Source organism: Choloepus didactylus, chromosome 17 (genome assembly GCF_015220235.1).
Source record: "Choloepus didactylus isolate mChoDid1 chromosome 17, mChoDid1.pri, whole genome shotgun sequence".
Lineage (NCBI taxonomy): Eukaryota > Metazoa > Chordata > Mammalia > Pilosa > Megalonychidae > Choloepus > Choloepus didactylus.
In genome coordinates, this window is record NC_051323.1 from 26473176 (window position 1) to 26545264 (window position 72089).

The 72089-nt window shown below is 39.3% G+C and overlaps 2 pseudogenes; one reads left to right on the forward strand and one right to left on the reverse strand.

Moving 5' to 3' along the window:
• Positions 1 to 23179: 23179 nt before the first annotated feature.
• On the reverse strand, positions 23180 to 40367 carry LOC119512066 (annotated as a pseudogene).
• An 18509-nt stretch (positions 40368 to 58876) lies between these two features.
• LOC119512067 lies at positions 58877 to 62068 on the forward strand (annotated as a pseudogene).
• The last annotated feature ends 10021 nt before the right edge of the window (positions 62069 to 72089 follow it).

The window sequence follows — 72089 nt, forward strand, 5'->3', positions numbered from 1 at the left end:
AATGATTATGACTACTGACTCATTATATAGATATTTCTTTTTTGTTTCTGGCCAGAAGGAAATACCTGAAATTGTTGAACTGTAGTCCAGTAGCCTTGATCTTTGATAATGGTTGTATAACTAAAGAGCCTTCATCTTGTGACCATGGGATTGTAAAAACCTTGTGAATGACCCCCCTCCCCCTTAATCCAGTGAATGGGTAGATGAGTAATAAAATAAAGATATGCATGAAAAAAAATTTTTTAAAGAAATAACTAAATAAGCATGTTTACAAATATGGAGATAAATACCAGAAGAAACAACTTAAGGAGTCAAATGTGGTTGCCTCTGGGGAAGAGGAATTAGGGAGTGGAGAGGGTAAGGCAGGAATTTGATGTTCATCATTATAAGTCTATTAAACCATTTGACTTTTTAACAACTGTGTGTGTGTGTGTGTGTGTAGACTATAGCTGGAGTACTCAGTACTAAATAAGAAATTGTAGATTTTTTTTTAACTTTTTGGCTCTCGTTTTGTCAAGGCTCAATTACCTTATGCAATATAAATTGCAAGATGATAGTGCATTGTGCTTAAATTAAATTTTAATCCTGGGATTTGGGAGCTTCCTTAGGCTTCTGGATAAAATATGGAAGACACCCTAGCACAAGCTCATCAGCAGACTTTTAACAAACTTTTGCCACTTTACTATATATGTTGCTGCCTCAGGTCAGCCACTTTACTGTTGATTCATATTGGCTTCTAAGTTTCATTTTCTGTCCTTGAGGCTTGGTGACCAACAGGTGTACAACTCTCCTGTTGTATGAGTTTTACTGTAAGTTATATAAATAGGTCTATACTGTGATAAACCTAGATCATATGTATATAACATATATGAAATAAACACATATCCAATAAAATATATATGATAGAACTTATGTCTACAGAATGCATAACACAATGATACATATCATTTTCATGAAGATTATTGAAGATTTCTTAGTGAGAGATATTGTTGCTTCTCTATTAGTGAAAGAAGTCCAGACAGTTTTAAAAAGAGCACAGAACTTAAAATAAACACACACAATGATAATGCATATTTCCTATGTGTCCTTACGTATTTATGTAAATGTATGTGAAAGGGATAAACTAATATCCTCTTGGAAGGATACAGGATTTAAAAGCAAGGGTCAAAAAGGACTTAACTAGAATATTGCAGTTTGTGTTTTTTTTTTAAATGGAGGGATTGTTTTCATGTATTTCCTGCATACGTAGAAATTAATGTTTAAAAAAGAATGTAGAATACACTTTAAAATAATTTTCAAAGTGTAATACACATCCAAAAAAGCACAAATCATACTTTAGTGGCTCAAGGCATTATCACAAAGTGAACATGGCTGTGTAGCCACAACCCAGGTCAAGAAGTAGCACATTACAAGCCCCTTGGAGGATGCCCTATGTCCCCTGTGGCTCTTCCCACTCTCAGAATTTGACTTTTAATAGATGACCTTGTATTAAAGGTTTGGTGCCCCTAAATATTTTTTAAAATAAATAAATAGGTTTGAGTTTTTCTTTTCACATTATTTGATGGAAAAAAATCATGCCTTATGACAATATCCACCACTAAAATGTTAGCTTCTTAGAAGGAAAGAATTGAAATGGTGGAATGGTGGTAACCCAAAGCATTCTTTGAAATTTGTTCTATAGCTACTTGTTAAATTGTAATTTGAAAGTTATCACCTTTTTGTATATATGTTATATTTCACAATAAGGAAATAACTGGAACTATGGTGCTGTAACTCATAACATTTTTGGAAATTTCCTATACAACTACTTGTTAAATCATACTTTGAAAGATACTATCTTTTTGCATATATGCTATATTTCACAATAAGGAAATAACTGAGACTGTGGAACTGTAACCCATAACATTCTTTGAAATTTGCTCTCTAACTACTTGTTAAATTGCACTTGGAAAGTTACCACTTCTATGTATATATGTTATATTCTGCAATAAAAAAATATGATTAAAAAAATAAGCTTCTGACCTCCAAGTGATCTGTCATCACCAAAAGAAATGTAAATTATCAGAACTACCACAAACGTTCCATTTAAGAATTATTCAGATTAGCTAGAATTTATATATCTTTCACCTAAATATCATATTCCATAATCTCAATTTGTGACTAAAATATCTGATGTTAATAGTTTGCTATTGAAAAGAGAACAAACACAAGGCTTGTGGGGGCAGTGATAAATTTACATCTCTCATGAAAGAAGATTAAAAAGGGATGTGTTTCATGGCCAAGTCTCCAGTGTCTGGAACAGCATGCCCTTTTTCCACAAGCTGTTTCAAGCCTTGAAGCTTAACAAGCAAGTTTAAAATAAAAATATGTGAGTTTATGGAAATAAAACTAGAGCCTAATAAAACTATACCCAGGCACGGCCTCTTCTGCTGGCCTGGAGGCCTAAGTTCCACTTCTTCCGCGATCCTGGGCTTACTTCTTATAGGTAAGTAATGGTGCTTATGAGTCAAGCTGAGCTCTTCACCCACAGCTCCCAGAAGAAGCCTCGAGCCTTCTTCAGGCCCTGACTCAGCTCTGAGTCGGCTCCTGTCCTGGCTTTCAGGTGAGGTGTGGAGAGCAAGAAGACTTGGTGGGGAGTTGACGTTCTTCTTTCTAGTCCTGTGGTTTCCATTCTTTTCGCCAGGAGGATCCCACCCGAGTACACGTCACTGCTTGATTTGGGCTGTCACCCTGAGCTGTTGTCAGGCAGAGCACAACTGTAAGTGTTCACTCATAATGCCTGACATGTACCTCCTGTTATTGCTAAGGCACCCCCTGAAACAACAAGCATCACTATTCTTTTGCAAAATATTGAAAATAGTCCTCTGAAGCTTGCCACTCATGTAAACAAACAAACAAAAAGAAAATAGTCCTCCAATACCCATGACTGCCTTAAGATTTGTTACACCTCCCTCCTTTTAAAGATGAGGAGACTGAGGTGAAGAGAGGTTACATGATGGAACAATGACTATGGATAAATGGATTCTAATCCTTGCTTTAACACTGCTTAGCTTGGTGATCCAGGCTAGACCCTTTTGACTTTTCTCACTTTACACATTTTTTTCAGGTTTTTGGGTTTTTTTGTTTGTTTGTTTTATTTTTTTGCCCCATTAAAAGCAATACTCTTTTAATTTAAAAAGGTATTATTTTTAAATTATTTATTCTTATTATTTTACAAATCACAGTTATAACATTGAAAGTCAGGGTGTTTTTATTTTTTTAATGATGACGTTCAAACTAGGATGTGTATTATGATGTTCAGACACTCTCAACTCATATTTGTCCCTTCTTTTGTCCCCTTTCCTTCTTCCCATATTATTCCTTTTCTTTCCCTTTTTTCCCCTAATTATCAGAATAAGATTCACCTTGTTCACCCCCATGGCCTGCACTAACATGAAAATATGATCACTTCTTTATATTCAGGTAAACACAGATAATTGGCACATTACATTCAGATTGATTCCCACTGTCAACAAAGGCAACACGCCGGCACCTGAAAGAGTCGCCAAGAAACCTATGTAAGCTAAAGTGCACTAATTCATATCAGAGACCAGTCACATAATTTTGATAACATGGCACATTAATCACTTACCATGTAGTGCAGAGAACATGAATTTCCTCTTGAACATCGGTTGAGCTATCATCTTTGAATGTCAAATTGCCACAGAGAAATGGACCTGTTCAAACATGTTTGAGCATTCTCAGGATTAAATACTAGCTTTTCACTCTTTGGTTGGTTAAAATTATGGAAAGGGAAGGTATTTTGCATTGCTAATTTGGTCAGACAAACACATTAATGTAGAAAAAGGCTTTGTTAAGCATTACAGATATTTTCATAAATTTGGAAGACCTCAAAGAAAAGAGTTTACTAGGGACTTGCTATTGTTGACTTTCTACGGCTTCAGAGTGTAATCGATTGCTCATTTAGGAAGCATGGAATGAGATCACTAAACATGTTCTAACATGGTGCTATCCCTGAAAATAAACACTTCATTTACTGGAGCCTAAAAGGAATCAATGGTCTAAATAAATTAAGCACTAAAGAAATTAATAAAGTCTCTTTCTAGTAGTAACAGTAATTATTATTTATTGAGCAACTCTTTTCTGCCACACGTAACACTAGGCCCTTACAGTAGATTACCCAATTTAATTAAATCCTCATAATAATCCAAGAGGTGGGATTATTATCACTATTTTAGAAGTAAGAGAAGAGGCTAAGAGAGGTGAAAGTCACCCACCTGAAGTCTCATATATGGTAAGCAGGAACACCAGGGTTCAAACCCAAGTCTGTCTGATTCAAAATCTGATTTTTTCCGTGATATAATACTGCTCTTGTTTTTTGTTTTGTGCTGTTTTGTGTTAGTTAATCGTCAGTTACATAAGTCATACATGAATTAATTCTCTCTCTGTCTTTCTAATATAGGGCCTTATAGGGGCACTCCAAGTCTTCCTTTACATCCTCAATCACAGTTCCCTCTCAACTTCCCCAGAAGTAATATTGCCTAAAATATCAGTGGAGCCTTAGAAAGCATTTTAAAAATAACCATTATATGTACATGAAAAGGTGGTGAACATCATTTACCATTAGGAAAATGCAAATGAAAATCACAGTGTGATACCACTATATACCCACTAGTTAGAATGGCTAAAATTATTTAAAAAAAGAAAAGAAAAGAATGATAATGCCAAATCCTGGTGAGGATGCAGAGAAACTGGATCTCATACATTGCTGGTAGGAATGTAAAATGAGTCAGTCACTCTGGAAAAAAGCTTATCAGTTTCTTGTGAAACTAAACTTATACTTACTATAAAACCCAGCAATTGTACTCTGGGGCATTTACTCCAGAGAAATGAAAACTTTCATTCACACAGAACCTACACAAGAACATTCATAGTTGTTTTATTCCTAATAGCCAAAAATTGGAAACAATCCAAATGTCCTACAAACAAACTATGGCTACATCCATACCTTGGAATACTACAGAGCATAGAAAGAGATGAACTACTGATACACAATAATTTGGATGGATGTCAGGGGAATTGTGCTGAGTGAAAAAACAATCTCAAAAGATTACATACTGTATAACTGCATTTATATAACATTCTCAAAATGACAAGATTATAGAGATGGAGAACCAATTAGGGATGCCAGGGGTTAGGGATGTGGGTAGGGGAGTGAGATGAGAGTGACTAGAAAGGGGTAACACGAGGGATTGTTGCAGTAATGAAACAGTTCTGTATCTTGATTCTGGTGGTGGTTACATGAATTTACACATGTAATAAAATTGCGTAGAACTGTACACACACATACATACACACAAATGCATGTAAAACATGAAATTTGAATAAGGTTGTGGATGGTACAGTGTATTTTGTTGAGGATTTTTGCTTCTATATTCATTAGGGATATTAGTCTGCAATTTTCTTTTGGTGAATAAGTTGGTCTCATAGAATAAGTTAAGAAGTGTTCCCTCCTCTTCAATGTTTTGGAAGAGTTTGAGCTGTATTGGTGTTAATTCTTTGAATCTTTGATAAAATTCATTAGTGAAGCCATCTGGTCCTGGGCTCTTCTTTATTGGGAGACTTTTTATTACTGATTCCATTTCTTTATTTGTTATTTGTCTGTTAAGATCGTCTATTTCTTATAGTAGGCAGTTTGTGTGCTTCTAGGAGTTTGTCCATTTCATCTAGGTTATCTAAGTTGTTGGCATGTGATTGTTCATGATATCTTATTATCCTCTTTATTTCCATGGGGTTGGTAGTAATGTCCCCCCTTTCATTCCTATTTTAGTTATTGTTATCTTCTCTCTTTTTTTCTTTTGTCAGTCTAGCCAAGGTGTGTTGATCTTTTCAAAGAACCAACTTTAGGATTCATTGATTTTATCCATTGTTTTTTAATTCTCTCTTTCATTTTTGTCTGCTCTGATCTTTACTACTTCCTTCCTTCTGCTCTATTTGGGTTTAGTTTGCTGTTCTCTTTTATTTCTTCCAGGTGTGTGGTTACATCTCTGATTTGAACTCTTTCTTCTTTTTTAATGTGAGTATTTAGGTCTATAAATTTCCCTCTGAGATTGCCTTCACCATGTCCCTTAAGTTTTCACATGCTGTGTTTTCATTTCCATTTGTTTCAAGATATTTCCTGATTTCCCTTGTGATTTTTTCTTTGACCGATTGGTTGTTTAAATGTGCATTGCTTAACTTACATATATTTGTGGATTTTCCAGTTCTCCCTCTGTTATTGACGTCTAGCTTCATTCCATTGTGGTCAGAGAAGATGCTTTATATAATTTCAATGTTTTTAAATGAATTGAGGCTTGTTTTGTGACCTAACACGCAGTCTATCTTGGAGAATGTTCCATGTGCCCTTGAGAAGAAAGTGTATTCTGCTGCCCTTGAGTACAATGTTCTGTTTATATGTTAGTCTAGTTCATTTATAATATTGTCCAAATTGTCTATTTCCTATTAATCTTCTGTCTAGATACTCTACCCATTGATGAAAGTGGTGTATTGAAGTCTCCAACTATTATTGTAGAGATTTCTATTCCTCCATTCAGTTTTCTCAATGTTTGCCCCATGAATTTGGGGGCATATGTAAATGTTTATGATTGTTATTTCTTCTTGGCGTATTGGTATAGCATTTCTGTTTGGGATGATGGAAAAACTTGATAATCGATGGCAGTGATGGTAGCACAACATTGTGAATATAATTAACACCACTGATTGAATATTTGGAATTTGTTAAAATGGGAAATTTTAGGGTTCATATACGATACAGAAATAAAAATTAAAAAACAACAACAAAACATTGAACTACACAACATAAAGAGTGACCCTAATGTAAACTATGGATTACAGTTAATAGTATAATATAATGATGTTTCGTCAGTTGTTAACAGAGGTACCATACTAATGCAAGGTTTTAATAATAGGGAAAACTATGTGTGTGTGGGTAGGGGGGTAAATGGGAACTCTGTACTTTCTGCATGATTTTTCTATAAACCTAAAACTGCTCTAATGAAAAAAAGAATGGAAAGAAAACCCCCAAAAATGTTTTCATAAACATCTTGTAAATGTTTATAAATGTTTTATAATAATGTTCCATACGCACCTTTAGTTTTAAATCTTTGCATACATAATTATTTCCTTAGGAAGAAATCCTTATAAGAATTGCTTTACATGCACATCTTAAGGCCTTTGGTCTATACTGCCAGCACTTTAGCTTTCTAATTTTCTTGCCTTTCATTTCCCTCCACCTCCATTCTGTCTTACTTTGTAAACTGATCTCCCTAAGATACTGAACTCCTCATTTTGCTTCCTTGCTGAAAACCCTTCCTTTCTCCTCTCTGTAGTCCAGCTCCATACCTGACATCTGAGGACTTTCACAATTTGCATCTGCCCTAGATTTTTACCCTTTTCTCCCACTGTTCCCCTACATGAATCTCCCAGTACCAGTAAATTCATCTACTCCCTGTCACCCATTATACCTTGCAGTGTCCCATCTTTGCACTTTTGTTCATGCTATCCCTACCTTCTGTACCTCCTGTAACAAAGAAGGTGGGAATTGCATAATAAAAGAAATGCTAGTATCAGGAATTAGTAATTTAGTTTTGCACTCTCCTCTACAAACCTTTTTTCCACCTGACTTTTCCCACCCCTCCCAAACTGTTGAATCATCCTGCCTTTGGTGCTAAAAATATCAAAGTATGTGAGCTGATCTCATTTCCCTTCCCATGCACCCCTAGCACCCACCCCCACCCCGGAGCTGATGGCTCTTCTACCTGTTTTGGCCTCTTTTCCTCTCTTCTGTCAGTGTCTGAGCTTACCCTCCTCATCAAAGCTGCCCTCGCACTTGTTCATGCCTACCTCCTCCAGATTCCTCACTCCTCTGCTCTCTACTTGTCTCTCAGGTCCTCTTGGCTCCCGTGTGAGGAGACAGGCTCACGGTGCAGGCAGCATGCCTTTCTGTCCTTCTCAATAGTCTTTCCAGAGTACATCAAGAGAACATGGTTTTCCATCCTTCTGGGCTCTTTTGTCATTGCTTTCTTCTTTTTTTTTTCTTCCTTATGGATTTTACTATAAGCTGTTCTTAATTCTTGAATGCCCTGACTCAAAATAACAAAGACTTTCATAGGCGTCAGTAAAAGGGCTTTCATTCAGCCTGACGAACTGAGAGGATGGCATAAACTAATTAGGAAAGGTTTAAAAAGAGAAAAAAATATTTGCCTCATAAGGATTTTCAGCATCAGTTATGGTTTCTAGAACACTATAAAGGAAAGCATGCATAAATTCTCAGGTGTTATTAGACCCAAGGGAACTGATATAAATAAGCTTGAAGCTAAAAGGCCTGCATAAAGTACTGCCAAATTATTAACAACTCTGTAATTGTGGCAATTGCTACTGATAAAGGGACAGTTTAGAAATAAAAAGACATATTTTGGTTAGAGAATTTAATTCTAATCAAAGGAGACAAATACATTATTCTCAGACAATAGGCAAGTGCATTTTTTTCCTTAGCTTCTTTTGGTTGTCTAGAGTTCTTCACGTTAAGAAACCAATTCAAAGATTAAATGTGAGAAAAACAGCCTTTTTATACATGATAGATTTCTCAAAGAGCAGATTCAGACTATGAAGACCAATGATGTTCTTAACAACTAGGATTATTTTAAATATACATCAATTTGTAATAATTTAAATTTATATACAAAAGTAAATAATTCCATTTTTATTTGTTTCTCTGCCCTTTGTTCATGGGCTTCTATTTGAAGTAAAAAGAACTTTAAAAATCAACATAGTGAACATGGTGATGCAAACAGTGACTGAAAACTTCTCTCCAGAGATTCAGTGAAAAAAAAAAGGACAATTCTGAATTGTTTGAAACTCTGAAGGATGACAGAGACTGGAAAAGGACCTTGCAAATGCCAAATTGAAGAAAGAGAAGAAATATCAGGTAGGAATCTTCCCCCAGACCAGCTGGTCCTCTCCCCTCCCCTAATTCAGTCTCAGTGTGGGAAAGGCAAAGAATCAGCAGACAGGACCCCTCCCACCAGGGACACAGACTACAAAATCTCTCACAGCAGTGAGACATACTGCATTGTTTTAAGAACTAGGAGACAGGGGAGGTCATTTCAAGGCTCAGGTCAGTGAGGTACAAAGAGTCTGAGAACACTTGGACAGAAACTGGGTTTCCAGCCCACCTGTGTAGATGCAGCCTATGTCCAAAGGCAAAGCAGCTTCTGAGGTCTATTAAATTACTGAACAGCTCCATCTGCTGGACAGTCCAGAGGATGCAAGGAAATTAAAACACTTAAAAATATGCTCCAAACCCTTTCTTAGAACCACAGGAGCTAGTCTACACACTCTGCATGAAAACCCAGCCCTATTTTGGCTGAGAAATATGGACAATCCAACTTTTAAAGCAGGGCTCTAAAACAAACCCAGGTCTTGTTGGCTGGTGAAAAACAGAGCACCACTTGAAGCCAGCAGATTTGTTTTACCGCACATAGGGAACTTTCTGGTACGTCCAGTGCCTACCTTCCATCCCTGTGGCAGGCCACCATGGGCACCTGATTTTTTTGAGGTGGGGAAAGACTGGGGAGCAGAGCCAATCTGATAACTGGCCAGTGAGAGAAACAAAGAACAGACAGAGATCAAAACAACCAACAAGAAAACTCTAGGCAAAAGAGAAAACAACCCCCAGAATAAACTAATCAAGAAAATCAGATGCCTAGACAGAAAAAAATCATGAGTCATGCCACGAAACATGAAAATATAGCCCAGTCAAAGTAACAAACCAACACCTCAACTGAGATTCCGGAATTGAAACAACTAATTAAAGATGTTCAAATAACCATGCTAAATCAAAAATCAAACCAATGAGTTCAGGGAAGATGTGACAAAAGAGATGAAGAATATAATGAAGACATTGGGTGAACATAAGGAAGAACTCAAGAGTTTGAAAAAATAAATAGCAGAATTTATGGGAATGATAGGCACCATAGAAGAGATGAAAAACACAATGGAGACATAAAATAGCAGACTTGAAGAGGCAGAAGAAAGGATTCATGAACTAGAGGACAAGGCATCTGAAATCCTACACACAAAAGAACTGATAGGGAAAAGAATGGAAAAATATAAGCAGGGTCTCAGGGAACTGACTGACAGCATGAATTGCACAAATATACCTGTTATAGGTGTCCCAGAAGGAGAGAAGAAGGAAAAGGGGCAGAAAGAATAATAGAGGAAATAATCAATGAAAATTTCTCAACCCTTATGAAAGACATAAAATTACAGATCCAAGAAGCGCAGCATACACCAAAAAGAATAGATCCAAATAGACCTACTCCAAGACACTTACTAATCAGATTTCCAAATGTCAAAAACAAAGAGGAGAACTTAAGATGGTGGCTAGATGAGACAGGGCAAAAAAAACACCTCTGTGAAAAATACTAGATAAAAGCCAGAAAGTGACCTAAAACACCAGTTCCAGCGATGCACCAGCTGGACAAGGTCTGCTAAATCCACAGGGAGCATGCACTTGGTGAAACCAGGAGTCTGCATTCTGAAATGTGTGAGCAAGCCAGCTGAAAGTCCTGAGGCCATGCTGTGGTGTGGGGAAACCGCAGGTTAGCATTTGGAGATGGACTAGTTCTTTAAAAAAAAAAAAACAACCCGGGAGCAGCTGCAGATATGGCAGTGAGAACCGCATGGTGAAGCACTGTAGGAGTGGGCTGTAGCCAACGCCTCAGTGTCTGGCGTGGAGGATAGCCCTCCCCACACCTGATGCTGATTGTCTCAGGGACAGTGGTACAGAGGGGAGCCAAAAGGAGAAAGAAACTGCACCCCTTGCAGACATCTTCCCGGTGGCCTGGGGACACTCACACCCGGGGCTGGACCCACAGCCCAGAGCTGCACCAAGAAACCCAGTGTGATGGGGAGTCTTACCCACAGCACCGCGCACACGCCGCAATATCGGCCGTGGACGCCTTTAGTGCACTAACAGGTAATTGTCCTGGAGCTGGGAAGGTGGAGCTGTGCGAAAAGGGGGAAATTAACATGCCCCATTCAACTATCTTTAAAGTAGATTGGGAATGCCCCTTCACGGTACAGCGGCCCAGGGCTTCCCTGGAGGCCGGCGTGCACTTGTGATGTGGCACAGCCTCCCCTCCGCAGAGGTCCTGGAAGATCACAGCAGGGATAGGGGACCCGCTCAGAAAACCCAGGGTCCCTATGCCAATACCAAGGACTTGTGGGTCAGCAGCAGAGACGATCTGTGACAAGACTGAAATGAAAGTTTAGACTCATGTAACAGCCTTAAATCTCTGGGAACACCTGGGAGGTTTGATTATTAAAGCTGCCCTGCCTCCCTAACCACCCAGACATGTGCCCCACATTCAAGGCAGACAGCACCAACAACACACCCAAACTTAGTGCACCAATTGAACCCCACAAGAATCAGATCCCCACACACCACAAAGACAAAGTCGGGGAGAACTGACTTGAGGGAAATAGGTGACTCATGGATGCCATCTGCTGGATAGTTGGAGAAAGTTTAGAGATCGGTATTTTTTTATATCCAGAAAGAACCCTATCAAGTAAAACAAAAGCCTAGAGGCCAAAAACAACAGAAAATCTTAAATTCTGGTATGATAAAACCAGACGATATGGAGAACCCAAACCCAAACACACAAATCAAAAGATCAGAAGAGATACAATACTTGGCACAATTAATCAAAGACATAAAATCACACAATGAGAGCATGGCACAGGACATAAAGGACATGAAGAAGAGCATGGCACAGGATAAAAAGGACATAAAGAAGACCCTAGAAGAGCATAAAGAAGAAATTGTAAGAGTAAATAAAAAAATAGAAGATCTTATGGAAATAAAAGAAACTGTTGGCCAAATTAAAAAGACTCTGGATACTCATAATACAAGATTAGAGGAAGCTGAACAATGACTCAGTGTCCTAGAGGACCACAGAACAGAAAATGAAAGAACAAAAGAAAGAATGGGGAAAAAATCAAAAAAATTGAAATAGATCTCAGGGATATGATAGATAAAATAAAACGTCCAAACTTAAGACTCACTGGTGTCCCAAAATGGGAAGAGAACAGTAAAGGTCTGGAAAGAGTATTCAAAGAAATTGTTGGGGGAAACTTCCCAACCTTCTACACAATATAAATACACAAAGCATAAATGCCCAGCCAACTACAAATAGAATAAATCCAAATAAACCCACTCCAAGACATATTCTGATCAGACTAACCAAATACTGAGGAGAAGGAGCAAGTTCTGAAAGCAGCAAGAGAAAAGCAATTCACCACATACAAAAGAAACAACATGAGACTAAGTAGTGACTACTCAGCAGCCACCATGGAGGCGAGAAGGCAGTGGCATGACGTATTTAAAATTCTGAGAGAGAAAAATTTCCAACCAAGAATACTTTATCCAGCAAAACTCTCCTTCAAATTTGAGGGAGAGCTTAAATTTTTCACAGACAAACAAATGCTGAGAGATTTTGCTAATAAAAGACCTGGCCTACTTCAGATACTAAAGGGAGCCCTACTGACAGAGAAACAAAGAAAGGAGAGAGAGACATAGAGAATTTTAACTGACATATATAGAACATTACATCCCAAATCACCAAGACACACATTTTTCTGTAGTGATCACGGATCTTTCTCCAGAATAGACCACATGCTGGGACATAAAACAAGCCTCAATAAATTAAAAAAAAAAAAAAAACTGAATATATTCAAAGCACATTCTCTGACCACAATGGAATACAAATAGAAGTCAATAATTTTTGATTTGTAACTCCACTATTTACTTCCTACAGGATATAAAATACATAAACTCTAATGACAAATCAGTGGTTTTGGATTCAATATAAAATATGTAATTTTTGACAAGAACTACATAAAGGTGGGGGAATGGAGGAATATAGGAACATAATTTATGTGTCCTATTGAAGTTAAGTTGGTATCAAAGGAAAACAAGATTGTTATGGATTTAAGAGGTTAAATTTAAGCCCCACAGTAAACACAAAGAAATTATCAGAGAATATGACCATAGAGACGAAAAGTAGAGTATGGGTTACGAGAAGTGGGGGAAGGGGCAATGGGGGGTGAAGAAATGAGTGTAGGGCTGCTGTTTGGGGTGAAGGGAAATTTCTAGTAATGGATGGTGGGAAGGTGATAGCATTACAATCTTCTAAATGTGATTAATCCCACTAATGGACTGCTAGGGAGGGGTTGGAATGGGAAGATTTAGGCCATATATATGTTTCCACAATTGAAAAAGAAAAAAAAAAAACAAGAAAAAGACAGTCTAAATAGGCAATGACAATTAAATGCCAAAGATGAGCCTGGATGGGATCTGAGGAGGGAGGAGAGGAGACTCAAAGGGACACAGTAGGGACATAAGAAAAAAGAAAAAAGGAAATATAGAATGTAACCTTTGTATCAATGTTGAATTTCTTGAACTTCTTAGCTGCGCTTAATGGGATTGCATAAAAGAATGTTCTCGTTCATGGGAATTGTATATGTGAATTATATTGTTTATTCAAGGATGTTTGCAGCTTGCTCTCATATGTTCAGAAGACAGAGCAATAGATGATGGATGATAGGGAGGGATGGAAGGAAAGAAAGAAATGGTGGTGTGACAGGATGTTAAAGTTGGTGGATCGGGGTATCAGGGGAGAGGGGTTGAGGTATGCTGGAGTTCTGTGTATGGGTTTTGTATTGTTTCTGCAACTGTTCCTGTAAGTTTGAATTTATTCCAAAATAAAATTAAAAAAAAAAAAACAAAACAAAATAACAACAACAACAAAAAAAAAAACAAAGAGAATTCTGAAAGCAGCAAGAGAAAAGCTATCCATCACATACAAGGCAAGCTTGATAAGACTAAGTGCGGATCTCTCAGCAGAAACCATGCAAGCGAGAAGACAGTGGTATGATATATTCAAGATACTGAAACAGAAAACCTGCCAACCAAAAATCCTATATCCAGCAAAACTGTCCTTCAAAAATGAAAGAGAGTTTAAAATATTTACAAATAAGCAGGCACTGAGAGAGATCATGAACAGGAGACTGCCTCTATAAGAAATACCAAAGGGAGAGCTACAGACAGATAGGAAAAGACAGGAAAGAGAGCTTTGGAGAAAGGTGTAGAAATGAAGATAAGCAGTAAGGGTAACTAAAAGGGTACATGGTTATCAGGAAATAGAAAGAGGGTGCAGATCGAGCATTTGACGATGAAGGAGTATAGAATGTTCAACAGGATTGATTGTATAGATCCAGAAATGGATAGCACAATACTGTGTGATGGTAGCACAATATTGTAAAGTATGCTGAACAAAGATGACTGTGAGTATGCTTGAAAGAGGAAGGTTAGTGGCATTTATGACACCAGAAGGAAAGATAGAAGATAAAGACTGGGATTGTGTATCTTAGTGAAACCTAGAGTGATCAAGGATCATAGGTAAATATACAAATATAAGAATGTTTTTACGTGAGGGAGAACAAATGAATATCAACCTTGCAAGATGTTGAAAATGGGATTGTATTGGGGAAAAATACAATCAATGCAAACTAGAGTCTATAGTTAGTAGACTTGTAATACACTTCCATTAATTTTAACAAAGGCAATATACCAAAGCTAAATGTCTATAACAGGGAGATATAAGGGAGGAGTGTGGGATTCTTGGTGGTAGTGGTATTGTCTGAACTGTTTATTGAATTTTTTATTTTTATTCATCTTTTTTTTCTTTTCCCTTTTTTCTCCTCTTCCTCTTTCTTTGTGAAAGAAATGGAAATGTCCTCATATGGATTGTGGTGGTGAATGCATAGCTATGTGATTATACTGGGAACCATTGATTGTTTACTTAGGAGGGAATATATGGTGTGCAAATAAAAGTGTTTAAAAAATAAACAGAGGGATACAAGTTCCGAGAGGGATGTACCTATTTACTCTTGTTGAGGAAATTGAATGGTGTAGCCATCAGGAGGGCAGTGTGGTGGTTCCATAGGAAGCTAAGTATGGTATTGCCATATGGCCCTGCAACCCTGTTATTGGATATATACTTGGAAGAACTGAGAGCAGGACACAAATGGACATTTGCACACTGGTGTTTATGATGGCACTATTCTCGATTCACAATGGATGGAGGTGGCCTAAGGGTACATTGATGAACAGAGTGGCGAACTGTGGTGTATACAAACACTGGAATATTGAGCAACTACAAGTAGGAATGAAGTTGTGAGGCATACAACTAGGTGAATGGAACTTGAGGACAGTATGTTGCATGAAATAAACCATAAATGAAAAGACAAACACTATAATGCCTCAGTAATACAAACTATAAAGTGCAAACTCTGAGAATTGAATCTGAGAGCATAGGTTATCAGAGGAAGGTATAGAAAGATTCTTAGACTGTAAGCTCTTACAGCAGTCACATCTATTCTGGAGTTGTAATGGTTATTTCTAAATTCTGAGATGCTGAGCTCTTGGTGTATAACCTGGTCGGTCCCTGGAACTTTGGGTATATGTATGACACCTGGGACTTGAAGCCATAATTCAGCAGCTATGGATGTCAGTATTACCCCATACAGCAATTGTTAAAGAGGCTTAAAAAGATATCAGACTTCAATTAGAGATACGAATGAATAGACTAAAGTAAACCAGCCTAAAGGGTAAAGGATGATATTGATGGTGTTTTAAAACTTCAACTTCTGTGTGAGACCAAAGGAAGGGATGATTATTCAGTGCAAAATCTGTCTTTTCTGTAGCATACTATACAATTTAACTTGGGTAGTCAGTTTGTTCAAACACCATAATTACATGGAACTTTGAATAGGGAGTGCGATCTGGTTGGTTTATGTATGTTAGTGTGAAGCCCCAATATATTCTAGAGTAATTTGGGCAAAAAATAAAAATGTATTCACAAACCCCCTTCAGGGACTGGGGGAAAATATGGAAATAATAAAGCTCCCCATCTGGGGAATTACTGACACTCCCACAAGCATTGGGGACTATTAATTTAGAAGGCCAAGCCTTCTATCTTGGGGCTTGCCCTTATGAAGCTTGTTACTGCAAAGGAGAGGCTAAACCTACTTATAATTGTGCCTAAGAGTCACCCCCAGAGAACGTCTTTTGTTGCTCATTTGAGGCCTCTCTCTAAGCAAACTCTGCAGGTAAACTCACTGCCCTCCCTCGTAAATGGGACGTGATCCCCAGGGGTGTAAATCTCCTGGCAATATGGGACATGACTCCTGGGGATGAGCCGGGTTCCAGCATTGTGGAATTGAGAAAGACTTATTGACAAAAAGGGGAAAGATAAATGAAACAAAATAAAGTTTCAGTGACTGAGAGATTTCAAATGGAGTCCAGAGGTCATTCTGGAGGTTATTCTTATGCATTGTATAGATATCCCTTTGTAGTTTTTAGTGTATTGGAATAGCCAGAAGGAAATACCTGAAACAGGTAAACTGTAACCCAGTTGCCTTGATTTTGGAAGATGATTGTATAATTTTATAGGTTACACAGTGTGACCGAGTGATTGTGAAAACCTTGTGGCTCACACTCCCTTTATCCAGTGTATCAACAGATGAATAGAAAAATGGGGACAAAAATTAAATGAAAAATGGGTGAGATGGTGGGATGGGATGTTTTGGGTGTTCTTTTTTATTTTGATTTTTATTCTTCTTATTTTTTTTTTGGAGTAATGAAAATGTTCAAAAATTGATTGTGGTGTTGAATGCGTAACTATATGATGATATTGTTTACAATTATACACTTTGGATAATTGTATGGTATGTGAATATATCTCAATAAAAATTGAAAAAATCAACATAGTGTAAGACTTATGAAGATATAAAAATGTGGTTTGGTGTGAGAAAGAAAGCAAGATGAAAAAAATTATCAGGTAGGAAAATATCAATATTTCAATATTGTCACTGTTCAAACATCTTACAGGCCTAATTAATTTTCTCATAGTTTTTAGGTAAGGTTACTTGCAGGCACTATTTTCTTTGTTATTTTGAATTATTTCATCAATTTCTTTTTGGAAATTTGTAACTCATTTGCTTTTTTTTAAGAACAGCTTTATTGAGATATAACTCATATACCATACAATTCAACCATTTAAATATACAATTCAATGGTTTTTAGTATAGTCACAGAGTTGTACAACTCATACCACAATCAATTTTAGAAGTCTCCAACGGTTATTGTTGAATTGTCTATTTCTCCTTTCATTTCTGTCAGTTTTGGTTTCATGAATTTTAGGATTCTATTGTTAGGAACATTTATAATTGTCATATTTTTCCTGGTGGATTGGCCCTTTTATCACTATAAAATGTCCCTGTTTATCTCTAGTAACATTTTTTGTTTGAAAGTGTAATTTCATTTGATATTTGTTTAGCCTCTCCATCTTCCTTATTCCTTGATGCATCCTTTCCCATCCTTTTACTTTCAATCTATTAGTATTTTTGATTCTATAGCTGGACAGGATGTAATTGGATCTTCTTTTTATCCCATCTGATTATCCCTGCCTTTTGACTAAATCAATTCATTCACACTTAATGTTATTATTGATACAGTTGATTAATATATATTCCATTTTAATTTTCATTTTCTATATGTCTCATGTCCTTTTGTTCCTCTGTTTCTCATTTACTGCTTTCTTTTGCATTAAGTGAATATTTCCTAGTGTAATATTTTAATTTCTTTTGTTATTCTTTTCATTTTTTGTGCTATTATAATAATATACATTATGTCTATATATGCCAGAAACCCCAAAGTTCATTGTTATAATTTTATGTCTATTAAAGAAGCTAAGAAAAGAAAGGGGAGGGGGTTTATATTTATAGTTTGTTATGTTAACCTTCTTATTTGCCATTCCTGGTATCTTCATTTGTTCCTGTGGATTCATGTTACCAACTGGGATCATTGACTTACTCCATACAGCTTTGTTCCCATGACCCCCTCTAGGCTTCTACTGTCAAATGTAATACATTTATACTATTATAGGTCCAACAATGCAATTATATACATGTTGCTTTGTACAATTGCTTTAAAATCAGGTAAGAGAAGGAGAAGAAATATGCATTTATGCTGCCTTTATAGTTACATGATTACCTTTACTTGTACTATTTGTTTTTTCATATGGATTCTAATTACTGTCTGGGGTCACTTGCTTTCAGCCTGAAGAACTTTCTTTAATGTTTCCTGTAAGAAAGGTCTGCTAGCAACAGATTCTCTCAGTTTTGTTTACTTGGAAATATTTTTATTTTGCCTTCATTTTTGAAAGATAATTTTGCTGGATATAGGATTCTTGGTTGACACTTTTCAGCACTTAAGAGTATGATGTCCCGTTGCCTCTGGTTTCTATTGTTTCTTATAAGAGGTCAGAAGAAGTTGATCTTATTGGGCTCCCTTGTTTGTGACAAGTTGTTCTTTTCATGTTTTCAAGATTTTCTCTTTGTCTTTCCACATTTTGCTATGATACGTCTGCTATGTTATTGAATTTATCCTTCTTGCAGTTTGTTAAGCTTCTTGCATGTTTAGATTAATGCTTTTCATCAAATTTGGGAAGTTTTCGGCCATTATTTCTCTGAATATTCTTTTCTGGTCCTTTCTTTCCTTCTGGTACTTTCATTACACATACCTCAATGAAGTTAATTATGTCTCACATTTTTCTGAGGCTCGGCTCATTTTTCTTCATTGTTTTTTTTTTTGTTCTTTGTATTGCATAATCTCTACCTCAAGTTTGCTGATTCTTTCTTCTGCCAGTTCAGATCTCCTGTTTAGCGCCTGTAGAGAATTTTTCATTTTAATTATTGTACTTTTCAATTCCAGAATTTTTATTTGGTTCTTTTTTTTTTTTTTTTCCTGATACATGAAATTTTATTCAGGGCTTGCTTACAGGGTGAGAAGTCGTGAAGAGATCATGATGGGTCTCTCATGATCTCTCATGATGCTAGGCGGGCATCACATTCACAGGGAAGTTGACCCCATGCTTAAAGAGGACAGCAAGCCAGTTATAAGGGTTTAAGACAAAGACATTCCTAAAGGTACAAGCGCGGGAACCGATTCTTGTGACGTTGGGGGCGGCGGTGGTGGTGGTAGTGATCCATTAGATAACCACAGAGTGTTAAAAAGGAAGTAAACTATTAACACTTGACAGCAGGAGGTCTGGGGACCATGTACATCTTGCTCCTGTGAGGCCAAGAGTTTCTCACTTCCCTACTTACTTACTTCCCGTTTCATGTTTTAAAGTTACATTTTAAGGTTAATTTACCCTTTTCTCTTTATTGGCTTACAAAGATGATAGGTTAAACATTGGCTTCCCAGGTCATGCAGACTGCTGTGCGATGACAAGTTCCACAGGCCTGCTGTGCCCAGGCCAGGGGCTGACACAATCCACCCCTGCACAACAGTTTGTGTTGACATTTGGTTCTTTTTTGAATACTCTTTCTAGACCTTTACCCTTCTCTTCCCCTTCTGGGACACCAACGAGTCTTAAGTTTGGACGTTTTATTTTACCTATCATATCCCTGAGATCCATTTCAATTTTTTCGATTTTTTTCTCCATTCTTTCTTTTGTTATTCATTTTCTGTTCTGTGGACTTCTAGGACACTGAGACATTGTTCAGCTTCCTCTAGTCTTGTATTGTGAATATCCAGAGTCTTTTTAATTTGGCCAACAGTTTCTTTTATTTCCACAAGATCTTCTATTTTTTTTATTTACTCTTGCAATGTCTTCTTTATGCTCTTCTAGGGTCTTCTTTATGTCACTTAAATCCTGGGCCATGGTCTTCTTGATGTCCTTTAAATCCTTTGCCATGTTTTCATTCCTTGATTGTAGTTCTTTAATTAACTCTGCCAAGTACTGAGTCTCTTCTGATATCTTGATTTGTGTGTTTGGAGTTGGATTCTCCATATCGTCTGGTTTTATCATATGCATTAAGATTTTCTGTTTTTTTTGGCCTCTTGGCATTTGCTTTGCTTGATAGGGTTCTTTTTTTTTTTATTTTTTTTTTATTAAATTCAGTTTTATTGAAATACATTCACACACCATACAATCATCCATGATATACAATCCACTGTCCACAGTATGATAACTAGTTATGCATTCATCACCACAATCTATCTCTGAACATTTTCCTTACATCAGAAAGAACCAGAACAAGAATAAAAAATAAAAGTGAAAAAAGAACACCCAAATCATCCCCCCATCCCACCCCATTTGTCCTTTAGTTTTTATCCCAATTCCTCCACTCATCCATACTCTAGATAAAGGGGGTGTGATCCACAAGGTCTTCACAATCACACTGTCACCCCTAGTAATCTACATTATTCTATAATTGTCTTCAGGAGTCCAGACTGCTGGGTTGGAGTTTGGTAGTTTCAGGTATTTACTTCTAGCTATTCCAATACATTAAAGCCTAAGAGGTGTTATCTATATAGTGCATAAGAATGTCCACCAGAGTGACCTCTCGACTCCATTTGGAATCTCTCAGCCACTGAAACTATTTCTTCTCATTTTGCATCCCCCTTTTGGTCAAGAAGATACTCTCAGTCCCACGATGCCGGGTCCACATTCATCCCCGGGAGTCATACTCTGCGTTGCCAGGGAGATTTACACCCCTGAGAGTCGGGTCCCACGTAGGGGGGAGGGCAGCGAGTTCACCTGTCGAGATGGCTCAGTTAGCGAGAGAGAGGGCCACATCTGAGCAACAAAGAGGTACTCAGGGGGAGACTCTTAGGCACCATTACATACAACTTTAGACTCTCCTTTGTGGTAATGAGCTTCATAAGGGCAAGTCCCATGCTCGAGGGCTTAGCACATCAAACCACCAGTCCCAATGTTTGTGACAACATCAACACCAGTCCAGGTGAGGATGTGCAACACATCTGCACCTTCCCCCAGATCCTCGGGGCTGGGGAGGAGGAGGCTGTAAATATGTTTTTTATTGATAGGGTTCTTTTAATTTGTAAAAAAAAAAAACAAAACCTATCTAATTTTTCAGAAACACAGTTTGGTGACATACACTTTCTCTAACTAACCAGCAGATGGCATCTGTGAGTCACCTATACCCCTCAAGTCAGTTCTCAACCTTGTTCTCGTGGTGTGTGGGGAAATGATTCTTGTGGGGTTCTGTTGGAGAACTCAGTTTGGGTGTGTTGCTGGAGCCATCCACCCTGAATGTGGGGCATGTGTACAGGTGGCCAGGGAGGAAGGACAGCTTTACTATTCAAATCCCCCAGGTTCCCGGAGATTCAAGGCCACCGCAAGAGTCTAAGCCTTCATTTCAGTTCAGCCCCAGACCCTCTCTCTCTCTGTCCCACAAACCACTGGACTTGGCGTAGTGTCCCTGGGTTCTCCGAGCGGGTGCCCCCTCCCATCCGTGATCCTCCAGGAGCTCTGCCGAGGGAATGCCGTGCTATGTCACAAGTGCGCACTGTGCCTCAAGGGAAGCCCCGGGCTGCTGGGCTGTGCAGTGGCGCTCTCAGCCTGATGCAAAGATGGCCAAACTGGGGGTCTCAACCCCCCCCTCCTCGCACAGTTCCTCCTTCCTAGCTCTGGGACAACTGGCAGGGCTCTGGGCTGTGGGCAAGGCCCCGGGCAGTTTATCTAGCCCTCCAGGGAGCCAGCTGCGAGCCACAGGGTTCCTTTCAGCTTCTGGCTCTCCCCTCTGTTCCCCTGGACCCAAGGTTATCTGCTGCGGGCTATCTTCCTGGCCAGACACCGAGAGGCCGGCCCAGCCCCCTCTTGCTGTGTTTTACTGCGTGGTTCCCACTCCTACAACTGCAGCCGCTCCTGGGTTTTTCCCCCCCTTTTTTTTTTTTTTTTTTCAGAAGAGCCAGTCGGTCTCCAATCACCAAGCCCTGGCTTCTCCACAACGCCGCACGGCTGCGGGTCTTCCAGCCAGCTTACTCACTCGTTTCAGAATGCAGACTCCCGGTTTCACCAAGTATACGGCCCCTGTGATACCAGCAGACCTTGTCCAGCTGGTGCATCACTGTAACCAGTATTCTGGGTCACTTTCTGGTTTTTATTTAGTGTTTTCCACGGAGGTGTTTTTTTGCCCTGTCTCACCTAGCCGCCATCTTAGTTTCTCCATTTGGTTCTTTTTTAAAAAAAAAAAATTCTCTTTATTGATATTCTCTATATTATGAGGCCTTTTCATCATAACTTCCTTACTTCTTTCAACATGGTTTCTTTTAGTTCTTTGAACATGTTCATAATGGCTACTTTAATCCTTGTCTATTCAGTCTGACATCTGAGCTCTCTCAAAGGCTCTTTCTGTTGTCTTTTTTCCCCCTGAATATGGGTCACAATTTCATATTTCTTTACATGTTTCATAATTTTTTGTTGAAAACTGGACATTTTAGGTAATATAGCAACTCTGGATACCAATCCCCACCCACACCTACATCCAGATTTGGTTTTTTTTTTGTTGTTTGCTTATTTATTTATTTACTTATTTATTTAGTATCTTAACTGGACTGTTTTGGTGAGACATATTTGCTCCTACAGTGTGAAACCTCTGATTTAATTCCTCAGAGAGGATAGCCTTGGGCAAGTGCATAGTCACTCTGGAATGATAGTGGTTTTAGCAAGGCTCTCTTCGACCTCTTTTCCTGATCTCTGTTAAGCTGTCTGCTTAATTTGTATCACACTCAGCTCTTAGGCTCCTCTAATTGTTGGCTCATTGCTTTATTGTTGTTGTTGTTGTTTTTTTTAAAAAAAACAATCATTTATTATTTGAGACTCAGATTATTAGGCATTAATTAAAAAATACTACAACTTCAAGCTTTACAGAGGCTTAAGAAACATAATTCAAATTTTCATATATATTAAATTAAAAACACTTTAGACAATCCAAGATCTCATTAACAATTCATTTAAGGTAACAGTTTTGCCTGTATTACTGTTCCCACATGATGTCATTTTTTCTCAATTTCATTAGAAGATTATGGACTTGTTTTGGATGAAGGTTGCTGCTTTTCTGTGGAGGGTAATGTCATGCAACATTTTCTGGGGATATTTTTTATATTCTTTGATCTTTTAGGGTTGCTATCTTCTTGCTGAATACCTGAAGCTTCACTAATCTTTAAGTTTTGAACTTTGTGCTACAGTTTCCAGACACTGTCTTGATGCTTCTTCAATTTGGAAATTTGTTCTTTAATTTCCATTTCCTTGACTAAACACTCTAGTTCACATTCTATATCATCACAGACTGAATGGCTCTCAGTTTCCTTCATTTGATTCAATATTTCTTGATATTTCATTTGGTGCAGCTCATCTTGCATTGCCATAAAAAATGCAGACAAATTATCACAAATGGAAATGGATGTTTCTGAGTTAGGGGTTACAGCTTTACATTGGGAAGATCTACCTGGCCTATAGCGACATGTAGGTTCAGTAACTTCAGAAAGCATCTGAAGGACATGTTGGACACAAATGTTGCATCATCTGGAGGAAGTTTTGCATATTTGCATTCACAGAATGGCTTGCAGTGTGGCTTCCCAGCCACAAAAGGCAGTGCTCCAAACTTTGAATAAATTTGCTGAGGTGGTCCCTTCTTTAAACAGTTAGTTCTCTTTGAAGATTTCTTCATTTCCTTAGAGTATTTAGTTTTGAAACTGAAATTCTATTGATTTCAAGTCCAGTTTGAAGCTCAGAAGCTTTGTCTTGAAATAGTTTATGCTGATGTTCTTCTTCCTTAAGTTTTTCCTCTAAATATTTAATCTTGTCCTCAGCAATTTTCTGAGTCATTGTAAGTCTAAAAATATTCTTTTTCTAAGACATCAAGCTTTTCAAGATTTGCATGCAGCATCATATGATCTTGTTCTTTTTCCCTTTGAAGCCGAGACTTCACTGAAGAATGGTCAATGGTGTCCGGAACACTGCGGTCAGCTGGGAAGGCACATGGCTGGTGTCTGTGCTCCTCCAGGGCAAACTCTGGGTTTCATCTCTTAGCGTAGCATCTCCAAACATCCTTCTGTCTGCAAATCCAAGCATGTCTAAGCATCAGCAAGATCTGGGTCTGCTCTATTGCTTTTGAAAATTCCCTGGGACATACATTTCCCCCACAGTCTGATCCAATTTTATTTGGGCCCTGTTCTAGTTTGCTAATGCTGCAGAATGCAAAACACCATAGATGGACTGGCTTTTATAAAAAGGGGGTTTATTTGGCTATACAATTACAGTCTTAAGGCCATAAAGTATCCAAAATAACACATCAGTAATCGGGTACCTTCACTGGAGGATGGCCAATGGTGTCCGGAAAACCTCTGTTAGCTGGGAAGGCACGTGGCTGGCGTCTGCTCCAAAGTTCTGGTTTCAAAATGGCTTTCTCCCAGGACATTCCTCTCTAGCAAGCTTGCTCTTCTTCAAAACGTCACTCACAGCTGCACTCCCTTCCATCTCTGAGTCAGCACATTTATATGGCTGCACTAATCAAGGCCCACCCTGAATGGGTGGGGCCATGCCTCCATGGGAGTGTCCCACCAGAGTCACCACCCACAGCTGGGTGGGGCACATCTCCATGCAAACAACCTAATTCAAACGTTCCAACTTAATCCCCACTATTCTGTCTGCCCCACAAGATTGCATCAAAGAATATGGCTTTTTCTGGGGGACATAATACATTCAAACCAGCACAGGCCCTTTGCTGTAGTGGTTTTTTTTTTTTTTTTTTTTTTTTTTTTTTAATCATCATTTTATTGAGATATATTCACATACCACGCAGTCATACAAAACAAATTGTACTTTCGATTGTTTACAGTACCATTACATAGTTGTACATTCATCACCTAAATCAATCCCTGACACCTTCATTAGCACATACACAAAAATAACAAGAATAATAATTAGATTGAAAAAGAGCAATTGAAGTAAAAAAGAACACTAGGTACCTTTGTCTGTTTGTTTGCTTCCCCTACTTTTCTACACATCCATCCATAAACTAGACAAAGTGGAGTTTGGTCCTTATGGCATTCCCAATCCCACTGTCACCCCTCATAAGCTACATTTTTATACAACTGTCTTCGAGATTCATGGGTTCTGGGTTGTAGTTTAATAGTTTCAGGTATCCACCACAAGCTACCCCAATTCTTTAGAACCTAAAAAAGGTTGTCTAAAGTGTGCGTAAGAGTGCCCACCAGAGTGATCTCTCGGCTCGTTTTGGAATCTCTCTGCCACTGAAGCTTATTTCATTTCCTTTCACATCCCCCTTTTGGTCAAGAAGATGTTCTCCATCCCACGATGCCGGGTCTACATTCCTCCCCGGGAGTCATATTCCATGTTGCCAGGGAGATTCACTCCCCTGGGTGTCTGATCCCATGTAGGGGGGAGGGCAGTGATTTCACCTTTCAAGTTGGCTTAGCCAGAGAGAGAGGGCCACATCTCAGCAACAAAGAGGCATTCAGGAGGAGACTCTTAGGCACAAATACAGGGAGGCCTAGCCTCTCCTTTGCAGCAACCGTCTTCCCAAGGGTAAAACTTATGGTAGAGGGCTCAACCCATCAAACCACCAGTCCTCTATGTCTGTGGTCATGTTAGCAACCATGGAGGTGGGGTAGGCGAATACCCCTGCATTCTCCACAGGCTCCTCAAGGGGGCACTACATCTTTTTTTTTTTTTTCCTTGTTTGTCTTTTTTCTTTCTTTTTTTTTTTTTTTAACTTTCCCTTCTTTTTTCAAATCAACTGTATGAAAAAAAAAGTTAAAAAGAAAACAAACATACAGTAAAAAAACATTTCAAAGAGACCATAGCAAGGGAGTAAGAAAAAGACAACAAACCTAAGATAACTGCTTAACTTCCAACATGTTCCTACTTTACCCCAAGAAAGTTACATAATATAGCAACATTTCAGTGAACTTGTTCCTACTACATCCATCAGAAATTAACAGACCATAGTCATTTCTGGGCATCCCCAGAACGTTAAATAGCTTATCTGTTCTTCTTGGATTATTGTTCCCCCTTCCTTAATTGCTCTCTACTGCTAGTTCCCCTACATTCTACATTATAAACCATTTGTTTTACATTTTTCAAAGTTCACATTAGTGGTAGCATATAATATTTCTCTTTTTGTGCCTGGCTTATTTCGCTCAGCATTATGTCTTCAAGGTTCATCCATGTTGTCATATGTTTCACCAGATCGTTCCTTCTTACTGCCGCGTAGTATTCCATCGTGTGTATATACCACATTTTATTTATCCACTCATCTGTTGAAGGACATTTGGGTTGTTTCCATCTCTTGGCAATTGTGAATAATGCTGCTATGAACATTGGCGTGCAGATATCTGTTCGTGTCACTGCTTTCCGATCTTCCGGGTATATACCGAGAAGTGCAATCGCTGGATCGAATGGTAGCTCTATATCTAGTTTTCTAAGGAACTGCCAGACTGACTTCCAGAGTGGCTGAACCATTATACAGTCCCACCAACAATGAATAAGAGTTCCAATTTCTCCACATCCCCTCCAGCATTTGTAGTTTCCTGTTTGTTTAATGGCAGCCATTCTAACCGGTGTTAGATGGTATCTCATTGTGGTCTTAATTTGCATCTCTCTAATAGCTAGTGAAGCTGAACATTTTTTCATGTGTTTCTTGGCCATTTGTATTTCCTCTTCAGAGAACTGTCTTTTCATATCTTTTGCCCATTTTATAATTGGGCTGTCTGTACTATTGTCATTGAGTTGTAGGATTTCTTTGTATATGCAAGATATCAGTCTTTTGTCAGATACATGGTTTCCAAAAATTTTTTCCCATTGAGTTGGCTGCCTCTTTACCTTTTTGAGAAATTCCTTTGAGGTGCAGAAACTTCTAAGCTTGAGGAGTTCCCATTTATCTATTTTCTCTTTTGTTGCTTGTGCTTTGGGTGTAAAGTCTAGGAAGTGGCCTCCTAATACAAGGTCTTGAAGATGTTTTCCTACATTATCTTCTAGGAGTTTTATGGTACTTTCTTTTATATTAAGATCTTTGGTCCATTTTGAGTTAATTTTTGTGTAGGGGGTGAGGTAGGGGTCCTCTTTCATTCTTTTGGATATGGATATCCAACTCTCCCAGCCCCATTTGTTGAAAAGACCATTATGGCTCAGTTCCGTGACTTTAGGGGCCTTATCAAAGATCAGTCGGCCATAGATCTGAGGGTCTATCTCTGAATTCTCAATTCGATTCCATTGATCTATATGTCTATCTTTGTGCCAGTACCATGCTGTTTTGGCAACTGTGGCTTTATAATAAGCTTCAAAGTCAGGGAGTGTAAGTCCTCCCACTTCGTTTTTCTTTTTTAGAGTGTCTTTAGCAATTCGAGGCATCTTCCCTTTCCAAATAAATTTGATAACTAGCTTTTCCAAGTCTGCAAAGTAGGTTGTTGGAATTTTGATTGGGATTGCATTGAATCTGTAGATGAGTTTGGGTAGAATTGACATCTTAATGACATTCAGCCTTCCTATCCATGAACATGGAATATTTTTCCATCTTTTAAGGTCCCCTTCTATTTCTTTTAGTAGAGTTATGTAGTTTTCTTTGTATAGGTCTTTTACATCTTTGGTTAAGTTGATTCCTAGGTACTTGATTTTTTTAGTTGCTATTGAAAATGGTATCTTTTTCTTGAGTGTCTCTTCAGTTTGTTCATTTCTAGCATATAGAAACATTACTGACTTATGTGCATTAATCTTGTATCCCGCTACTTTGCTAAATTTGTTTATTAGCTCTAGTAGGTGTATCGTTGATTTCTCAGGGTTTTCTAGATATAAGATCATATCACCTGCAAACAATGACAGTTTTACTTCTTCTTTTCCAATTTGGATGCCTTTTATTTCTTTGTCTTGCCGGATTGCCCTGGCTAGCACTTCCAGCACAATGTTGAATAACAGTGGTGACAGCGGGCATCCTTGTCTTGTTCCTGATCTTAGAGGGAAGGCTTTCAGTCTCTCACCATTGAGTACTATGCTGGCTGTGGGTTTTTCATATATGCTCTTTATCATGTTGAGGAAGTTTCCTTCAATTCCTACCTTTTGAAGTGTTTTTATCAAAAAGGGATGTTGGATTTTGTCAAATGCTTTTTCAGCATCTATTGAGATGATCAATTGATTTTTCCCTTTCGAGTTTTTAATGTGTTGTAATACATTGATTGTTTTTCTTATGTTGAACCATCCTTGCATGCCTGGAATGAACCCCACTTGGTCATGGTGTATGATTTTTTTAATGTGTCTTTGGATTCGATTTGCAAGTATTTTGTTGAGGATTTTTGCATCTATATTCATTAGGGAGATTGGCCGGTAGTTTTCCTTTTTTGTGGCATCTTTGCCTGGTTTTGGTATTAGATTGATGTTAGCTTCATAAAATGAGTTAGGTAGTGTTCCATTTTTTTCAATGTTTTGAAAGAGTTTGAGTAAGATTGGTGTCAGTTCTTTCTGGAAAGTTTGGTAGAATTCCCCTGTGAAGCCATCTGGCCCTGGGCATTTATTTGTGGGAAGATTTTTGATGACTGATTGAATCTCTTTGCTTGTGATGGGTTGGTTGAGGTCTTCTATTTCTTCTCTGGTCAGTCTAGGTTGTTCATATGTTTCCAGGAAATTGTCCATTTCTTCTACATTATCCAGTTTGTTGCCATACAGTTGTTCATAATATCCTCTTATAATTTTTTTAATTTCTTCAGGATCTGCAGTTATGTCACCTTTTTCATTCATTATTTTGTTTATATGGGTCTTCTCTCTTTTTGATTTTGTCAGTCTAGCTAGGGGCTTGTCAATCTTGTTGATCTTCTCAAAGAACCAACTTTTGGTGATATTTATCCTTTCTATTGTGTTTTTGTTCTCTATGTCATTTATTTCTGCTTTAATCCTTGTTATTTCTTTTCTTGTACTTGGTTTAGGATTGGTTTGCTGTTCATTTTCTAGCTTCTTCAGTTGATCCATTAGTTCTTTGATTTTGGCTCTTTCTTCCTTTTTAATATATGCGTTTAGTGCTATAAATTTCCCCCTTAGCACTGCTTTTGCTGCATCCCACAGGTTTTGGTATGTTGTGTTCTCATTTTCATTCGTCTCTATATATTTAGCAATTTCTCTTGCTATTTCTTCTTTAACCCACTGATTGTTTAGGAGTGTGTTGTTTAACCTCCAGGTATTTGTGAATTTTCTAAGTCTCTGATGGTTATTGACTTCTAATTGTATTCCATTGTGGTCAGAGAATGTGCTTTGAATAATTTCAATCTTTTTAAATTTATTGAGGCTTGTTTTATGTCCCAGCATATGATCTATTCTGGAGAAAGTTCCGTGAGCACTAGAAAAGTATGTGTATCCTGGTGATTTGGGATGTAATGTCATGTAGATGTCTGTTAAATCTAATTCATTTATCAGATTGTTTAGGTTTTCAATTTCCTTATTGGTCTTCTGTCTGGTTGATCTATCTATAGGAGAGAGTGATGTGTTGAAGTCTCCCACAATTATTGTGGAAACATCAATTGCTTCCTTTAGTTTTGCCAATGTTTCTCTCATGTATTTTGTGGCACCTTGATTGGGTGCATAGACATTTACGATTGTTATTTCTTCTTGCTGAATTGCCCCTTTTATTAGTATGTAGTGGCCTTCTTTGTCTCTCAAAACATCCCTGCATTTGAAGTCTATTTTATCTGAGATTAATATTGCTACACCTGCTTTCTTTTGGCTGTAGCTTGCATGAAATATTTTTTTTCCATCCTTTCACTTTCAGTTTCTTTGTGTCCCTGTGTCTAAGATGAGTCTCTTGTATGCAACATATTGATGGTTCATTTTTTTTGATCCATTCTGCGAATCTATATCTTTTAATTGGGGAGTTTAATCCATTTACATTCAACGTTAAAACCGTGAAGGCATTTCTTGAATCGGCCATCTTATCCTTTGGATTATGTTTGCCATATTTTTCCCTCTCTCTATTAATATCCTTTATTGTACCCATACCGAATCTCTTTAGTACTGAACCTTTCTCCAAGTCTCTCTGTCCTGTCTTTGTTTCTCTGTCTGTAGGGCTCCCTTTAGTATCTCCAGTAGGGCAGGTCTCTTGTTAGCAAATTCTCTCAGCATTTCTTTGTCTGTGAAAAATTTAAGCTCTCCCTCAAATTTGAAGGAGATCTTTGCTGGATAAAGTATTCTTGGCTGGAAATTCCTCTCACTCAGAATTTTAAATATATCGTGCCACTGCCTTCTTGCCTCCATGGTGGCTGCTGAGTAGTCACTACTTAGTCTTATGCTGTTTCCTTTGTATGTGGTGAATTGCTTTTCTCTTGCTGCTTTCAGAACTTGCTCCTTCTCTTCTATGTTTGACAGTGTGATCAGTATATGTCTCGGAGTGGGTTTTTTTGGATTTATTCTATTTGGAGTTCGCTGAGCATTTATGATTTGTGTATTTATGTTGTTTAGAAGATTTGGGAAGTTTTCCCCAACAATTTCTTTGAATACTCTTCCTAGACTTTTACCCTTTTCTTCCCCTTCTGGGACACCAATGAGTCTTATATTCGGACGTTTCATATTATCTATCATATCCCTGAGGTCCATTTCGAGTTTTTCAATTTTTTTCCCCATTCTTTCTTTTATGCTTTCATTTTCCATTCTGTCATCTTCCAGGTCACTGATTCGTTGTTCAACTTCCTCTAGTCTTGTACTATGAGTGTCCAGAATCTTTTTAATTTGGTCAACAGTTTCTTTAATTTCCATAAGATCATCCATTTTTTTATTTAGTCTTGCAATGTCTTCTTTATGCTCTTCTAGGGTCTTCTTGATTTCCTTCATATCCCGTACTATGGTCTCATTGTTCATCTTTAGTTCTTTGAGTAGCTGCTCTAGGTGTGTCTCTTCTGGTCTTTTGATTTGGGTGCTTGGGCTTGGGTTATCCATATCGTCTGGTTTTTTCATATGCTTTATAATTTTCTGTTGTTTTTGGCCTCGTGGCATTTGCTGAACTTGATAGGGTTCTTTTAGGGCTTGTAGACCAGTTGAAGTCCTTATCTCTAATTTATCAGATCTACAGCTTCGTGGAGTACACTTTCTCTAACTAACCAGCAGGTGGCGTCCACGAGCCACCTGTTCTCCACAAGCCAGATCTCCCCTGCTTAGCCTTTTTGGTGAGTGGGGGAGTGAGTCTTGTGGGGCCCAATTGGTGTCCCAAGCTTGCGTGTGTAGTTGGTGTTGCCTGCCCTGTATGTGGGGCGTGTTTCTGGGCAGTCGGGGAGGGGGGGGTGGCCCTAACAATCAAATCTCCCTGATGATCCTAGAGTTTTAAAGCTACTGCAATAGTCTAATCCTTCAGTTCAGTCCTGCCACAGTTTGTCTCTGCCACTGACCCACAAGTCTTTGGTATTGGCGTATGGCTCCTGAGACTTGCAAGTGGGCCCCTCTTCCAGGCTGTGCACCCCGGGTCCTCTGTTGAGGGATGACTGTGCTATGTCGCAGGTGAGTGCCGTCCCCCCAGGGCAGTTCTGGGCTGCTGGGCTGTGTTGGGAGGCTCCCAGTCTGCTCAAATGATGGCTGAATGGGGCTCTGTTAATTCACACTGCTCCCCCTTCCCAGCTCTGGGACATTCAGCTGAGGTTGCAGGGAAGGCTAATGTCCACGCCCAGTTTTGTGGTGTGTGCCTGTTATTTGAAGCACTTCCGTCACACTGGGTTGTCTGGGGCAGCTCTGGGCTATGGGGCTGGCGATGGGCAGGAGTGTTTCCTGTCCACCAGGATGGTGGCTGTGAGCGGACACCCCCCTTTTCTTGGGAAGTTGTGTTGTTTAGTGAATTTTCTCAGCCACTGGATTATTGCCTTTTGTCTCAGAGCTCTCTTAGTTCTGCTCTTGACTTGACGTGCCCAAATTTCAATTCTTTGAAGCTTTCTGTATTGAGCTTCTTAGAGTAATTGTTTTAGAAAAAGCAAAAAGGATTTAAAAAAAAAAAACGGCCCTCCTCAGAGATCTAATGGGTTATTGAAATGCTAATAGACAAAGCAACCAGGGCCATTAAGGAAAGGTGCACAGGGCAGAGAGATCAGCCTTGCTTCGGGATTTGCATATGCGCCTCAAGGCCTGATCTCCGCCCTTCCCCTTTCTGTGTTCACCAGAACTCCAAAAATCCTCTGCTTTTATTTTGGAGTTTTTCGTGTTGTTTTTTTTCTATGCCTGTCTCCTCTCTGCTGGGCTGGCTGCTCTCAGAGTCTCTGGTGTCTGGTCTCAGTCTATCTATGGTTGGAGTTTGAATCAGTAGAATGAGTTTCCGATATGAGCAGCCACTGCAATTCTCCCTTCTCCTTCCTGGAGCTGACAGCCCCTCCTCCCCCGGGACTGAGCCTGGCAGGGAGGGGCGCGGGTCCCCTGGCCACAGAAACTTACAGATTTCGCTGATCTCAGCAGTTCCACGTTTTCATGAGTGTTGTATGAAGTATGCCCAAAGACAGATTGCTCTGTGGTGTCCAGTCCACGCAGTTCCTGGCTTTCTACCTACTTTCCTGGAGGAGTAACTAAAACATACATCTCACCAGTCTGCCATCTTGCCCCGCCTCCCCCTGTAGTGGTTTTTGAGGCCAGTGTTTGAGGTTTGTTCTGACCCCAGAAGGACTGTTTTTAATCTACTTCTTTCCCTGGTTCTCTCTGGTAAGCTAACTGGACTACAGTTTGGCATACTGTTCTCAAAAGCTACTAGCCTCCTGTTAATTGCTTGCCACCCAAATCTCCACTGTTTTTGAGAGTGCCCTTAGGTGTGAACTTCCCTACAGTCTTTTTTTTTTTTAATTTTAATTTTTATTTAGATTGATCACATACCATACAATTATCCAAAAGGTTCAAAGTGTACTATCAGTTGTCCCCAGCACCCTCATACAGCTGTGCATCCATCGCCACAATTAATTTTTGTTCAATTTTTAGAAACTTTTCATTACTTCAGACAAGAAATAAAGACAAAGAAATGATAAAAAGAAAAAAAAAAAAAGAAGCTCAAATCCTCCCATATCCCTAACCACCCCCCCTCCATTGTTGACTCGTAGTATTGGTATAGTACATTTGTTACTGTCCCTATAGCCTTTCAATATTAAATTAAGTCAGTTCCTTTGGGTAGACCTCATTGCATAAGACTGCCTTTCCCCCTGAGTAAAATCTCAGAGCTACTGCTCTGGAGCTGGGAATGACACCTCTGCTTTACAAATGGGGTACTGGATGGAGATGGAAGCCTCTGGTCTTCTTATCTTGTCCCTCCAGGCATGGAGCCTCCACCCTACAAGTGAGCTGGGTGATGGCATTTGGGGTCCTGGTAGTCTCATTCTGCTCTGTCTGGGGTATAGCCTCCACCCTGTGAGTGGGAGCCAGGCGTCCTCAACTTCTAGGCCACACTTGGGAAGAATTTAGCCTGTGCAGCAAAGACCTGCAAGGGATGAGAGATGCTGGCAGGCTGCCCTTGCTGGAGATACATCCCTTGCCTGGCAACTAAAGGGAGAGAAAGCCCTGTCTTGGCCAAACCTGCCTGGAGTGGCTCTTCCATCAAGTTGAGCCAGAAGAGTGGAGAGAGGGAGCAGACTGTGGCTCAAGTGCAACACTCAATCACTGTTCTTACCAAAATTTAGTAGATTTTCTTGAATAAATATTTCTTCATTTGCTATATAAGTAGTTTTCACTAGTTATGGTTGTTTTGCTGGGGAATGGTTCAGTAGACCCATTCTGGATATGGAGCCCCCTGAATTTTTTTAATTTGTGTATGTTTTTTTAATTATAAGAGTTGTAGGTTTACAGAAAAATCATGCATAAAATGCAGAGTTCCCATATACCATCCTATTATTAACACCTTGCATTGGTATGGTACATTTGTTACATTTGATGAAAGAACATTTAAATAACTGTACTATTAACTATAGTCCATGGTTTACATTAGGGTCCACTGTTTGTGTTGGACAGTCCTATTTTTTTTTTTATTCTAGTAACACATATACAACCCAAATTTTCCCCTTTTAACTGCACTCAAATATATAATTCAGTGCTGTTACTTTCATAATGCTGTGCTATCATTACTACCATCCATTACAATGTAAGCATTTACTCCCCATTGCCTACCTCCACCTCAGCCCATGGTAATCTGTATTCTAGTTTCTGATTCTATGAATTTGCTTATTTTAATTATTTCATGTCAGTGAGATCATACTATATTCGTCCCTTTGTGTTTGGCTTATTTCACTCAACACAATGTCTTCAAGATTCATCCATGCTGTTGCATGCATCAGAACTTCATTCCTTTTTATGGTTGAATAATATTACACTGTATGTACATACCATAATTTGTTTATCCATTCATGTGTGGATGGACACTTGGGTTGTTTCCATCTTTGGGCAGTTGTAATACTCCTATGAACATCAGTGTGCAAATATCTATTGGAGTCCCTGCTTCCAATTCTCTTGGGTATATACCAAGAAATGGCATTGCCAGATCATATGGTAATTATAAACTTAAATTTCTGAGAAACCGCCAAACTGTCTTCCACAGCAGCTGCACCATTTTACATTCCCACCAACAAGGAATGAGAACGGATCCCCATGAATTTTAATTTTTACAAATAATCTTAGAATAAAGTAACTCAAAATTTGGGGGGAGGGGATAGATGCTATTTGTAAATGAAATGATGTTTTTGTAAACTCTATTACATGCTCCCATTCTTCTGCAAATACGTTGGCTGGATTTACAAGTATTGTCATAAGAACAGTGTGTTCTTTTTAAAGCCATAGATCACTGCATTTATATTTATAAACCCATATGAAATATGTATTCCTCCTTTACTAGGCAGATTTTAACAGATGTTTAAACATTAAGGCAGTAATGATTATAAAACATAATGAAATCCTAATTTAAGGCTTTATGTCTGTTTTGAAATCCATATTCATTGGTAATTGTATCCAAATTGAACTCTTTGATCTACTAGTTTGAGTTCATCTGCCCAGGATATTTGTTAGTTATCCAGTATCAATAATTCCTCTGTATTGGATTGTATGGAATATGAATTAGTAGCAGCCACCATTATATCACTGTAATGAATTACTAGCTACCTTCTTAGGTTTTGGTCTTTATTTTGAGTACTTAGCCTGTGGCAACACAAGCATGCACAAAAGAAGGAACAGAGCATTTCTTTGTAAACTTAGAAAACCTACAAACTGCACTAATCCTTACTTTCCTCAAAGTTGGTCAACAATTAATAATTTAGGACATCCTAAATACAGAAAACACCAAAAACAGATTTGACCACTCTCCCATCTCAAAACAAAGAGTCCTATTAAGGTAGAAATGATAGGATTTGCTGCTGGATAGAATGTAGCATGTGAGAGAAGAGAGAAGGGTGTCTTGAAGTTTTGGGGTTTGAGCCATTGGAGGGATAGGCAATTCTACAGGGGGAGCAAGTTTTGGGGCATGGATGGGGGGGGAATCCGAAATAGTTAAGTAATTAAAATGTTCAGGTTAGTGCCTTAATTACAATTCCCCACTTTTATCTAATTTGAACCTTCTCTTCTTCTCCCAGCTCTGGTCTGCTGCTGGCTGGGGAGATTGTAGATGTGTGTTGGGGAGGAGGGCTTGGTAGCTTCTGGATCTCGTTTCCCACTGTGGTTCTCCTGCTCTTCCCCAGTGCTCACTACATTGTCTCCAGCTCTTCCAGTTCAGGAAGGGACAGAAAGGTCTCTGAAAGGCACCCCAAGTGCCCTCAGGGGGAGGTGGATCTCGGGGCTGGTCTTCCCTCTCACAGGTCCTTCCTCCAGTCTCTCAGATTCCCAGACCCCAGCCCTGACTGCCATTGCTGACAGCTCCCTTTCATCTTTTAGCCCCCCTGCCCCTCTGTTGTGATCCATGACCTCTCCAGGGCAGGATCTGAGATGGACCCAGCATCCAGATTCACTTCATAAGAGCCACCCATGCTTTGCCCTGCCCTTAGCAGAAGTATAATCCACAGCCAGCACAGCCTTCTCTACCCTGTCACCACAGGCTTCTTCAGCCTGGAGAAATTTTTTTCAAGGCTGGGTTTGGCACTTGTCTATGTCCCACACAAACTCCAAGGGGCACTGGTCAAACTCTTGAAGTGGTTTTCTTGCATCCCCTCCATTGGTTGGTTTAACATGAGAAGACACACACACACTGGAATGGTTAGTACAAAACCAAAGAAAACAACACAAAAACCTGACAATATCAAAGATATGAAACAACTGGAATTCCATATACTGCTGGTAGTAGTGTCTCTTTGGAAACCTTTGGCAGTATCTACTGAAAGTAGATACCCTATGACCTGGCAATTCCATATCTAGATATATACCCAACAGATATAAATGCATATAATCAGCATATGGGGGTGTTATAGCAGCATAAAAGCCAAAACCTGGAAACAAATGCCCATCAACAAGAGAATGAGGTATAATGAGATAATGGTGGTGTATTTTTAAAAAGTGAAATAATTAAAAGAGGAATGAACTACTGGTACATGCAACAAGTTGGGTAAATTCCACAGACATATTTTAAGTGGAAGGAGCCAAATATAAAAGTTATGCTTTGATTGAAGTTATATGCGTTGAAGAACAAACAAAACTAATTTATGCTGTTAGAAGGCAGGGTATTGGTTCCCTTTGTGGGGTTAGTAGTGACTGGAGTGGGCAAGAGGGAGGTTTCAGGGATGCTGGAATATTCTAAACCTTAATACTAGTAGTTGTTTGTACATGTGTAAAATTTCATCCAGCTGTACACATTGTATTTGTGCACTTTATTACATATTTTTACACTTCACTAAGAAAGAGAAAATACAATTTATGGTGAAATTAATATTCTTCCATTATTCATGCATTGCATTTTCATGATTTGATAATTTACAGAGAGTGCTTCAGTTATAAGGACATCTGAACCAAAAACCCCTGGAGGAGACATTTCAAAAAGGGAAAAAATTATGTCTGAGTAAAAGTAGCCCTCTTGCTTTGTTGCCTGTTAGCTCAGTTTTCACCTAGCTTTTCAAGGTACCATTTAAACTATGGGCAGCTCAGATTCCAGAGCTTCTACCAGAATTTACCAGCAGAGGTCAGCCCTGTACAAAACCCACAAGCTTGAGCTTCCTGAGTTGGAACTTCGTTCAGTCAAGTTCTCCTGGCCTTTTAGTTCTCTCCCTTCACACCACTACCCTTTCCTTGGCTCTGTTACCACCACCGACATCCAGGATCACAACCTGGGCCTATCACCAGAAACGTCACCACCTCACCAATTCAAACACGCTCTTCCTTCCACTTTCTCAAGTAATCCCTAAGCAACTCCTTTAACTTCCCTTCAGTCCAATGACCCTGCCAACCTTCCCCCAACCCCCAACCCCTCCCCCCGCCGCCATGCTGCAGCCCTCTCCTCCTCACCTCTCCCGCTGCAGCCCAGATCTCCTGGGAATTAAGTGTAATCTCTTTTGCAGACACCTTCAACTCTTTGGCCATATTGTGCCTCAGCTTATAACCCATTAATGCTTCCCATTGTACTTGGGCTAAAACCCATCACACACCCCCAAGGCCCTGCATAAACCCAGCCCTGAGCTGGTCCCCCTCCCATGTTGATCCACAGACCACACCTCCATCCCCACTCACACCAAACTTTCAATTCTTCCCTCCTCCAACCTGAAAGTCATTTCCTCCATCGCCACCCTGTTATTCTCTCCCTTGACAAGCCGTTTATTTCCTTCAAGATACAGTTTAAAATTATACCTGTATTTGCATACTAGCTTGTTTAGCGTTTGCCTTCCACTCTTGGCTGTGCCCTCACAAAGGCAGAGACCATATTTGCTATCTTCATATTTTATACAAACAGGTGAACACTAACTAGCTGGGTCTATAGTTAGACGCTCAATAAGTATTTGTTGGATTAGAATATCAATATAGACCTTGAACCCACAGATACAGGGGACAGGTGTGGAGCCCTCTGTTGCTTTAAAAATAATAATAATAATAGCACTTTATATTTGTATAGTATTTGTCCTTTCAAAGCATTTTCACATCCATTATTATAACAATTGTGTAAGATAGGTTATAATATAGGTAAATGTTCTTATTCCCATTTGTTAGAAGAAGGAGATGAGGCACAAAGAAAGTTGATGAAAATGTCGGAGCCGGGACCAGAGCCAAAATCTCTAACCTACAGGTTTGTGTATCTTACAGAAGTATATGTAATGTTCTGTCTCTTAATCAAGCGTGCAGTAGAGAGGAGGATAGCTTATTAGTTAATTGTTCTGACTCACAGACGGCTGAGGTTCCAAACCCAGCTCCACTGCTTAAGTCTTGTGACTTTGCCAACTTTTGTAACTTCTCTGAGCTTCAGTTTCCCCATCACTAAAGCAAGAATAACAATACCTGTCTCAGGGGGTTGTAGGGAGGTTTTAAAGAAATAACAGAGAGAGAGACATTGCTGGGCAGTGTATGTGCAAAACACTCAGTCAACATTAGTTATTATTTGTGGAGGCCTTTGAGAATAAGGATTATGTTTCATACCCGTGCTTAACTCTAACAATTAGTTCAGCCCCTTTCACAATGATGTTTCATATAAATGTTCGACATGATCTCCCGGCAACATTGGGATTTCTTTTTTCTTCAATTTATCCTTATCTGTGAATACTGTTGTCTTTGAGGATTAAAAAAAAAAGTGTAATTTATGCACTTTGTGAGACCATTCCCATGTGTATATCCTTTAAGACCTGATCATTAGAAGCAGACTTCTGGACGCCGGCTCTCTACTAGTTTTCTCATTTTAGAATCCATTTCCCTGTACTTCCCTGGAAGAATGTAAGTGATATAACTTGTGTCCTCAAACCCCCTTTTTCTGGAACTGGTCATATATTATAGTCATGGCAGCTACTGTGAATTGCTATAATAAATAATAAAGCATTGAGCTATGGGGATAATCTCCACCCCCATAGAATGGGATAGAAAATTATAGAGTAGGATGCAAAGTAGCAACGACAGTTCTCTTTATGATGGTATTCTAAAGAAGTTTAATAGAATGGAAAATTCACATGCCATTTGAAAATTCCTTTGTGCAGGACAAAGTGATAATTTAAAATAAACCTAAAGAGAAAAGTAAAGTCCGTGGCATTTTATTTTTGCTTGTTCCTTTTCAAAATATCTTATGCTGTAATATTTTTATCTCCTGCAGTTATTTATATAAATAAATAGGAATGATGTCCCACAATGATACTTGTGAAACACATGAGTACAAATTTAAATGGAGGTTTCCCTAGGAAACTAACTCAAATAACTAAAGGGTTGCAATCTGTTAGAACAAACTAAAATGTTTTAACTATCATGTCCCTTCTTCCTCCATCTTTGTCATGACTTATTTACGTTTATTACATGGCTACATGAGATTACGAATCTGTAGTAAAAAGTTGTTAAAAGTACAATAAAAGAATTCTTCCCCATTCTGCTTCTTTTTATAGAATTCAGTAAACTATCAACAGCTTAAAACAAAACTGTCTCCATTTTCATGTTCAAGGACCCACAGTAAAGAGGTCCAGTCTTCAGGATTTAGTTGAAAAGCTACAAATTCATTCTTCTGAGCTTCATTGGGTTCTCTTCTATCTCCAGTCCAATTTTTAGAAATTCTTGATTTTTCCCTTTATTTACAAATTTTCACAATAATGAATTAGTTCTCTAGCATTCTCCAAAGATGACCAATGAGATTTTTTAAAGTATAATTTTGAATTATCTATTTACACATACTTAATGTGTTTTAATTCATTACAGCTATTATTCTTACTGATGCTTAAATTGTTCCACCTCTGGCCAATGGGAACCTCTTCATTTTGGTTCACAAGTCACTTTTACATGACCCTAGTAATCTTTTTTTTTTTTATGCAGTTTTATTGCGATATCTTCACACACCATACAAACCATCTGAAGTATACAATCACTGGCTCACAGTATCATCACGTAGTTATGCACCTAGTAATCTTTTATAACTTCCTTGATTTCTGGTAGGACAAGACAGTCCTCCAGGGCTCACTTGTATATTTCCTTCCCCAGACCTGGAATTAGCCATTTCTTCAAGAAGCTCTGGTTCTTTTTAGTAGAAAATAATATTTAGAAATTACATTCTAACTGCTAAGGTTGTGCATTGTCACTAATTTTTTATTAGTCATTATTTGTAGGTTTTTTACAGAACCTACTTTTTAAAAAAATATGGTTTTATTGAAATATATTCACATACCCTACAATCATCCACAGTGTACAATCAGTTATTCACAGTACCATCATATAGTTATACATTCATCACCAGAATCAATTGTAGAACATTTTTAACACCTCAGAAAGAAAGCACATACCCATTAGCGGTCACCCACACCACCTGGTCCTAAGCAAACACTAACCTACTTTCTGTTTCTGTGTAGTTGCCTATTCTGGGCATTTCATATAAATGGAATCAAACAATACATGATCTTCTGTGACTGGCTTCTTTCACTAAGCATAATGTCTTCAAAGTACATCCATGTTCTAACGTGTATCATATTTCATTCATTTTCATGGCTAAATAATATTCCACTGTATGGATATACCACATTTTATTTATCCTTTCATCAGTTGGACATTTGGGTCACTTTCACTTTTTGGCTATTATGAATAATGCTACTATGAATGCTTGCATGCAAGTTTCTGTGTGGACAGGTTTTCAGTTCTCTTGGGTATATACTGAGGAGTGGAATTGCGGGGTCATCTGGTAACTCTGTGTCTAAGATTTTGATGATCTGCAGATTGTACCATCTAACACCCTAATTGTTCCACATTCTTTGGTGTTTCCAGTCTTTTAAATTTTAGGCATTTTAGTGGGTATGTAGTGTTTTAATTTGTCTGATGATAGATGATATTGAGCACCTTTTCATATGTTTATTGATCACGCATCTATCTTCCTGTGCCAAGTGCCTGTTAAAGTACTTTGTCCAATTTTTAATTAGGCTGTTTGTCTTTATATTAATGATCTGTAAGACTTCTTTAAATATTCTGGAAATAAGTCCTTTGTCAGATTTATTGCACCAGAACTTTTAAAACTAAGACATTTTGTGACTCTTCTACATATATATTCAACACTCAAACTACAGATTTTACCTTGAGCACATTAGTGGCTGATATCTTTAAATAAATAATAGTCTTCTGTTCACACATTAGCAGGTGGAGAATTTATATGGCATTACAACAATGTTACTTGTGCCAGTTTGAATGTATTATGTCCCCCAAATGCCATTATCTTTGATGTAATCTTGTGTGGGCAGACCTATCAGTGTTAATTAGATTGTAATTCTTTGAGTGTTTCCATGGAGATGCGCCCCACCCAACTGTGGGTGATGACTCTGATTGGATAGTTTCCATGGAGGTGTTGGCCCACCCATTCAGGATGTGTCTGAATTAAATTACTGGAGCACTATATAAGATCAGACAGAAGGAGCGAGCTTGCTACAGCCAAGAGGGACACTTTGAAGAAAGCACAGGAGCTGCAGATGAGAGACAGTCTGAAGACGGTCGTTGAAAGCAGACTCTTGCTCCGGAGAAGCTAAGAGAGGATAAACACCCCAAGAGCAACTAAGAGTGACATTTTTGAGGAACTGCAGCCTAGAGAGGAATGTCCTGGGAGAAAGCCATTTTGAAACCAGAATTTTGGAGCAGACGCCAGCCACGTGCCTTTCCAGCTAACAGAGGTTTTCCGGACTCCTTTGGCCATCCGCCAGTGAAGGTACCCGATTGCTGATGTGTTACCTTGGACACGTTATAGCCTTAAGACTGTAACTGTATAACCAAATAAACCCCCTTTTATAAAAGCCAATCCATCTCTGATGTTTTGCATTCCAGCAGCATTAGCAAACTAGAACATTACGGCTACTCAGATATTCCATGTGTTTATGTTTCCTGTTCTTTTTCCATATCTTCTTTTGCCATAATCATTCAGGCAACCTGTGTACAGCTGTCATCTCAACCACTGACTAGGTAACTGCCCTTTGTTATTCATGTGGTCATCAAACTCCTACACTTCTGGGCCTCAGTTTCTCTTTCTGTAAAATATAGAAATTAAGCACATGACTTGTGATCTAGCAATTCTACTCCTAAGTAATATACTCAACAAAACACATAGATGTGGTTACCAAAAGATAATTACCAGAATGATCATAGCAACACTGGAGAAATATCCAAGTACTCATCAACATTTGAATGGACAGATAATCTGTGGAAATTATTATTTATTACCAAGTAAAAAAAAATACTATAAAACAATGAGAACAATTTACAACTATATGCAACAACATGGATCAAACTCACAAATGTAATGTGGAACAAAATAAATCAGGCATCATAAGGTGTGTCCTTTAGATTTTTATTTACATAAAATGCAAAAAAAAAAAAAACCCAATCAAAACCAATCTGATAAAGAAATGTAAGTTTTCCACAGAGTGTGGGAAGAAGAGAGAAGTGTTCTTCCTTCAAGCAGAGGCCATTGTAGGTCCACTAAAGAAACAATGTTAAGGGTAATCTAAAAGAAGGAAGCAATATTTATTACTTCAAAAGGAGAGTGAGAGATGTCAATAGCCAATGTGAAACTCAGTCTTCAAAAAGGAAGGATGTGGGAAAAGAGTATTTGGGCAATACCAAAATGTCTCAGTTTCCTAGAACATTCTTCACACAAAGTGGGTTTGACAAAAAACAACACTAATCTATGAGTTAGAAGTCAGCATAGGAGCTACCTCTGTGAGAGGGAGGGTAGAGATGAAAAGGGAGCCCAAGGAATTTTTGGAAAAGTGGTAATTTACTGTTTCTTGACCTGGATGCTGATACACAGTTGTGTTCAGTTCATGAAACTTCACTGAGCTCTACACTTTTACAATGAGTGCACTTTTCTGTATGTATAGTATACTTCAGTAACAAGTTAAAAAAAAAACAAAACAAACCCAATGCATTTACCAGAATGGCTAAAATTAAAGGCCAAAAAATACTAAGGGTTGACATAAATAAAGAGCAACAGGAGTGTTCATATGCTACTAATGGAATTTTAACATGGTACAATCTCTTTGGAAAACAGTTTGTCAGCATCTACTGATGCTCAAAATGTGGATACATATGTGTGTGTGTGTGTGTGTGTGTAATTTTATGTATATAACTCAGCAATTCCATTGAAACCCAATAGAAATGTGTGTGTGTGGTCATCAAAAGACACGTTTAAGTGTTCATAGCAGCAGTATCCATAGTAACCCAAAGCTGGAAGCTACACAAATGCTCATCCATGGTGGAATGAGCAAATAAATTATGGAATATTCACACAATGGAATGCTGTGTGTCAATAAGAATTAATGAACTGCAGCTGCATGCAACAACACAGATGAACTTCACAAATTTAAAGTTGAAAAGTCAGATATAAAATCCAATTATTTCATTAATAAAAAGTTCAAAAGTAGGCAAAACTAATCTCTGGTGTCAGAATAGAGGATGTGATTAACCTTAGGGAAAGTAGTTATTGGAACAGGTGACAAGGGGGCTCCTGGGGTTGTGATAATGTTTTGTTTTATTATCTGTGAGCCTTGCACTGGAGAGACACTTTGAGGAAATCCACCAAGCCCAACTAATCATCTGTGCAGTTTTCTGTGTGTATGTTACACTTTAAATAAAACTTGACTTAAAAAATACCCTCAAGATCTGAGAGCCAATATGATTTAAACACCCCCGAATGCTGTCTTGTGTCTTTGAGTCAGAGGGACATGGTTCTATCCAAAAGGGAAGTGCTCCGTTGCTCCCTGCAACAAAGCAGATATACTATACACAGATACTCTAGAACAGTCTAATGACACGTCATTAAGCTACAGCATCAGTGTACAATGAATGACTAGTTGGGAGAAAAAAAAAATGCAGCTTTTGCAGTAGCATATAGCTTTGACCCCAATTAGATAAATCATTAACATAAGTGTCTGGAGAACAGGGCACGTGGCAAACCTTGTGAACCCAGCCAGGGAACAAGAGGCTCTACAACAGAAGATAAATAATTTGGACGCACCCCGTGTCCCAGTCCAGTTTTGGTTCTTGTAACTAAACATGTCTTCCCTCTTTGATCTCCAAGGGAGAAACCACCTTCAAAGGATTTTAAATTGCCATAAAGAAAAGCATAAACAAAATAGCCCTCTTCCCTCTCGATTAACCCCTGGGAAACTTTTGCGGTACTAATGGGTTATTGGCTTATCTTCTAACAAATGTTGAAAAATAATCTAATGAAAGTTTTAAATGTATTACCATTTTCTTTCTTTTTTTAAAATGAGCCTTTTCCTCCCACGGCCCACAGCAACGGCTGCGTCAATTTTTGCGTTTGTCCCGCAGCTGGAACAAATAAAATGGATTATTTAGTGATGTGAGCTTATTCGGCCGGGAGGGGGCGAGCAGAGCAGTAACGCAGGATCTTTATTTAGTTCGCTACGGTCTGCTTACATCCCATTTGTGCCTGCTAGATTGCACTGCCGGGAGCAAGCCGGAGTGCGGCTTCCTCAGAAACTTTGAGCGGCTCTTCGCCGCTAAGTTAAGTGCAAATTCTGAATTCTAGAAATTCAAGGTTGGCTGGAAATGAAAGATTCATTTAAGGGTTGAAGTGTGACTTGGCTTATTTTGGGTCTTGTCTGGATGGTCTAAAATCCAACTACTGATACAGAGGAGACTGACAATCTGTTTAGATTTTAGCTCCTTGGCTTCCTCTATCCCCTGGCATATGTCAAAAAGTATGTGGCTTTTGAGAGAGGTTCTGATTGATAAAGAAATACGAATGCCAAGAATGTCTTTCTCAGGTATCTAAATTTAAACAATTATTTTTGGCTATTCTCCATATTCATCCTTAAGCCTGAATGTTATGTAGAAAGAAAGGAGAATATTTCCAAAGACTACTACATTCTTCAAGTAACATTGGAAAGAAGCCACCGATGAAAATCCTCATCTAATTGCATTTTATAAAATGGTTAATATTTTTCTACTTCCTGTTAACAAAATGTCAAATGATAACCTATCTGCTGGAATTATTATTATTATTATTTAGCAATTTAGGATCTCACAGTTTTATTGAGAGATTCATGAATCAGATAGCATACCATTCAGGAAGTAGAAGGGGGTTCCACCCAGGGGTGGAAAGGGGAAGCTCTTATAGAGCCAAGGTGGAAGCAAGCCAGGAAATATTCTGATTGACTGACCTTAAGTTTCCATTCTCCATAGGGAGGGTCTTATAAAGTGGGAAGCAGATATTCATTGATTAGCACAGTATGCTTGTCCATTCTGATAAAAAGCTGCCTGCATGGGACCGAAACTAGTTTTACCACCAGCAGAGCTGTAGGGTATGTTCCCTTTTCTGGGAAAACCCCTGCAGGTCAATTGCTTTGGTCTTCTGGACAAGCCCTTCTAGGAAAGCGGTCTTCTCCTGGCAATACCCAATGCAGGTAGACATTTTGTTTACTTAATAGTATTCCCCCTTTTGGTCATTTTCCCAGTGATCTCATTGGAGACTTGACCAAAACTCTCTGGTCACCACCACTGATTTATATTCCTTGTCAGGTGGTTGGTTGAGTAGGGTCAATTAGTCATTTCGTTCCATTTTTCCTTTGCATTTGTTTTTTGTGTTTGTTTCCTTTCTCGATTGCAGGGAAGGTCATTGGGTGGCTGTTCAATTATGTTTAAGAACCTTGGAGTGGGGATGCTCACTCAGTTGAGTGGATTACAGGTAAGGCCCTCTCTCTGAGTCAGGGTATCTATGATTTTTATTATTTTTAGACTCATCCACTAGAGACAGTCCCATTTCTCTCTCATTTTCCTTGAGGATGACAAGGAATTTGAACCAAATCATGAAAAACAGTTTGTACAACAAGAAATAAAATCATATAGACTGATAATCACAATTAAAAGCATAAATCCAAAGCATTCTTGTTTGTCCCCATATTCCATTAAGCCAAGAACCTAGCTCAGGAAATAGTACTGTCCATTGAAATGTTTGAGTCTGACTGATGTCATGAAACACCCTAACTGGGTCCTCTGAAATATTTCGGTTATTTATCATTGTGCCAGACATATTAACATAAATTCAGCGTTGTTGTGGGCGGTCAGGGTATCTGAAGCCTGTTTCACAAGGACACTGATGGTCAGCTGCCAACTTCAGCCTGGAGGGCCTGGAGAGCACGGACGGTGGGGTTAAACTCCGTTTCCCAACCTTAGATTTATAACTGCTTGCTCTGAGTCATACGCTCCCAGGGAAGGTATGAGGTACCCACATAAGGCTGGAACCCTCTATTATGGTGGATCAAGGGATTGGGGGCAATTTCCCTCTTTTGTCAGTTTGAGGCCTGGTGTATAATTGTATAAAAGATCCTGTTAGCTTTCTGACTGGCATTTAGGGTAGACAATATAGGCCATACCACAAGATCCATGGACTGATTATTTTAGTGGTACGTACATTTCTTTTTCATCAAGCATATAGGACAAATTTGAAGACAAAAGTGGCTCCAATTTAGCTCTCCAACCTTATCTCTCCTAAAGAGCGAACTACCCCCCAGCCCACTCCAGGGTATTCGTTGGGGTCTTGTGCAGTGTCTGCTATGATACTTTGCAAATCCATTTAAATATATGTATAATATGTATATATGAAGAAAATTTAAGAGAATATTTGAATTGCCTTAGGGATGGGGAGATCTCTTTAAGCGAAACAGGAGACTGAGACAAGTTAAAGAAAAAAAAATAGCATGGTTGACTACCTAAAAATTAAGTTTTCTCTTAAAAGGCAGAAAACACCATAAACAAAGTGAAAAGGCAGTTGATGTGGGGAAAATACAGTTGATTCTCCTTATTTGCAGTGGTTATGTTCTATAAAGTCATTACGATATGGAACTATCACTCCTACGATAAAAGCAGGGTTAGGTTCATGCTACATGAATGATCTGGTCACATCACTTTCATCACCTGGTCAATACATAACCTTTTTTATGTGTGTTTCTGTTTAAGGACACCTTATTAAATATATATTGTTAATTCATTAACATTGAACTCATGGCCAACGTATACTATACCTCTTGTCTGAATGAAGTTATCTACACTTGTGTTCTCTGTAAGGCACATCACAGCCTTCTTGGGCTTAGAATCACCAGACAGTACTCCAGCATATGCTTTGGGGGTCATTTAAACAGCAAAATCACAAGAGCCCCCAAATGTGAAAAATATGGCCCTAAATATACTGCCAGAAGGACACTTGTTTACTGTCAGGCCCCAGAAAAAGAGTCTAACATATAGAAGGAATGTCTGACCCACGGGCCCTGCTGCTTATCTCATAAATACCAGGTGTGCCATAAACTAAGGCTTGAAGGCTGTTTTAGGAATCCCAGTCATAGTGGCACCTAGACTCCAGGGGCCGGACAAGGCAAGATCGGATATGCCCATAAAGATGAATGACCGCAAACAAGCCAAAAGGTCTGCTTCCTCCACATAGATAATACAGTGCACATCAGAGTAGTGTGTTAAAACCCTAGTAACCAGTCAGCAGAAACTGATAAGCACTCACCCATTCGAGGCCCAGAACACACTCAGTAGGACCCTTCCCCCGCAACACCCAACGTGGGTTTTTCCTTTAAAAAATGCTGCTCTCAGAAAGAGGGCCGGAGCCATTTTTCCTTTCTTTCTTTTCTGATGGCTCCCACCTGCTTTCTTCTGCTTTTTTCCTCTAATAAACCTTAAATTCTCTACTTAAACCACGACTCGCTGCGTTTGTGTGGATTCTTGAATGGCTCTGAACCTAACATTTACATTATCAGAACTGAAACAAGAACGCAGAGTATCTCCTTGTTTGATCTCAAGTGGGACTGTGTGCATTGGGCGACTCAGATTTTTTGCCTCTCTGCACCTGTCCGTGAACGACCATGAGAGCGCATTGATTTTGGTGTTACAAATGCATTTAGCAACAAGGCGAATTCACAGACACAGAATCCATGAATAATGAGGATTGATTGTATTTACAATTAACAGAACAGAAAAATAGTTAATATCCTAATAAATATAGGCTTCTATAAATTGATAAGCAAGAGACAATATGACAGAAAAATGGGCCAATGATATGAAAAGGCAATTCATAGGAAAAGGAATTAAGAGAAGGTGCTCAATCTCACAGGGAGTCAGGGAATTGCAGTGAGTTCATGGATATAAATATATGCAGGCAAAGGCATAAAAATACACAATTTATGAGTGGTTGACTCAGGGCACGGGGGAAGAGCCATGGAACTGGGATTGAAAGCAAAGGAGATGTTATCTCTATCTAAAATGCTTTACTTCTTTTATTAAACTATATTAAGATTTCAGGTTAGTGTGACAAAATAGTTACAGTTACCAAATTTCAGTTTTGTCTTTTGTTGGTGAGCATATATTTGCATTTTTGTTGGGTATATACCTAGAAGTAGAATTGCTGGGTCATAGGATAAGCATATATTCTAGTAACATTCTGCTGGTTAATACGGGTGTTGGTTACAGGGTTGTGTTCAGTTTATGAAGATTCTCTGAGATATACACTTAGGATTTGTGCATTTCCATAAAAAGTTAAACAACAACAAAATAAAAACTATAATGTAATACCACTACACACCCCCAGAATGGCTAAAATAAAACAACAGAAAATTACACATATGATTGAGGATGTACAGCAGCTGGTTTGCTCATATATTGCTAGGAGGAACATAACTCAACATAATTGCTTTGGAAAATTGACATCACTTACTAACACTGAAAATATGTCTATCCCAGGATCCAGCAATTCCATTCCTAGGAATATATACCCAGCAGAAATGTGTCTATATGGTCACCAAAATACATGTTTAAGACTGATGTGGTACCACTTTTAAACCATCAGATTGAAAAAAAATCAAAGGAAAAAAAAGAACAAATTATCATACACTAAAGCTATGTATACTTTATACCAATTAAATCTACATGCATTGCTTGGTGGGCTACCTCTGAGAAGTTAAGTGAAGAAAGCAAGTTGGGTATAGACTGACCTTATTTTTGTAAGAATGTAAAACAAACACGAAACCCTTTTTTATGCATCTATGTTTGCATGAGCAAGGAGAGAAGAGTGAAAGGAAATAGATCAATCTTTTAATGTTGTGGGGGTGAGATTAAATGGGGAATAGGGAAGAGAGATCATCACCTTTTCCTTTAGTCAGATCTGTATTGTCTGACTTGTAAAACCAGCATGAATTTCTGTGTATTTTTAAAAATTGAGATATAATTCACATACAAAAAAATTGGCCACTTTAAAGTGTACAATTCAGTGGTTTTCAATTTATTCGCAAAGTTGTGCAGCCATCACCACTATCTAATTCCAGGACATTTTCTTCATCCCCATCCCTATTTAGCAGTCTCTCTCCCACTACCCCTACTCTCAGAGCCTGGCACTAATCTATTTTCTGTTCCTAAGGATTTGCCTATTATAGGCATTTCATATAAATGGAATCATACAAAGTGTGGTCTTTAATATCTGGCTTCTTTCACTTGGTATAATGTTTTCAAGGTTCATCTATGTTGTAGCATGAATCAGGACTTCATTACTTTTAAGGGCTGAATAACATCCCATTGTTTAGATATACCAAATTTTGTTTATCCATTCATCTAGTGATAGACATTTGGGGATTTTTGCCCACTTTTTGGCTAATATGAATAAAGCTACTCTAAACATTCATGCATAAAAATTTTTGTGTGAATGGTTATTTTTAGTTATCTTTACAATTTTTTATTTTGGTAACATATATATAACATAAAATTTCCCATTTTTATCACTTCCAAGTATATAATTCAGTGGTATTACATTAACAATGTTGTGCCACCCTCACCACCATCTAGTACCAAAAACATTTTTCCTCACCACAAACAGAAACTCTGTGCCCACTATACATTGTCCCCATTCCACACTCCTCCCACACCTGTGGTAGGTGACTTGTAATCTTTCTCTCTCTATTAATTTGCATATGCTAGGTATTTCACATAAATGATATACAATATTTGTCCTTTTGTGCCTGGCTTATTTCATTTAACCTGATGTCTTCAAGGTTTATCCAGTATAGAATATGTCGGAACTTTATTCCTTTTTATGGCTGAATAACATACCACATTTTGTTTATCTGTTCATCTATTAATGGGCACTTGTGTTGCTTTCATCCTTTGGAAGCATTAATTGTGATTAATGCTGCTATAAACATTGGTGTACAGATATCTGTTCAAGTCCCAGCTTTCAATTCTTTTGGATCTATATCTAGAAGTGGGATTCCTGGGTCATATGGTAATTCTATGATCGACTTTCTCCAAACTGATTTCCACAATGGCTGCACCATTATACAATGGCACCAGTAATTTATAAGAGTTCCTATTTCTCTGCATCCTCTCCAACACTTGTTATTTTCCATTTTTTAAAATAGTAGTCTTTCTAATGAGTATGAAATAGTATCTCATTGTGGTCTTGATTTTCTTTTCCCTAATGGCTAATGATGTTGAACATCTTTTCATGTGCTTATTGGCTTTTTGTATGTCTCCTTTGGAGGGATGTCTATTCAAGTCCTTTGCCCATTTTTAAAATTCATTGAGATATGTTCACATATCATACAATCATCCATGGTATACAATCAACTGTTCACAGTACCATCATATAGTTGTGCATTCATCACCCCAATCTATTTTTTTGAACACTTGCCTTATACCAGAAAAAATAAAAACAAGAATAAAGAATAAAAGTAAAAAAGAACACTCAAATCATCCCCCCCACCATATTTTTCATTTAGTTTTTGTTCCTATTTTTCTACTCATCCATCATACACTGGATAAAGGGAGTGTGATCCACAAGGTTTTCACAATCACACTGTCACCCTTTGTAAGCTGTATTGTTATACAATTGTCTTCAAGAGTCAAGGCAACTGGGTTGCAGTTTGATAGTTTCAGGTATTTACTTCTAGCTATTCCAATACATTAAAACCTAAAAAGGTTTATCTATATACTGGGTAAGAATGCCCACCCAAATGACCTCTCAATTCCATTTGGAATCTCTCAGCCACTGAAACTTTATTTCATTTCATTTCACATCCCCCTTTTGGTCAAGAAGATGTTCTCAGTCCCACATGCTGGGTCCAGGTTCATCCTCGGGAGTCATATTCTGCATTGCCAGGGAGATTTGCACCCCTGGGAGTCAGGGCCTACATAGTGGGGAGGGCAGTGAGTTCACCTGCTGAGTTAGCTTAGCTGGGGAAACAGGCTTTGCCCGTTTTTAAATTAGTGGTTTTTTTTTTTTTCAATTGAGTTTTGGGAGTTCTTTATATATTCTGGATATTAAACCCTTATCAGATATATAGTTAACAATTATTTTATCTTATTCAGAAGGTTGTCTTCTCACTTTCTTGATAATATTCTTTTCTAAGAGTTCGATAGTTTTAGCTCGTATATTTAAGTCTTTGATCCATTTGAGTTAATTAATACAAGGTCTGAGGTAGAGATCCACATTCATTCTTTGCATGTGGATATTCAATTTCCCAGTATTATTTGTTGAAAAAGACATTCTTTCCTTATTGAGTGGACTCGGCGCTCTTGTAAAAAATCAGTTGGCCATAGCTGTGTGTTTGTATATGAACTTTCAATTCTGTTCCACTGTCTTTGTGCCAGTACAACACTGTTTTTGATTATTAAAGATTTGTAATAAGTTTTGAAATTGGGAACACTGAATGTGGGCTCCTTGCCCTTCTGTATGAATTTGATGATTGGCTTTTACATGTCTGCAAAGTTGGCTTTTGTAATTTTGATCAGGATAGCATTGAATCTACAAATTGCTTTGAATGTTATTGATGCCTTAACAACATTAAGTCTTCTAATACATGAACATGGGATGTCTTTCCATTTACTTAGGTCTTCTTTAGTTTCTTTCAACAATGTTCTATAGTCTTTCAGGTTGAAGTCTTATATATCCTTGGTTAAATTGCCTCATAGATATTGTGTACTATTATTTGTTATTTTAAATGGAGTTGTTTTCTTGATTTCCTTTTTTGGATTGTTTGTTTCTGGTGTATAGAAGCACAACTGATTTTTGCAAGTTGATCTTGTACCCACCACTTTGCTGAATTCATTTATTGACTCTAGTAGTTTTACTATAGATTTCATGTGATTTTCTATATATAGGAACTTATCACCTGTGAATAGAAATATTATTAGTTCTTCCTTGCCAATTTAGATACCTTTTATTTCTTTTTCTTGCCTAATTGCTCTGGCTAGAACCCCCAGTACAGTGTTCAATAGCAATGGTGAAAATGGGCATACTTGTCTTGTTCCTATTCTTAGGAGGAAAGCTTTCAGTCTTTCACCATTGACTATGATATTAGGTATGGGTTTTTCATTTATGCCTATGATTCTATGGAGGTTTTATGGACCCCAGAAGATCATGTTCTTAAAGCAAATCCATTCCTGTGGTTGTAAACCTATTATGTGTGGGACATTTTGTGTAAGTTATATCAGTCGAGGCATGCCCCAGGTGTGTCTTAATCCTCTTACTGGAGTCCTATATAAGAGGTTTAAATACAGAGAGAAAGCCACAGAAACAGAGAGAAGCTACTGAAGCAAGAAGCTGAAAGCAACCAAACCCAGAAGAGAAGGGAGGGACCAGCAGACACCACCATGTGCCTTGCCATCTGAAAGAGGAGTCCAGGTTTCATCTTGATATGCCCTGATTTGGACAATTTCATGGCCTCAGAACTGTAAACCTGTAAACTAGTAAATTCCCATTGTTAAAAGCCAGCCCATTTCTGGTATATCATATTTCAGCAGCTTTAGTAAACTAAAACAATGCCCTTTATCATGTAGAGGAAGTTCTCTTGTATTCCTACTTCTCTTAATGTTTCTATCAAGTAAAGGTACTGGGCTATGTTTAATTTGTTGAGGAACCACCAAACTGTTAACCACAGTGACTGTAACCATCTTACATTCTCATTGGCAATGTATGAGGACGGCAAATTCTACACATCCTGTCATTTTTATTATAGGGAGCCTAGAGGGTGTGAAGTGGTATCTCACTGTAGTTTTCATTTATATTTCCCTGATGGCTAATGATGTTGAGCCTCTTTTCATGTGCTTATTGGTCATTTGTCTATCTCCTTCAGAGAAATACTTGTTCAGATCTTTTGCCCACTGTCAATATTGAGTTGTTTGTCTTTTTATTGTTGAGTTGAAGGCATTCTTAATATACACTGGATACTAGTTTCTTATTAGGTATATGATTTGTAGAATTTCTCCCATTCTGTGGGTTGTCTTTATACTTTCTTGAGAGTATACTTTGAATCATGAAAGTTTTAATTTTGAAGAAGTCCAATTTATCTAGTTTATGTCATTGTAGCTTATACTTTTGGTGGCATATCTAAGAAATCAATGCCTAATTCAAGGTTATGTAGATTTATGCCTATGCTTTCTTCTCAGAGATTTATAGTTTTAGCTCTTTCATTTATTCTTGATCCATTTGAATTTATTTTTTGTATATTGTTTGAGGTAAAGGTCCAACTTCATTCTTCTGCATGTGGGTACCCACCACCATTTGTTTAAAAGACTATTCTTTATCCATTAAATGGTATTACCACACTTGTTTAAAATGAATTGACCATGAATTACTGGTTTATTTCTGGATTTTCAATTTTATTCCATTGATCTATATGTCTATCCTTATGCAAGTGCCACACAATTTTGATTACTATCTAGGTAATCTAAAAAATAAATAATTAACGAGATAGCTTCATTAGTGAATTCTACCTCACATTCAGAGAAGAATTAATGTCAGTCCTTCTCCAACTTTTCTGAAAAATTGAAGAAGGAACTCTTTCTAACTCATTCTATGAAGCCAACATTATCCTAATACCAAAGCCAGATAAAAACATCACAAGAAAAGAAAACTATTTGCCTTATTAATATAGATGCAAAAAATCAGAATTAAAAAATAGCAAATCGAGTCTTACTGCCTATTAGAAGAATTATTTATCATGGTCAAGTGGGATTTACCACAGGAATGCAAGGGCAGGTGTTCCAGGTTGCTAATGGTGCTGTTTTGCAAAACACCAGAAATGGATTGCCTCTTATAAAGGGGGTTTATTTGGTTACAAAATTACAGTCTTAAGGCCATAACAGTGTCTAAGCTAAGGCATCAACAATAGGGTACCTTTGCTGAAGGATGGCCAATGGCGTCTGGAAAACCTCTGTTAGCTCTGAAGGCATGTGGCTGGTGTCTGCTTGCTTCCAGGTTGCATTTCAAAATGGCGTTCTCCAAAATGTCAGCATTGGCTTTCAACAGTTGTCTTCAAAATGTCTCTGTAAACTGCAGCTGCTCTGAGGTCCTTCTGTTTGTAAACTTTTATAGGGCTCCAGTAAATTAATCAAGACCCACACTGAATGAGAGGGGCCACATCTCCATGGTAATAATCCAGTCAAAGGTATTACCCACAGTTGGGTGGGTCACATCTCCATGGAAACAGCCTAATCTAAAGATTCCAACCTAATCAACACTAATATATTGGCCCTCACACGATTGCATTAAAGAATATAGCGTTTTGGGGATATAATACATCCAAACTGGCGCAGGGGGTTTTACATAAGAGTATCAATCAATGTAATATACTACAAAAACAGGATGAGGGGAAAAAAATCACATGATCATCTCAATTGATGCAGAAAATGCATTTGAAAAATCCAACACACTTTCATGATAAAAACACACAGGAAAATAGGAATAGAAGCTATTTATCTCAACCTGCTAAAAAGCATATATGAAAAACCCACAGCTAACATTATTCTCAACAATTAAAGACTGAAAGCCTTCCCCCTAAGATCAGGAACAAGACAAGGATGCCTACTTTCATCACTGCTATTCAATATTGTACTGGAAGTTCTAACCAGAGCAATTAGGCAAGAAAAAGAAATAAAAGGCATCAAAATTTGAAAGGAAGAAGCAAAACTATCTCTATTCATAGATGACATGATCCTTCATATAGAAAATCCCAAAGAATCCACAATAAAACTACTAGAACTGATAAACAAATTCTGCAAAGTTGTAGGCTACAAGATTAACATGCAAAAAATCAGTTATGTTTCTATACAGAGAAAATGTAGCAAAGAATATTCTGAAATGAAAATTTAAAACATAACCCCATTCACAATAGCTCCTAAAATCATAAAATATATAGGAATAAATTTAACCAAGGATGTGAAGGACTTTATACTGAAAACCATAAAACATTGCTGAAAGAAATAAAAGAAGACCTAAGTAAATGGCAAGACATGCTGTGTTCATGAATAGGAAGACTTAACATTATTTAGATGTCAATACTACCTGTGCTGGTTTGAATCTGTTGTGTACCCCATAAAAGGCCATGTTCTTTTAATTCACTCTTGTGGGGGTAGACCAATTGTGGGTGGGATCTTTTGATTAGGTTGTTTCCATGGAGATGTGATCCACCCAACTTTGGGTGATACCTTTTGATTAGATTATTTCCATGGTTATATGGCTCCTCCCATTCAAGATGGGTCTTAATTGGTTTACTGGATTCCTTAAGAGAGCTCAGGGAGAGAGTGAGAGAGAACTCAGAGTCGACACAGACTGAGACGCTTAGAGAAAAAATGCCCAGAGACATTTTGGAGACAGCCATTGAAACCAGAACCAGGAGAGAAGCTAAGAGGTGAAATCCAGAGTTTGCCCCAGAGAAGCTAAGAGAGGATCCCCAGATGCTTAGAGAGAAATGTCCTGGGAGAAACAAGAAGGATACACAGAAGCTGAGAGAGAGAGAAGCTAAGACAGAAGCCCTGAGACATCTTGGAGAAAGCAATGGAAACTGGAAGCTAACCCTGGGAGAGGCCCAGCAGACTGTGGCCATATGTCTTCCCAGTGACAGAGGTACTCCAGATGCCATTGGCCATTCTTCAGAGACAGTACCATCCTATTGATGCCTTGATTGGGACATTTTCATAGCCTTAGAACTGTAAATTTGTGAACTAATAAACCCCTATTGGAAAAGCCAATTCATTTCTGGTATTTTGCATTCTGATAGCTTTAGCAAACTGGAACACTACCCAAAGCAATTTACAGATTCAATGCAATACTTATCAAAATCCCAGCAGCCATTTTTGCAGAAATAGAAAAGCTATTCCTCAAATTCATATGAAATTATAAGTAGACAAATCAATATTACAAAGGAAGAACAAATTTGGAGGTCTCCCACTTCTCAATTTCAAAACTTCCTACAGAGCCACAATAATCCAGAGAGCGTGATCCTAGCATAGAGCTAGACATATAGACCAATGGAATAGAATCAAGAGCCCAGAAATGAGCACACATATCTATGGCCAACTGATTTTGACAAGGGTGCCAAGTACATTAATTGGGGGAAAGAATGGTCTGGTGCTTGAAAAACTGGATTTTCACTTGTCGAAGAATGAAATTGGCCCCCACCTCACAACAGATACAAAAAATTAACTCTAAATCAATCAAGGACCTAAACTTAAGAGCTAAAACCATAAAACTCCTAGAAAACATAGGGGAACTTTCATGACATTTGTATTAGGGTTCTCTAGGGAAACAGAACCAACAGAAGATATCTGTAAATATTAGGAGGGTGATGGTTAGCTTCATGTGTCAACTTGGCCAGGTGATGGTGTCCAGATGTCTGGTCAAGGAAGCACTGGCCTGACCATTACTGCAAGGACATTTGTGGCTGGTTAATAAACCAGAAAGCTGGTTTATTATATCATCAGTCAATTGGCTGCAGCTGTGCCTGAGTACATCAACAAAGGGCATGTCTTCCACAATGAGAGAATGCAGTCAGCTGGATTTAATCCAATCAATTGAAGACTTTTAAGCAAAACAGATAGAGGACCTTCACTTCTTCTTTGGGTAGTCCTCGAAGCGTTTCCTGAGGAGTTCATCAAACACCTTCATCAGAGTTGCCAGTTTGCTGCCTGAGGAGTTCATCGAACACCTTCATTGGAGTTGCCAGTTTGCTGCCTGCCCTACAGAATTTGTACTCATGCATCCCCACAGTTGGGTGAGACACTTTTATAAAATCTTATATTTAGATATCTCTTGTTGATTGTGTTTCCCTAGAGAACCCTAACTAATACAATTAGATTTTAAAAAATATCTCATGCAGCTGTGGGGATGCATGAGTCCAAATTCTGTAGGGCAGGCTGGAAGCAGGCAACTCTGATGAAGGTTTTAGATGAATTCCCTGGAAGAAGCTGGCTGAGTGATGTAGCAATGTAAGTTCTCTCTTCTGACTGTTGAAGTCATCATTTCCCCCTTTTAAAGCCTTCAACTGAGTGGATTAAACATCTCTCTTTGCTAAAGACACTCTCCTTAGTTGATTGTGGATGTAATCAGCCATAGATGCAGTCAGTTTGCTGATGATTTAAGTCCACAAAATGTCCTTGCAGTAACAAGCCAGTGCTTGCTTATCCCAGACAACTGGGCACCATTACTTGGCCAAGTTGACACATGAGCCTAACCATCACAGTCTTTTATTTGGTAGTAATTTCTTACGTATAACACCAAATGCATGAGCAACAACAACAAAATAGATAAAATAGACTTCATTCAAGCTAAAAGCTTTTTGTGCATCAAAGTACACTATCAAGAAAGTGAAAAGACAACCTACAGAATGGAAGAAAATAATTGATAATCATATATCTGATAAGGGTTTAATATCCAAAAAATAAAAAGAACTCCTAAAATTCAAAAACACAAATAACCCAATTTTAAAAATCAGCAAAAAACATGAATATGTATGTGATGGTTAGGTTCATGTGTCAACTTGGCCAGGCGATAGATAGTACCCAGCTGTCTGGTCAAGCAAACACTGGCCTAACAATTTGCTGTGAGGATGTTTGTGGCTGGTTAATAAACCAACAGGCTGGTTTATTAAATCATCAGTCAATTGACTGCAGCTGTGACTGATGACTCACCAAAGGGCGTGTCTTCCACAATGAGAGAATGCAATTGTTTGGATTTAATCCAGTTAATCAGTTGAAGACATAAGTGAGACAGATAGAAGACCTTCACCTCTTCTTCGGCTATCCAGTGAAGCGTTTCCTGAGTTCGTCAAAGTTGCCAATTCGTTTCCTGAGGAGTTCATCAGACATCTTCCTTGGAGTTGACAGTTTGCTGACTGCCCTACGGAATTTGGACTCGTACATACCCACAGTTGCATGAGTCACTTTTATAAATTTATAGTCATAGATATCTCTCATTGATTCTGTTTCCCTAGAGAACCCTAACTAATACAATGTATTTTTCCAGAGAAGATACACAAATGGTCAATAAGCATATGAAAAGATAGTCAGCATGATTGGTCATCAGGGAAATGCAAACCAGAACTGTAATGAGATATCACTTCATACCCACTGGGATGGCCATTATTAAAACATAATGAAAAACAAAAAGAAAATAATAAGTGTTAGTGGCAAGAATGTGGTAAAATAGGAATCCTTATAAATTGCTTATGGCATTGTAAGATGGTGCAGCCATTGTGGAAGTCAGTTTGATGGTTCCTGAGAAAGATGAACATAGAATTACCAAATAACCCAGCAATCCCACTTCTAGGTGTATTTCAAAAGAATTGAAAGCCAGGACTTGAGCAGATATTTGTACACCAATGTTTATAGCAGCATTATTTACAATTGCCAAAGGATGGAAGCAACCCAAGTGCCTGTCAACAGATGATTGGATAAGTAAAATGTGGTATATACACAAAATGGAATATTATTCAGCTGTAAAAAGCAATGAAGTTTTGATAAATGCTTCAACATGGATGAAACTTGGAGATATCACGGTAAGTGAAATAAGCCAGATGCAAAAACATAAAAAAACAAAAAAAAACAAGTATTGTATGATTTCGCTTATATGTAATACCAAGAAGAAACAAACTTCATAAAGACAGATAGTAGTTTATAGGTTACCAGGGGCCAGGGGGTGGTGCGGGAAGCAGAAGTTATTGCTTAATAGGCACAGAATTTAGGTTTGAAGTGAGAAAAAAGTTTTGGAAATGGATATTGGTGATGGTAGCACAATATTGTGAATGTAATCAATACTACTGAATTGTATACTTGGAAGTGATTAAAATGGGAAATATTGAGATGTACAGTTGTTACTACAATAAAAAGTTTAAACATAAATACGTAATTTAAAAAATCCACTTGGTTTTAGCCATATTCACATAAAAAGCTTTATTAAAATTCTTTCAGGGTGCTGTCTTAATTTGTTTTCAATTTTATTATTCCTTGTGTTAGTCTTCTATTGCTCCTGTAATAAATTACTACACACTTAGTCACTTAAAACAACACAAATTTATGACCCTACATTTCTGCAGGTTAGAAGTCTGACACAGGTCTCGCTGGGACACAAGTGTAGCTGGGCTGTCTTCCTTCTGGAGGCTCTAGGGGAAAATCTGATTTCTCGCCTTTTCTGGCTTCTCGAGGCCACTCTCATTCTTTGGCTCATGACTGCCTTCTCCGTCTTCAAAGCCAGCAAGGTTGCATCCCTTTTACCATTTTTCCATAGTCACCTTCTCTCTCCGACTCTACTTTTCAGGGCCCCTCTTCCACTTGTAAGGAGACTTGTGATTACTTTGGGCCCACCTGGATGATCCAGGACACTCTCACTGTTCTAATTCCAGCCGGTTAGCAACCTCAATTCCCCTTTGCAGTGTAACCTAACTGTGGTGGTTTGAAGCTGTTATGTACCCTGGAAAAGGCCATGTTCTTTTCATCCATTTCTGTCGGTGCAGACCTATTGTGGGTGGGACCTTTCAATTAGGTAGTTTCCATTGAGATGTGACCCACTCCATTCAAGGTGGGTCTTAATCTGCTTACTTTTATAAGATGATAAAAGACACATGGAAACAGCCCAGAGAAGCCTCGGAGAAGCTAAGAGATGAAATTAAGAGAAGCTCATAGAGAAAAGCCCTGGAGATGCTAAGAGAGAACCCACAGAAGCTTGGAGAGGAAGCCACTGAAGCCAGAATCTGAAAGCAACAAAACCAGGAGCAAAGGACCAGCAGACACTGGCCATGTGCCTTCACATGTGACAGAGGAGCCCCAGATGCCGGGGGACTTTCTTCAGAGAGCGTCTCATTCTGTTAATGCCTTAATTTGGACATTTTCACAGCTTTAGAACTGTAAATTTACAAGCTAATAAATCCCCATTGTAAAAGCCAACCCGTTTCTGGTACATTGCATTCTGGCAGCTTTAGCAAACTGAAACACTAACATATTTACAGGTTTGGCGATTAGGTGGTGGACATCTTTGGGGAGGGCCATTCTTCTGCCTTCCACATTGTCCATCACAAACCTTGATTTATGCCACTGTTGGTTAAAGAGTTGCTTTAAGGTCATATAGTAAATAAGCAACAGGGCTGGGGAGAGGACACGGGTGTCATAATGTATTCTGAGGCTAGCCACTTGTTTCATTTTTCATTCCATGAACATTTATTAAGTACTTAGATCATGTATCACACAACTTTACGCTCTCTTAATAAAAGCATTTTAGACTTAAACAGCTTTTTGAGTCTTGAGTTAAGGTCCTCCAAAATTTAAAATTTTTAAGTTATTTTAAAAGAGAAGTTGGGCAGTGGCTCCTGTCACTGTCCCCACCAGCGCAGCTGCTGCTGGTGAGCTGTGGTTCCATCTGCCCAGCAAGCCAAGCCAGTGCTGGATCTGGAGGTGGTGCCCGAGTGCTCTCTGGGATCAAGCCATGGGAATTCACATTGGCCTCCTCTAAGTCGTGACCTCATCCTTAACCCAGCTCAGGATGGGATCAAACCACTGTTCGATGCTTTCAGTCAGAGAATTAGGTGATACCAGGTGTATGACTTGACTAAAGTAAAATTAAAATATTGTGGCATGTGTTTTAACTTTCAGGCCATAGCTCCCACCACTGAGCAGACTGACCAATCTTGTGGCACAACCCATCCTGGAGTGTATTATTCCGCTGAGCAGCTCTTACATCTCAACTTCAGAGGACTGTCTTTCTCTTTTCAGTTAGACTCATGGACTGAGGCTCCTAAGTTTGAGCCCAGTTTTGCCTGGGGCCTAGCTTCTCTCCAGGTACCTCTTGGAGCGACTGTGAAACGAATGTATGCCTACAGCGCAAACAGCCTGCAGGATACCAGGCTCCTGTGATGCCCCTGAGCTGTTTCCGATGTGTATGCTGAGAGTGTAGATGTTCTTCCAGACGGAACTGGACCCTCAGGTTTATGACTTCATCTACTTGCCGCAGGTTGCAGACCAGCCTACTAACAGATGCCAAGATGCGGGTATTTGAATGTTTGGTGTATTTGATGATTCCTGCCAAGGTGTTCTTAACATGCTTGGCTCTCCACACAAAGTCTTCTATAAATCGGAAGACAAGATGAAAATTCATTCTCCTTTCCCATATAAACAAGTTCCATCCAGTACCATGACTACTTTTTTAACTACTTCATTCTCGGGTGGACATTCTCTTTGATGCAAATACATGCAAAGTGAAGACTTTTGTTCCACACACCAATTATCCTGGGTGTTATGATTGTAACATTTATCACCACTGTGAATTCAAGATCCCACTAGCCATGAAAAAGGAAAATGCAGATGGTCAGTCAGAAACATGTATGACCCACAGCAAGTGAGACAACATCCAGGAGCTCCTGGGCCACCTGTGGAGAAGCCAGTGGTCCTACACCGGTCATTCCCCCCTAAACCACACCAACACATTTGGCTCCACATTCTGCTTTGGGCTTCAGTGGATGATCTTTAAGGTCATGCAGAACAACCACATTGTCTCAGTGACCCTATATGGCCGTCCTAGGCCTGGTGCCCACCTGAGCAGAGCAGAGCTCCCCTGGGGACATCACCACTCATGCATCTCTGCCTCAGGGAACTGTGCATTATATCCTGCGCAGTGGACTTTGGTGTACCACCCTGCAGGTTTTCTTGGACACCTTGCCAGTGTTGAAGGGCTGCTGTGATGCTCTGAAGTGGGGCTTGGGCTAGGTGCTGTGCCGTGGGGTGACGGGCCCAGAAGTTCCTCTGTGTGTCCTCAGCCTACTGGCTCCAGACTGCAAAGAGACCCACAAACTTCTGAGCCTTGATACCTGGACCCAGGAGCTCTCAACTAACACATTAGGAGGCAGGGTCCTTGTCTCCTTGATGGCAACCCTGTCCCCAACATATTGGAAGACTTGGGGTTCTTTCTGTGGCTGAGGACACAGGTACCCAGGACGAGGACAAAGAGTCCTGCCTTTGGCCCTACATTGTCACATGGTCCTTAAAACAAGCAGGTAGCGAATGTCCTTGGCTGTGACATTTGCACTATCCACTTTAGTGGCCTGCCTGCCTTCCCCACTCCTTTCTGGCACGTGCGCCCTGCTGGGCCCAGTAGGCACACCCAACTGGTTGAAACACAGCCTTCTACCATCCAGGTTCATGCCCAGGCCTGGTCCTCACCCCTCTTGGAGCCTGCCTGCAGGCTCACCTGTGCCCCGATTCTGCCCCAACCTGGCTGGTGGGCTGCATGTTCTATCCGTTTGCCTTTTTACAATTTAATGCCAAGTTTTAGCCCAAGACATCTTCCCTTTGTTGTGTTTCAGTATTCTGCTCTGCTCTGTGGGCTGGCTCCCTGCCCCCACCCTGGGCCCTGTCCCTTAGCCAGGTTCTTACACGACTCAGGACCTCTGGTGGCTCAAAGAGGCTGGGCTGCTAGGGAAAATAGCATATGTCCTTTAGAAATAGTAATCCTTTTGAAAAGAATTGAGAAATGTATAATATCCCATTTTTAATATTGTGGCCTAGCAACTTGTGATACATAGATGGGAATTTTGAGTTTTTCAAATGTGTGTGTACAGACTTTTATAAATATGAGCCTTTTGTAATTAACTCGTGAACAGCCGCGGCATATATAACTTATTGATAAATGTGCAGGGGACCTGCCCCAGGCTCCTGCGTGTTTCCTGGGCAAACAGCCAGGCTTGTGTAGTGCTCCCATGACGTTGTGACTGGCTGGTGTCTTCCCATGTGGGCCAGGGCCTGGCCAGAGACACCCCCCCACACACACACATCTCACCGTCAAGGGCAGCCAGGACCGTTCCCCATCAACCGTGCTTGTCCCCTGCTCACTCACCCCCACCCCAAATAAAGCACCTGCGCCCTCAGCAATGGCCCACATGTGCAGCTGCTGGGATGTTTGTACTAAAAAAAAAAAAAAAAAAATTAGTGAATGGTGGCTAATTGTTTATGAGTTGCCGCACAAAGGCTACTAATCAAGTGAAGCCAGAAGTTATTCAATGCCAGGGACTGTGATGCTGAGGCAGGAAAGGCTGGTGGGGTTGGCAGGCCAGGAGCTAGGGAGGTGAGACGCAGGTAAATGTTAGTCTTCGCAGGATTGCTCCCCAAATCAAAATGACCTGTGGGCTTTTACGAGAAACAGATGTTGTCTCACCTACCTGAGATGCTTTGTTACTGAAGAAGAGTTGGAGATAAAGGGAAGTTTATGTATGCAGCAGTCAAAAGGGATATTCAGTATCTGGCCAAAAGAAGAAAAATAAACTTGTAGAAGACACTATTAAAAAGTTCATTCATTTATTCAGTCATTCAAGCAGCACTGTGCTGGGGGCCAGGAACTCGGTTAGGGGCAGGCAGGGAACCCTCCCCTGGTTGAGTGCTCCCCCAGGGGCAGGGTGGGGCTGAGCACGCTGCACACCACCACCACCCCCACTCCCACCGCCAAGTCCTCCTCCTCCTCCTTCACAGCCCTGCGGACAGCCCTCCCTGCCCTCTTCAGCTGAGTGATCTCCAGCCCCCACCTTCTACCCCCAGGGCTTGGCTTTCCCCCAACCTTTCCCTCAACCGCCTCAGGCCAATCCTCAAAGCATATTAACCTCAGGAATCCCTTGCCCAGACTGAGCTGTTAGAGTAACCACATGGGGGTAAGGCAGGGGTGGTAGCTTGGCTGGAAGAAGTAAGGGTAGCAGGTACACAGGGCAGGTGGGAAGGGGGCCAAAGACCCTCCAGTTCCTGCACCCCCCCCAAGGGGGCAGGTTGGTGATGTGGTTAAAACCCTGGTCCCGGAGGCCCAGACTGCCTGGGTTCAAGACCCACCTCCTCCACTTGCCTTCTGAGTGACCTCAGGTAGTCCATCCATGAAGTTGGAGGAACAGGATCTGCTTAACAGGGATAAAGCACTTGGAGGAGCACCTGGCTCATAAGAAACACACAAGAAGGAGAATTTGGGGAACTCTGCCAATGTGACCTCCAGACAGGCTTTCTCAAGTCTCCTCATTCTTTTCTGCAGCTCTATTCTGGGTGGCTCGTGGGAAGGTCTTGGATAAAACTCAACAGACTCAATCTCCCAAGACTAACAACAATTGCTGGTGATAGCATGGTCTAAACTCATACTAAGTGGAAAAAGGAAGTTTGCATCAAAAGAATAGATCTGCAAAGATTTCCCTGGCCCAGTTGTATATAACCTCTGGAGGTTATTATACAGAGTGATTTCATTCCTCTTTTCACAGCTTCCTGCTTCTAGCCTCCACTGGGGGCCTACCCTGCATAGCAGAGCCCATTTCAGTTCCTCTCCAACAAGATACATCCCTTGGCAAAACTCCCAGAATGTGGAAGCAGCTCATTTAAAAATAGAACCCTTTTTACTTTGGCTCTTCTATGCTTAGCATACAGTCTACTAAGTAGCAGAATATAGTCATTTCAGACCTTCCCTCTTCTTCTCCTCCCTCGATCCCTCCTCTTTTCTTCTCTGGGTCTCCTTTCTTTCCCCTTTCTTTCCACTTGGCTTCTTTAAACCCCTCTGTGTGACTCAAAATAAAGCTGATATTTTTCTGGTCTGGATAGATGCAAATCTGAGAAATAGCTGTTTTCTGAAGTTGGGGCTTGGCTGAAAAATTAGAGAGGAGAGTTTCTGGGACAAAGAATCAGCTGGAGGAGAAGCAACTGCCTGGGGGGAAGGGTGTAGACGCATTCCCCAGCTGCTGAGCTCTCTGCGGGAGCAGCCACCCTCCAGCCTCCTGGAGACCTGGGCAACTTGGTTTCCTGTAGGCTCCGAGTGAAATGTGAAATGTGCGGCACTGCACCCAAGTGTTCCTCTGGTCTTTAATCCAGTGTCTTTTATTTTTGGGTTTCTAGCTGCAGCCGACACCAATGGTTTTTACAATTTATTGTAAAGTGCCTGTCAGATCTTGGTTCCACATTATGATGTATCTTGTTTGCTGTTATTTCCTGAGTCACAAAGGGAGGGGCTCCAAGGATGGATGAGTTTTGCTTGACTGCTTATCAACTTCTATCTAAAATTAAATCTTTTCACACTTATGTCCACTGACTAGGTACAGTGTGCATTTGCTCTAAGGCCACAGATACCCAATTTATCTCAGTTGTGGTTAGACTATGAACAATAGTTCAAGGGAAAGAAAATATTTTCAGTGTTGAATCACAGTTTTTTTTGTGTGTAGGCAAATGTGAGCAGTACCTTAAAAGGGGTGAGGGGAGCAACTCTGCAATTAAAAAAAAAAAATCAAAATTGTCATTCAACTTCTTTTCCTAAATCAGCCTGTGAATTTGATTAGTAGGTGTGTTTTGAGTTAGTTATGAAAACTGATTTTTTTTTTTTTTACCAATTCAGCTGGAAATATTACAGCTCATTAGGTTGCTTGTTTAAAACAACCAAAGGGAGTTACTCCCTTCCTTTCATGCTCACCTCAGTCACAAGCAGACCAAGGAAGAAACAAATTGGTTTCACAAGTGCGAAAATGAAACTCCGAAGGAAGAAGGGTGATGTACATGAGTGTTTTTTGCACCTGCCTCTTTACATTTTGGTAAATTTAACCAGAAAAGAATATCTGCTGGATTGCATTATACCCCTTCTCTTGGCTTTTCTCCTCCCTCGGTAGCAGCTCCTACTGGATCACCTGTGTGGGATCCTCCCCTTCTCCCCAACCCTGACCCTTGGAGGGCTCCAGGGGCCCTGGTCGCTATCTGCATTCATTCCTTCCATAGCTCCTTTGGTCTGAATGGGCTTTACAATTATCTGGGCATGCAGGAGTATTCCAGGGTGAAGCAAAAAAAAGTCTCCAACTCTCAAAGGGTTCAGTTAACCAATCAACTAACCAAGCAAGTACAAACAAAAGCACAGAGAAATGGAGAAACACAGAGCAAATATGAATAAAAGTTAACAATTGTTGAATCGAGGTGGAAAGTGTACGTACGAAGACAATGTACATTTCTGTATGTTTGAAAATGTTCACGTTAAAAGAAGAGAAATAAATAACATCGTAGATATACTGACAACTCCCAAGTTATGACTCCCAGGTCTCTCTTCTGAACTCCAGACTCACGTATTGAAGTGCCCACTGGCCTCCATGTTTGGATGTCAATGGTAATAATCTGAAACTGCACTCCTGATCTAACCCCCCAAAACCCACTCCCTCAGCAGCCTTCCTGAACTCAGTAGGTGCCAACTCCATTTTTTGCAACTGTTCAGGCCAAAAACACTGGAGTCATTTTGACTCCTTCCATTGTCTCCCAGCCACATCCAGTCCTTCAGGAAATCCTGTTGGTATTTTCACCACACCCGCTGTACACCCGGATCTGCCTGGAGCATCGCAGTGGTCTGTGGTTTCCACCTCATCCCCTTCACACCATGGAAGCAAGAGAGACCTTCTAAAATGAAAGTCAAATCGTGTTTCTCTTTTGCTCACAAGCCGAGTCTCACTCAGAGTAAACAGGGAAAGAGTGGATGCCGAAATGTACCAAGATGTTCCTGCTTTCTTGGGACTCTGTACTGGCTGTCACCTCTTCCTGGAAATTTCAAGTCTTTGCTTAAAGTCACCTTCTCGACAAAGCCTTCCCTTAAAATTGCAGCCTGCTCCCCCACATACACACACTCCATCTAACCTTGCTTTTATTTCCTCGGGCACTCTCCACCTTCTAACACACCACTTATACATTATGTCTAACACCTGTCTTCACCAATAGACCTTTGTCTCCATGAAGACAGGGATTCTTGTGTTTTGTTCACTATTATATGCCATGTGCCTGAAACAGTGCCTGGCCCATCAAAGGCATGCAAGAAACATTTGTGGGATGAATTAATTGAATAAATAGTCACCCTTTGGTTGTATTTCTTGAATAGGGAACCTACACTGCAAATATTAATTGGCCATAAATTAAACTTAATTTAAAACTCTTTTAGATCTGGAATCCTGAGAAATACTTTCCTTTAACTCCAGTTGGTGTTGGTTCTTTATTTTCTTACTGCAGTAGTACTAAGCTGTATGTGAATGGCCTCATCTATGAATGACTTCATTGTTTTTTTTTTTATTCTGTATGTTGCAATTCTTGGAAGAAGTGTCAATTCAGCTGTTTAATTGATTTCACTTAGCACTTCCTTAATGTGAAATGACAGTGCAGTACTCTGAGAATTGGTGCATTAAAGTCAAATAAGAATAATACCCATTTGAACTGGCAGAATTTGAACAAGAGTCCTGTGGGATATGAAGTTCCCACAGGATTTGAAGGTTGACCTTCATATCCATTCTCATCAAAATTCACCCCACATCCTCTCAGTGATGAATCAGGTTCTCCCTAGATGTTATTAGTCCCTTGGGCCAGTAAGAACAATGCATTTCAATAACATAATAGATTTCTCACAACCACTTGTGGTTGATTCCTTAAATTGCAAAAGCAAAGTTATCATTATGCTTCTAGGAAAAGCTATTTATATGATGCAACACCATGCTTAGCTATTGTAATTCTGCTATTAAAAATAGTCTATTCTGGAAAGTGATCCTTTTTTTCCTAGGTTGACCATATTCATAGACATGCTAAATGTCCGTCTCTGTTTTTCAAAATTAATTTCGTCTTTGCCAAGTACAAAATGCTTGCCTTATCTTTTCTACTCCATTTCTTCCTTTTTTATTATGACACAAAAACTGGTGAATCCAGAGAGAAAAGACAGCTAATATAAGGCAGTATAGAAATGAATTTTGTGGAAGTATGTTGAACAGAGGTTTGAAAGCTCTGAACCCTGCCCTGATCACGATGGTGGATTGACCCATCCTCCCACGGGGCTCCGTCCCCCACAGAAGCCTTGAACAACCAGAAAGAACTCGCAGAAACGTCTTTCTCAAGACTCCAGAAAACAGTTACAGGATTGCAGTAACTGGGTAGCACCAAATCAAGAAAAAGGCTACTTAAAAGCAGTAGGATCTCATGACACCTGGTCCGGGTTTCAGAGGAAGCGGAGTGGCCTTTGTGCAGATGTGGGAGCTTGTGGTATGGCCCAGACTGCCTGGTGGTGGCCTGAAGGACTCACCGCTCTAGAACTCGCCCAGTGTGTGGAAGGCAGCTACGGAGCTCCCCTACAGAGCGCTGTGGGAGAGCAGTCAAGTCATGCTGCCTGCGGAAAGGGATTGCCGGCTGTAGGACGTACAGTGCAGTGCCCTGGACCGTGAAGACACTGTTTCCTAGGGAAGAGGGGACATTTTAACTGTGTAAATGAGGGAGTTGCTATGGCCTCACACACATGCCCAAGAGAAGATCTATGCACGGAAAGGCTCAGGAAGGCCCTACCCTGTGGCCTGGAGCTATTCTCTCAACTCATTGTGTGGATAAATCCTGAAGTAGAGCAGTTGCACAGGTCACTCAGCAAAGACTGGGAAAGGTGTTTTCTTTTCTTCTTTCTCTCTCTCTCTCTTTTTTTTTTTTTTTTATTAGCTCCTGGCATCCAAGGAAAGCCCTGTCATTACACTACAGTCGATACAAGCTAAAGGAACAAATGCTTCAGAGTTTAAATTCCAGCGCTAACACATTTACATATCAAAATGTCCAAATAGCAACAAAATATTACAAAACATACAAAGAAACAGGAAGCAAAGACCCAGTCAAAGAAGAAGATCAAAGCATTGGAAATCATCAGATGTAGGGCATGCCAGAGAAAGACTTTTTTAAAATGGCTCTAAATGTGCTCAAAGAGCTAAAGGAAAACATGAACAAAGAATGAAAGAAAATCAGGAAAATGATAGGTGGACACAAAGAGAGTATCAACAGAGATGGAAATTATGAAAAGGAACCAAACAGCTCAGGACCACAGTAACAGAAGAGCTGGCAAAAGAAAGAATCAGAGAACTTGAATGTAAGACAATTGAAATCATTCTGTCTGAGGAGCAGAAGGAAGAAAGAATGGGGAAAAGTAAATAGAAACCTATGGGACACTGTCAAGCATACCAAAATATGCATTGTGGGAATCCCAGAAGGAGAAGAAAGAGAGAAAGGGGCAGGGAGAATATTCAAAGAAATAATGGTTGAAAACTTCCCAAATTTAACGAAAGACATGAATATATACATCCAAGACACTCAACAAACTCCAAATGGGATAAACCCGAATAAGCCTGTACAGTGGCATATTATCATCAGGCTGTCAAATGCCACAGGTAGAGAATTCTGAGCGCTGCAGAAGAGAAGCAACATGCCACATACAAGGGAGTCTCAATCAGATTGAGGACCAATTTCTCATCAGAAACCAAGGATGCAAGAAGGCACTGGGAGGATATATTTCAAGTGCTGAAAGCAAAAAATTGCCGACAAAGAATTCTATATCTGGAAAAACTGTCTTTTAAAAATGAGGGAGAGATTAAGACCTTCCCAGATAAACAAAAATTCAGGGAGTTTGTCACCACTAGACTGGCTCTGTAAGAGATGCTTAAGAGAGTTCTGCAGGTTGAAAGGAAAGAACAAGAGATTACAGATTGAGGCCTCATGAGGAAATAGAAGTCTCCAGTGAGGGTATAAATGTTAGTACTATTGTTTTTGTTTCTGGTTTTTTGATTTTTTTTTTTTTTTTTTTTTTTTTTAATTATTCATATAAGACCTAGAAGGCAAATGCATAGCAAGTAATGGTAAATAAGTGGTCTTGGACTCATAGTGGATAAACATGTAATTTGTGACAAGAACTACACAAAGGTGGGATGTCAGAGGGGTAGAGGAATATAGTTTGTGTACACTATGGAAATGAAGTTGGTATCAAAGCAAAAGAGACTGTTATAGTTTCAGCATGTTAGATTTAAGTCCCATGTTAACTGCAAAGAAAATATCAGAGAATATGGAAGCTCATAGGACAGAAATTAGAATACAGTGTGCCAGGGGTAGGAGCCAGAGGGAATGAGGAGTTAATGCATAATGGGTGCTGGGTTTGTTTGGGGTGATGGGAAAGTCTTAGTAATGGAAGGTAGTGAGGGTAGGGCAATTTTGTGAATGTGATTAATCCTACTGAATGGTATGCTTGGGAGTGGGTGATATAGGAAAGTTTGTATTGTGTATATGCTCCTACAATTTAAAAAAAAAAAGCGCAATTAAAGAGACATGACAATTAAATGCAATATATGATCCTGGATGGGATCTAGCAAGGGAAGAGAAAGGCTCAAAGGGACATTACTGGGGCATATGAAAAAATTGGAATATAGACTGTAAGTGTTTTATCAAGTGTTAAATTGCGTATACTTGATAACGGTACTTAAGGTGGTTACATAAGTGAATATCCTTGTTCTTAGGAAATGTGTATGGCAATATTAAGTGTTCAAGGAGCATGAGGTATACAACCTACACTCAAGTGTTTAGAAAATTGATTGATAAATAGACAGATGGATAGATAAAGGATTAATAGATTGATGCATGGATAGATAAAATGATATGGCAAATGTGGCAAAATGTTAAAATTGGTGGATCGGGTTATGGGGGATAGGGGATATGTTGGAGTTCTCTGGGATTTGTATTAGATTTGTAACTGTCCTGTAAGTTTGAAAATATTTCACAGTAAAAGCCTTAACGTTTAAAAAAAAAAAAAAAAAAAAAAAGAAGTGTGATCCTTTTGGGCTAAAAATGACCAAAAAAGGCTTCCTATATTGAGCATCTTAGTGGTTTTTAGGGATGCAATGATTGATAACATATGGATCTTGCCCACAGATTGCTCACAGTCTAGAATGGGAGAGGGGCATGTAAATAAATTTCACAGAATAGTACAGTAGGGTTCCTCAGTTTTAGTTTCAACTGAGGCACCAGTAGATAGAAATCAGTGTACCAGAATGAGTTTAAGACAACTACCCCCCCCACCCCCCCATTCAGAATTTACGAAGAAACTGTTTTACAATTCTCAGACTTCTCAGATAAGTCTACAGAAAGCGGAGTTGCCCAGCTCCTTCTTAGGGAGGAGCACTGGAATGCAGCCTTCTTAATCTCAAGCTTGAAGGGCACCCTCAGGGGATACCTCGGAGAGCTTCAAAATGTGTCTTAAGAGGGATCAAACAGAAAGCAGAAAATAGAATGGCAGACTAAAGCCCTAACATATCAACAATTATGTTAAATTTAAATAAAGATACCAATTAAAACACAGAGATTGGCAAAGTGGGTATGAAAAGCATGGCCCAGTACATGTTATCTACAAGAAACTCCCTTAAAATATAACCATAGAGGCAGGTTAAAATGTGTGTCCTCCATTTGAGAGATGCAGAGCTCAGGCTTGACAAAGTTCAGACGCACCGTGGCTCACCCAGGAATCTGGTGAGGGAGGGCGGGCTGCTGCCTGGGTGGTGCAGGAATGCCACTGCCTTAGACCAGACCTGCATTCCTGGGATCTGTGTCTTCTCCAGAAGCCCTGTAGGACTGATGGCCTGGATCACAAAGAAGCTGACAGGGAGGCCCTGGAGGCCGAGGGGCTGAGGAAGGAGGGGCATCTGACTCTCCAGAAGAGCAACACATCCTTCTGATCAAAGTGTAGGAAAGGAGCTCATCACCCTCCCGGCAAACTCCAATCCTGCAGGGAGAGAAACTGCTGGCAGCAAGAAAGAAGGAGGTGAGCAAGGAAAGAGCAGAGAGGAGAAGATCTAAGCCATCCTTCCCCCTCTGAGGGGAAGGTTCTGAGTTTTGATTATACAAGAGATTGGACATTCTGATTTCTGAATTGAGACTGTATTTGCTACTTAAACCGACTAT